Here is a 55,886-nt window from a genome sequence, read left to right on the forward strand (position 1 = left end):
AACCTTTTGAAGTAGTCTCACTTTCCCAACAAGTTTCTTTTTAAAGCATTAGATTTCTTCATTAATACATCTACTTATGAATTTAATAATCATGGCGATTAGAATTCAGATTTATTCATAAAAATCATTTGCAACGTATAAGGAACAACATTTATTAAAAACTTCCTATAATTTAGAGAGAAATGTTGCCCCTTGACGACACAAGTGATGATGGTAACTGCAGTTGTCTTGTTACCCGTTACAACTTGCCTTACAGTAGTTGCATTGTTTGGTCCCCTTCAGTCCCACCCAAAAAACATATTCAAAACAACACAAGTCATAATTTATAGACCATAAAACCTGATTTCAGACACTGAGGTACATGTCTTGCAAGCGATTATCACATTTCTCTTCTTTCAAAATTTAAACCAGCATGAAAATGATTAGTACAAGCTCATAGCCAATTCATCACAATCTTTTTTTCTTTCTTTTTTTTTTTTTTTTGATAAAACATCTAACCAAAGAAGCAGAAAAACAGTATATATCTTGCAGCAAAGCATTATTTTTTTTATCATACATATAATAATACAGTACAGGGTTCTAACTACTCGGTATTAAAAAATAGATGGCGGAATTGTGTTTTCAAATACAAAAATTACATATTCTGTGGTCAACTTCTTACATTTCATTCAATATGATATGAATATTTACAAAAGGATTTATACATTGTAATATAAAACTCAGAGTTCAATTATGAAACAAAGCATTTTCTGGCAAATAAACAGGAGCAAACTTATGAACAATATGTTGTATTTGGTATACATTGTATTAAAATATAGTGTTGTATGTATATGAATAAATCTCAACATGTCTTGAATTATTAAAGGACTAAAAATACCACGTAGGTGCACCAACAGTGATGGCAGAAAGTCAGAAGACAAAAATAAAAATAATTAAAAAACAAACATCGATGACAATACAGGTATAATTTGCAGCACTAATTTGACAAGATGCAAATACATAGACCATACTTTACATAATTACCAAGTATAGCCTCACAATGTCATATTTAGTCGGGTTACTAGTTTGTAGAGATTTTTATTACAAAATTTCATCCTGTTCACTTATCATTACTAAATGTTGCATTCTGCTTGAATAACATATCCCTGCCAATGAAAACAAGTAAATATCGTAGGCCATTTAAGGCAAACTTAATCCTTTCACCACTGTAGACTATAATGAACTCATCCAGATTAATGTGTGGTAGAGCCACAGACTTAGATGTATTTCTGTGGTAGAGCTTACTTAGGTTACATAGGTTTGAAAGAGTTCAGAACACTTTCACATTGAAAAATACTAGCTCTTAAAAACCATCACACATTCTTAGTTTATCAAATGTTATTGTGTAAATATGTTTAACATGATGTTTCTAGCATATATATAAATCTTAAGCTGATAATATAGGCATTTCTGAATGTTTGAGCATTTTCAGGAGAAGAATTTTGATATGCAATATATCTGATTGACAATATTATTACATAATTGGAAACTTTCTTCAGTAAATTAAGTACAAATTTCACAATAATCCCCTCTTGATTTTTACCAAACTACTGTTCATTGGTGTCGCCATGTGTTTAACCAAACAAGAGGCCCAAGGGCCTTAGCGGTAACCTGAGTTATATCAAAGGTACTGGTAGCTTTATTTTATTGTTTAGATGTGATGTGGAAATCAGCATGTAAACTAAGTGAAATACAATACTTGTCATACAATGTAATACATAATTGTACCAATGTAATACATAATTGTAACCAAGTTTGAGTAATTTTCTGCAGAAGATGGATAAAATATACCAAAAAGTGTTATTTCCCTATATAAACTATAGTAAACTTTACCCCCTCCCCAAGGGAGAACGGATAGCTCGGGGATCCTGAAATTTACAATTTAAATAAAGCCCCTGATGATCTTTCTTTTTATGAGAAAATCACTGTAGTACCTAAGGTACTGAGTCTGGAGAAAAAGATTTTTGAAATATTGGTTAATTTTACCTTTGGGGCCCCGCCCTGGCCCCAGGGGATGGGGTAGGAATCCAAAGTTTACAATTTTGTAGCCTCATCTACCAAGAATGATTCTGACAAAGTTTGAAAAAAATCCATCTACTTGTTCTTGAGAAGAAGTTGAAAATGTAAAAAGTTACGCACGATGACGGACGGAAAGCGATTAGAATATGTCACTTGAGCAAAGCTCAGGTGACCTAAAAACTTAATTAAAGGGAGGTGACCTAGATCATTCATTGAAGGATCCCCCATATTTACAGTAACCTTCCCTTAATTTGTTTTGGCTATGAATGTTACATAGTTAGGCCAGAACACTTCCCTTGCCAACGTAGCACAGTTGGTTAGAGCGACAGTATAACAATCTGTTTTTGTGGGGATTTAATTTCGTGGATTTTTGTTATCCATGAAATAAACGAAATTAAATGTCCCACGAAAATATATGACTTTAAAGTAAGTTGTGGAAATGTGAGAGTTTAGTATTTATAAGCAAAATGGTTTACCCAGCCTTGCAGTCTGATGACCGTTACCATGAATCGTTTAGCAATTTCAACAAAACAAGACCAGTCAACAACCTAGTCAATGGGCAACATTAGAATATTGCTGTGAGCAACGGTTTGTACATTAACATGCGAATTACAATACTTGTCTGAATTATAATGACTGTACCTAAAACTATGTAATCAGAGGGAAGTAGGAAGCAGTTGCTTACGAGAGAATGTTACTCAATGTTTAACAGTTTACCAACCATTCATACTTGTATTTGGAAGGAAACTAACTTTTCCCACTTACTTTCCACTTTTAGAAATCAGCAGAATTCTTTACTTTTTGCTCTTCTGACACAGCCTTCAGTGAACTGCCTGATTCTGACACAGCCTTCAGTGAACTGCGTGATTCTGACACAGCCCTCAGTGAACTGCGTGATTCTGACACAGCCCTCAGTGAACTGTGTGATTCTGACACAGCCCTCAGTGAACTGTGCAATTCTGACACAGCCCTCAGTGAACTGTGTGTTTTTGACACTGCCCTCAGTGAACTGTGAGATTCTGACACCGCCCTCAGTGAACTGTGCAATTCTGACACAGCCCTCAGTTAACTTTGTGATTCTGACACAGCCCTCAGTGAACTGTGCAATTCTGACACAGCCCTCAGTGAACTGTGAGATTCTGACACAGCCCTCAGTGAACTGTGTGGTTTTGACACCGCCCTCAGTGAACTGTGAGATTCTGACACCGCCCTCAGTGAACTGTGCGATTCTGACACAGCCCTCAGTGAACTGTGCAATTCTGACACAGCCCTCAGTGAACTGTGCAATTCTGACCCAGCCCTCAGTGAACTGTGTGATTTTGACACCGCCCTCAGTGAACTGTGTGATTTTGACACCGCCCTCAGTGAACTGTGTGATTCTGACACCGCCCTCAGTGAACTGTGTGATTTTGACACCGCCCTCAGGGAACTGTGAGATTCTGACACCGCCCTCAGTGAACTGTGAGATTCTGACACAGCCCTCAGTGAACTGTGTGGTTTTGACACCGCCCTCAGTGAACTGTGAGATTCTGACACTGCCTTCAGTGAACTGTGTAATTCCACATGCATGCAAATTAGTCGGACATACGTTCGAGATCTTGGATTTGATGGCACAAAAAGTGTTGTAACAAAGATTAATGTCTTGACTAGTATCTTTGTAATTGACTTGATGAACTAAAATATACTTGGATATTATTCAAAATTAATCATGGTGAAAACTAGTGCTAGTGTGAAATGTTGACGGTTGAAATAAGTTGTGTCAATACATCCTCTAAATTGGTATTCAGAACAAATAATGGGAGGTTGGTTACCCCCTCCAAATAGTAGTTATTATCTTTTTTATATTTGATTAATTTGACTGATTTGACCTTGAAATTAGACCATTTATTTGAACAAATCTGACAGCCCTCCACAACAGCATAATCCAGGCCTCAGTTATGTATTAGTTGTTTGAAGATTTGAACATGTAACCATTGTGACTTGGAATGTGGGTCACATATTTTTTTTTATAGTAAAAAAACACGATTTTTTTCATTATTTGAGGAGAAAAAAAATAGTCTCAATGAATTTGATCTTCCTTCCAACCTAATGTCCAGAACAGAGACGTATATTGGATATGCGATGTTTTGATCATTATCTGCCTTGTATCTGGGGCGAGATATTGTGTCAAGATTATGACATAACAACAAAATATAATGTGATATTAAACTTTAGTTTGGTCTATCTGCCTGCCTCATAGCCAGGAAAGAAATTCTGTAAGATTGTCTGAAGGGTTTTGTTCACTTTGAGTTCATCTTCTTCCTGCTTCAGGTCAGTTCGACACATGGGACAGTTGTACACTTCGGCCTTGAACGACCTCGTCAGACACGGCTGAAATGCAAGAATTTATGGTGTTTTTTTTTTTTTATTACATACCGACATGTTAACAAATGTTAAATGTTGAATTTATATCCCATGCTTCAACAACAATACAAAAGTGACTGAAATATTTACTAGACCAAAATAGGTTGAAGCTCTGGTGATCATTCTGCAGTGAACAATTTGTGACGAATACTATGAAAACAATATTGCACTCTTTTGCGATATTAAATCTAAAATAACAATCATATAATCTTTCAAACAAGAGGACATTTGTTTTGCAAGTGGAGATACAGACGGACCAGGCTACAATCTTATGGTCCAGAAAATGTGTACTGATGAGAACAATAAAAAGGCAAATTTCTCGCCTGACTACAGCTTTCTTAATGTACTTGAATATCAAATTTAACTTCTGTAAATACTCAAAGCTAACCAAACTGATGGTATACTTACAGATGAAGGTAACTGGATTATTACCCTAATCCTATTGTAGCAAGCATTATCAGCTTTATAACATGTTCAGGTTAGATTGAAATTAAATACACAACCTACCTTACAGATAGTATGGTTGCAGACAGTGGTGACAGGTTTGAACACAACCTCCTGACAACAGATACAGTTAAATAGCTCCTCCACCTTCCCCAGAAACTTCTGTAACAGAATGTAGAGTCAGAAGTGGTATTAATATCATATAATATTGTGTAATGGACATTATCTTGTTTTTACCGTATTTATCCAGAAACAAGCCCATGCCTGGTAATAAGCCCACCCATATATATTGCAGTTCAGTAGAAATGCCAACAACTGCTGTTTCATTGTCCTGTAATAAACTTATCCTCTGCTTTGAGTTAGAGAGTATGTGTTGGCCCCTGGGCTTATTGCAGGATAAATACGGTAATTCATTGCAACTATGACAAAGACTGAGATACATAAGTTGTACACATCTACGGTAACATGTATCTCAAAACAAGCAAATCTGTAGAATCCATGATACCCCTCCAGTTCAAGGACAATGTTGTATTGTTATCTGTTGTCGAGATTCGTCAAGTTGATGTAGACATGAAACAAGATGTTAGATGTACCTACTTAATTTGGTCAATATTGATTGGTTACAATATGTCTGACCATGTTTAGGGCAGGTATCAAAAAGAAACCAGATTAATCAATCAGAATTGTGTAGCCTCATTAATTATATGTAAATATGCACACATCACATTGGCTAATGCACTTACCAGTAGACTTACTATTATGTATGAGGATACAAAATTTGTTTGAAACTGGACCATTTTAGGGCAATAACTGAACAGAAACTAAGATGTGACAGACAGATTGACATACCACAAGCGATAGTCTCATTTCCCCCCAAAAAAGAGCGGGAATAATAAATAAAGAAACACTACACTATTTTTAATGATTCATGATATCACCCTAGTTGTATTTATAATAATAAATCTGGAGTTAAAAAAAAAAATTGGTTGTATGTTCAAGTAAACATTATTCTTCATGAAAATAAGCAGATTTCAAATGAAGCTATTGATGGAACGCATATACACATAGATAAATATGTAGCATACTTGCCAAATCTCCCCATTTTGGACCCTAAAATTGAGCATTTTCAACCAGTGAATTTGCTAAACTATTCCTATTTTCTAAGATCCGATGATTTTACCTGAAAGAACAGCTCAAAAGATGCCATTTAAAAGTGTTACTTTTTTAGAATGCCTGTCTAGAATTCAGAGGTGCCTTGCTTCGAATATTGGTCTGGATCCATTGTATTTCACCTCATTGTAGCTGTGTAGAATTTGTTTAGACCAGGAAATAGTGCTTTTACGATAGTTCCAGGATTAGACGAGTGATGCGTCGGTGTCAGGAATACTGATGTCTGACAGAATCTAATGTACACATATCACAGGGTTATCATTTGACCTAATGTACACATATCACAGGGTTATCATTTGACCTAATGTACACATATCACAAGGTTATCATTAGACCTATATGTTATCATTTGTCATCCATTTAAACAAAGCAGTATATTATTAGGTTTCAGTCGCTGCTCACCGATACAAGTTTTGACATTTAGATTGTTATCAAAACCTGACCTTGACCGAAGCCGTCACCTTTCCCTTTGACATACCTGTCCCCCTTCCTTAGTGAGTAACATAGCATCCTCCCACAGTTTCTTGTTAATTTCGTCCTGTTTGATGAGTTTTTTCTGGGCAGGATTTATTGTGTATTTAGCCACCTTCTGTTTTTTCTCCGGCGTGCCACCTGATGAGGAGTCTAGGTAAAAAATAACATCGACATTGCTAGGTTTCACAAAACATATCTGAAAATAGATTCCTGTTTTTTTAAGAGACTTTTTAACATTTTTTCCACTGGAATATAATCTTCCTGTCATTAATGGTACAACTGTCAACTCACTGACAAAGGTCAAATACATTTAAATGGCCTAAATAAAGCTACAGGCTCAATATCTTTACCTATGACACAACAGAACCTGTAATAAGATTTTACCCTATGTGACCTTAAATACAGGTCAGTCATTTTTTTACTTGCAAAAAATTGTTGTGCTTTATCATAGGAAGATACCATCCTAACATAATGACTCTAGGCCTTTCCATTCTTCAGAAGAAGTCGTTTGAGGTTTTTGACATATTTGATCCCTGTAAACTTGATAATAAAAAAAGATCATTTTTATTAGCAAACTTTGTTGGGCCTTATCCCAAAAAGCTTTAGATTATTTAGGAGATTGAGTTACGGATGTACGATAATCTGGGTAACTCACCAGAGTCTGTTCGTTTCCTTTTCCCTTTCCCCTTCTTTCCTGCTGCACCACTTGATGTTTCCTCCTCTTCTTCTTTCTTTGCCATGGCTTCTAAATAGCCTGCTGGGTACTACAGTGACATAATTATATACACATTACAGACAGCCTGCTGGGTACTACAGTGACATACACACATTACAGACAGCCTGCTGGGTACTCCCGTGACATACACAATTATAGATAGCTTGCTGGGTACTACAGTGACACACACACATTACAGACAGCCTGCTGGGTACTACCGGGACATACACAATTATAGATAGCTTGCTGGGTACTCCAGTGACATACACACATTACAGACAGCCTGCTGGGTATTAGTGACATACACACATTACTGATAGCCTGCGGGGTACTAGTGACATACACACATTACAGACAGCCTGCTGGGTATTAGTGACATACACACATTACTGATAGCCTGCGGGGTACTAGTGACATACACACATTACAGACAGCCTGCTGGGTATTAGAGACATACACACATTACTGATAGCCTGCTGGGTACAACAGTGACATATATACACAGTACAGATAGCCTGCTGGGTACTACAGTGACATACACACATGCCTGCTGGGTACTAGTGACATACACACATTACAGACAGCGTGCTGGGTACTACCGTGACATACACAATTATAGATAGTGCACCACTTGATGTTTCCTCCTCTTCTTCTTTCTTTGCCATGGCTTCTAAATAGCCTGCTGGGTACTACAGTGACATAATTATATTCACATTACAGACAGCCTGCTGGGTACTACAGTGACTGTACGATAATCTGGGTAACTCACCAGAGTCTGTTCGTTTCCTTTTCCCTTTCCCCTTCTTTCCTGCTGCACCACTTGATGTTTCCTCCTCTTCTTCTTTCTTTGCCATGGCTTCTAAATAGCCTGCTGGGTACTACAGTGACATAATTATATACACATTAAAGACAGCCTGCTGGGTACTACAGTGACATACACACATGCCTGCTGGGTACTAGTGACATACACACATTACTGATAGCCTGCGGGGTACTAGTGACATACACACATTACAGACAGCGTGCTGGGTACTACCGTGACATACACAATTATAGATAGTGCACCACTTGATGTTTCCTCCTCTTCTTCTTTCTCTGCCATGGCTTCTAAATAGCCTGCTGGGTACTACAGTGACATAATTATACACACATTACAGACAGCCTGCTGGGTACTTCAGTGACTTACACACATTACAGACAGCCTGCTGGGTACTACCGTGACATACACCATTATAGATAGCTTGCTGGGTACTACAGTGACACACACACATTACAGACAGCCTGCTGGGTACTAACGTGACATACACAATTATAGATAGCTTGCTGGGTACTACAGCGACATACACACATTACAGATAGCCTGCTGGGTACTACAGATGACTCTAGGCCTTTCCATTCTTCAGAAGAAGTCGTTTGAGGTTTTTGACATATTTGATCCCTGTAAACTTGATAATAAAAAAAGATCATTTTTATTAGCAAACTTTGTTGGGCCTTATCCCAAAAAGCTTTAGATTATTTAGGAGATTGAGTTACGGATGTACGATAATCTGGGTAACGCACCAGAGTCTGTTCGTTTCCTTTTCCCTTTCCTCTTCTTTCCTGCTGCACCACTTGATGTTTCCTCCTCTTCTTCTTTCTTTGCCATGGCTTCTAAATAGCCTGCTGGGTACTACAGTGACATAATTATATTCACATTACAGACAGCCTGCTGGGTACTACAGTGACATTCACACATTACAGCCAGCCTGCTGGGTACTAGAGACATACACACATTACAGACAGCCTGCTGGGCACTTCAGTGACATACACACATTACAGACAGCCTGCTGGGTACTACCGTGACATACACAATTATAGATAGCTTGCTGGGTACTACAGTGACATACACACATTACAGACAGCCTGCTGGGTACTACAGTGACATATATACACATTACATCCAGCCTGCTGGGTACTAGTGACATACACACATTACAGATAGCCTGCTGGGTACTTCAGTGACATACACACATTACAGACAGCCTGCTGGGTACTACAGCGACACACACACATTACAGATAGCCTGCTGGGTACTTCAGTGACATACACACATTACAGACAGCCTGCTGGGTACTACAGTGACACACACACATTACAGATAGCTTGCTGGGTACTACAGTGACATACACACATTACAGATAGACTGCTGGGTACTACAGCGACATACACACATTACAGATATCCTGCTGGGTACTTCAGTGACATACACACATTACAGACAGCCTGCTGGGTACTACAGTGACATACACACATTACAGATAGCCTGCTGGGTACTAGTGATATACACACATTACAGATAGCCTGCTGGGTACTACAGTGACATACACACATTACAGACAGCCTGCTGGGTACTACATTGACATACACACATTACAGATAGCCTGCCGGGTACTACAGCAGTCTGTGACGTTAACTTTTTTCCACGCTAGTCATTTGGACTAGTGAACCCAGAATTTTAATAGTCCGACTATGAATTTGCTAGTCCAAATTACAGACTGGTCTTTTTTACAGCATGAAGTGTAAATTGTGATCTAAATTGGAAAATTATTAGAAATCAAAACTGACAAAATAAATCTGTGTAACTACAAAACATTTTCTTACACTCGTTGTCAAATTCTAACCAAGTTCTGTTTTTCTTCCACTCCTGCCTTAAGGACCTTATCCGATTCTTTTCATAATTTTGCTTTCGTGTTAGAGCATCTTTTTCTGTAGATGTTCACAGACAGGCTTAGCTGGATTTGAATATTTCCTCCACTCCAGCTTAACATGATTCACGTGGTTATAAACCGGAAGTAATGTTGGATAACTACTAAAATCCGAAACCCAGTCTCGCAAATCGAAATGCTTCAATTTCGAACGCTTCGACGAATAACGTATTTTACAATAGGATTAAAACTTGTGACAAGCTTTATTGTGCAAAATGTATACAATTAAGTAAACCCTTAGGCTGCTACATTGATTTCTATGTAAAGGGACGCCACTGCTGAATTAATTATTGAAATATAAATTAATTTACTTAATTTTTCAAATGCGCATAACTTGAAAAATATTTGTTATATGTGAATAAAAGTAATAAGAAAATTGTTCGTTATTGTCTCTAGTTTATATTAACGTTTTCGATTCTAAAGTTGCTTCAGTATTTACCTGTACAGGTGGTAATAAAGGTAAAACTTTTAATTACCGGATTTAAGCCCCAGAAAGATCACTTTAAAATTGTTTTTATCAGCAAATGTGAATGGAAAATGATAACAGAGATAATAAACTTCATTTATGACATAAGATGCTGTACATTTACACGGAGATTCTCAGGTAAAAAGGTAAGGTATTTCATCAAGAATTGCATGCGATTTGCTACAGGTTTCAGGTCGTCATTCAATATATTTATTGTCACAGTCGGCATATAGATATATCTTAGCTACGGTCTAGTTTATGATTAAATCATCGATAAATAGTTTGAAGAAATCAATCGGCTCAAAACGTATCAATGTCAATGTTCAATTCGGCCTCACCTGCAGACGACATGTGCGCCTCGGTCCGCCGATATTTTCATGTTTGCGTAGGGCACAAAGTTGTCCATTGGAAAGTTACATATTATGTTACACCGAAGTATTTCCACATCAACCATGTCAAACCCTTTAAACCTTTATTATCATTGTAGGTGACGCTGGAGAATAAATGTTTACCGTCACATTCATCACTTCAATCTACACGTCCGCCATTTTTATGACTTTTTTTCCGATTTGAAATTCTCTCGCACACTTTCATTATTACTAGGGTACATTGCCGGGAATATCGAAAGTAATGACAAAACAACCAATCAGAAGCCTTCTACTATACACTTTCAGGTTTGGTATAGCAACAGTCCGCTTTCACACTTCCTGTTTACTGATCAAAAACCTACAGACCGCGCACCACTATAGTGGTGCGTAGCACTGACGGCCCGACTTTTCGAAACGACTATTGTGGTGCGTAGCAGCTAAAGGGTTTAAAAAATAATATTTCCATTATTTTGGAGGAAAATTGCCACTAGTCCAGTCGGACTAGTTAAATATTTTCAATACTAGTCCAGACTTAAATTTACTAGTCGTGGGCATCGGACTAGTGCCTAACGTGGCAGACTGCTACAGTTACATACACACATTACAGACAGCCTGCTGGGTACTACTGTGACATACACACATTACAGATAGCCTGCTGGGTACTACAGTGATACACACATTACAGACAGCCTGCTGGGTACTAGTGACATACACACATTACAATAGTATTTACATGAAGCAAGGTGTGTTGGGCCAGCATCACAGGAATTCCATTCAATTTTAAAAACCTCCATAAAGACGTAGTTTAAAAACAGATTGTTTTAATGTCAACAAAAGTTATTCAATGACTGCATGTACCTAAAAGGCATATTTGTTGGGGTTATTTCCAATCAATAAAATTGTAACAAGAGGCCCAATGGGCCTGCATCGCTCACCTGTTTGACATACACACATTACAGACAGCCTGCTGGGTACTACAGTGATGCACACATTACAGACAGCCTGCTGGGTACTAGTGACATACACACATTACAATAGTATTTACATGAAGCAAGGTGTGGTGGGCCAGCATCACAGGAATTCAATTCAATTTTAAAAACCTCCATAAAGACGTAGTTTAAAAACAAATTGTTTTAATGTCACCAAAAGTTATTCAATGACTGCATGTACCTAAAACGCATATTTGTTGGGGTTATTTCCAATCAATAAAACTGTAACAAGAGGCCCAATGGGCCTGCATCGCTCAGCTGTTATTAATCTAACACTTGTAATCTTAAGATTTCATAAGAACCTATTAAAAGATTTAAACATATGACGCCTCTGACCTTGATTGTCGAACAAGGACATTAGGATGAAAGTGGATCAAGGTCATTCATTTGAACTAACATGGTAATCCTTCATCCCAGCATGCTACAGGCCCCATATCAGTACCCTGGGCAATTTGGTTATTGAGAAGAAGTTGTTTAAAAATTTTATGACATTTGATCTCTGTGACCTTGGAAGTTGGTCAAGGTCATTTATTTGAACAAACTTTGTAGCCCTTTATCTCACCATGCTACTGGCCAAATATCATCTCCCTGGGCATTTTTGTTATTGAGTCAACAAAAGTTATTCAATGACTGCATGTACCTAAAATGCATATTTGTTGGTGTTATTTCCAATCAATAAAATTGTAACAAGAGGCCCAATGGGCCTGCATCGCTCAGCTGTTATTAATCTAACACTTGTAATCTTAAGATTTCATAAGAACCTATTAAAAGATTTAAACATATGACGCCTCTGACCTTGATTGTCGAACAAGGACATTAGGTTGAAAGTGGATCAAGGTCATTCATTTGAACTAACTTGGTAATCCTTCATCCCAGTATGCTACAGGCTGAATTTCAGTACCCTGGCCCTTCTGCTTATTCAAAAGAAGTCGCTTGAAGATTTTACGACATTTGACCCCTGTGACCTTGAATATGGGTGAAGGTCATTTATTTGAACAAACTTTGTGGCCATTCATCTCAGCATGCTACTGGCTAAATATCATCACCCTGAGCATTTTGGTTATTCAGAAGAAGTTGTTTAAAGGTTTTTTAATACAATTGACCCCTGTGACCTTGAATATGGGTAAAGGTCATTCATTTGAACAAACTTTGTAGCACTTCATCTCAGCATGCTACTGGCTAAATATCATCACCCTGAGCATTTTGGTTATTCAGAAGAAGTTGTTTAAAGGTTTTTTAATACAATTGACCCCTGTGACCTTGAATATGGGTAAAGGTCATTCATTTGAACAAACTTTGTAGCCCTTCATCTCAGCTTGCTACTGGCCAAATATCATCACCCTGGGCAGTTTGGTTATTCAGTAGAAGTTGTTTAAAGTGTTAAACATATTTGACCCCTGTGACCTTGAATATGGGTGAAGGTCATTAATTTGAACAACCTTTGCAGCCCTTCATCTCAGCTAGCTACTGGCCAAATATCATCACCCAGGGCATTTTAGTTATTCAGAAGAAGTTGTTTAAAGGTTTTTTAATACAATTGACCCCTGTGACCTTGAATATGGGTAAAGGTCATTCGTTTGAACAAACTTTGTAGCCCTTCATCCAAGTTTGCTTCTGGCCAAATATTGACAAACTAGGCCTTTCGGTTATTAAGAAGAAGTCGTTTAAAGTAAAATATTGACGCCGGACGCCGGCCGGCCGGCCCGCCGGACGACGGACGCCGCGCCCCGGCAAAAGCTCACTTGGCACTTCGTGCCAGGTGAGCTAATAAAAACTTTCAAAATCACACCCGGACATATTTCAGATTTTAATGCATAAGCAGTAGTCATTTTCTTCACCAAAGGGGTTGAATGGTAGAGCTTTGCACAAACACCTCATATGAAATTCATTGTATAACATGATCATTTAATGTTTGTAAAACAGATTTTTTTTCTCCTCTGATAAATGAAAAATCCCATCTACATACCAAACTTCATGAAAGTGTATTCAGTGTTTTCTGAAAACACAAATACTTTTTCTCTTGGCTTAATGTTCAGTCAAATATGAGTGTCTTCCAAGATTTGCACAATTCCCAATCAAAACACAGGAAACAGTCCTACCTGCATTTCAAGGCCAAGTTCTTCAATACGTTTCTTGCCAGCTTTGGTCCAGGGAGCTGGTGTGGGGTCATCCCTCTTGAACAAGTATCTCCAAACGAGGAAACCAGACTTTCCCTTCTCTGGCCAGTATTTGGAAATCTAGGGAAACCAGATATATTACGCATGACTTAATTTAATACAGTTGTTATCCTGTAGCCCGAAAACTTCAACACAAAATTCAAGAAAATTTTAAGGATTTTGTGTAGACACATTTTCTATTGACCTTAAAAATTCTACCAAGAATGAAATATTCAAAATGCTTCCATTTAATGTAAACTTGTATTTCTTCTTTTTCTGCTGCATTATTCATCCTATTTCCCCCCAGATTTTCCCATCTCAAGCAGCTTGTTAATAAAACAAATGTTTGGATTATGTTGGTCACTGTACTATTGGTAACATTATGTTCTGCTAGTCAGTAATCACCTAGACACTTGAATGGCCTGGGTGACCATAGCTTTCTAACACTGTACTGCCCAGTTCAGACTGAACCTCATCCCACCAGGCAATATAATGACCACGGACAAGCTGCTGATAATTCATACCTTGTAGATGCCATCGTAACGGTTACCCTCCTCTGGGGCGTATTTTGAGTGTTTCCTTCCCTTACAATTGCGCACTACACGCACTGGCTTCCCCTTCTTCCATTCTTCTGAGCAGGCGCCTTTCTTGTTATCTATCGTGGCATTGCAGTTCTTGGCCAGAGCTCTAAAACAAGACAGGGATAGCTATCTGCTAGAGCTCTACACAGACATAATCCAACACTACTGGTAAACATAGACATACCAGCGCAGTACAGGTACAAGTAATACACTGGAGTGTCCTTTCATTGGTATCTGTAAAATAAGCCATTGTGGCAGCCATGTCAACTCCTTGGATCTCTTAGAATGAGAAAGACTGAGGAACGTGCTCTTTCTTCTAGACATGACAACATTTAAACCCTAACACCTTGGAATCATGCACTTAGGACAAGGCAAATTATTATCGGCAATCCAGTCCCCATCCTCCAGAAAAAACTTTTCAAAAATAGATAAAGGGCCGTCACTCTGCATATCCCAAGACATTAAACCTGATTTCAGGAAGAGACATCCATCTCAAATAGGTAGTCACATACAAACTTGTCAATTGTAGGTAACAGAGTAGCTATTATGAAACTTTTGTATGCAGTGGCTCCCAAGACCCAATTTAATTCCATCCCTAGAGGAATTACATACAAAACTTGGCGACTGCCGCTGACATAAGTATACAGGTGATATGCCCTGGACAAAGTGACAGGGTGAACAAAGGGCCATAACTGTGTTAATAGCGCGAATTGAGATTCGATTCTGTCATCCCAAGATGTGCTCCCATGCAGAATTTAGCAATTGTATGTGACAAGAGTATATAAAATACAAGGGTGTACGTTATTCTTCACTGGTAGTACCAGGGTCTTTCGAGTCCTTCCACAAAGCATTTTTTGCTTTTAATTTTACTACCATAGTGTTATGAATCCAAACATTTCAGTTATACAGCTGGTGGCGGTGACGTTTTTTGACAAATTTCACCACTGTGACTTTGAAAGTAGGTCAAGGTTATTTGATTTTGTAAACTTTCTTGGGATTCATCTCAGGAAGCTGCTAACCTAATATCATGACTCTAGGACTTTTGGTTCTTCAGATGAAGTTGTTTGAAACATTTGACACCTGTGACATGGAAACATTCCACAAAGTTGGCAGACGGACAGATTACCGATGCCTTGCTACAGCACAAGCTCATCACTTGCCTTTGAAACAGGCGAGCTAAAAAGGACCATTTTTATCACTATGATAAGAAAACAGGACGTCATGTATTTGTGTCTGGTAACTAGAACCCTCAACTTGTCCATATTTCAAATTCAATACAAAAGTCATATAGCATCATAAGTTTGGTGGTGTAAATACCTACTTATTCGTACGTGTCAGAACCTGATCACATGACTGTTCTGCAGTACGCTTGTTTCCTGACAGATCACGACCTCCACTTCCTGTGTATGTGAATTGTTCTCCATCATCCTGTGATGCAAAAATGATAATATTAATTATCTTGATAAAACAAGTCAATATATTGTAAGGCAATCCATAGTCCCCCACAGGCATTGATTTCTTTAATTACTGAGCTGTTCACATATCTCAGAATGTAGTGATAGTTACAAGATGGCTGCTTTTAAGCAATTCTGAGGAGTACTTTTAACAGCAAACACCAAAGTCAGTGTCTATATACACAGTTCTAGTACCGGTTCTCTCATGTATGCTTTTAGAAACAACTTGCCCATTTTCTTTATAACATTGATCTGTTGAAACAAAATACAGTTGGCCATGGTATTGTCATCCCTGAATTCTTTCATCTAAGATTCAAATATTGTTGGTTCATTATTGAAGAAACATGCACTTCCCCATCATTGGAGCTTGTCAGATGCCCCCCCTAACCACAATGTGTTAAGATAAAATGCGTCTCATTCAAAAAATCTCACTCGGAACTCTCAGACTTGTTCTTATTACTACAATAACAGTCAGCAGGAGTTGCCACCGTGCTGTCACTAAATACGACAATAATAGGGCAAACACAATGACACTCTAAAATACTTCTTTCAAGTTCCAAAAAACATCATTTTGTTTAATATACATAATTGTGATTTTTTTTCTTTTTTTCCCCTTTTTAATTTTGTAGATCTATCAGTATTCAAGGCTTTTCAAGGCCCAAAGTGAAATTGAAAGCATTTCCAGGCCAAACTCTAAATTAAGACTTTTTTCACGCCTGTGCGATCCCTGTACATGCATACTAATTCTGATTACTTAAGGTGAAACAGTATTGGAAATATGCCCCAGACAAACTTTTCTAAAGGTTGGGGTCAAAGGTCAACCAAAGGTCACGGTAACCTTCTTTCTACATACCAAATCAGGTTACTCCTGGTAAATTAGTACAGAAGATATGCCCGGAACAAACTCAACTGACAGATGAACGGAGTGTAAACCTGTAGTCCCCACTGGGAACAAGTGGGGGACTGCCAAAGACATGAATAATCCAGTCAACTCAAGCCTTTGCAGAAAGTGAAAGAGCTATTCCATCTGGAGTCAGGTAGGTAATTAAAAGCAATCCCATCACATACAAATTTTACCTTTATTACATATTTAAACAATGAAAGTGTTCCCATATTTAGGAAATCTGCTCCATTTGATCATAAAACATGCTAATTAGTATGTGGTCCTTTCTCATTTGTATGCCTTCTTTACTTTATAACCTCATAAATAGAACAAATTTCACTAACATATATATACAATCAAAGTGCCCATGGCACTGGAGGATTGGCGGCATGAGTGTTTGTGTTTTTCTACAGATTTAATCCTGAATGGGCAGGCTTCTATACATTCATGTTGAATGAAATAAAACAAAACTTGGTCCGTCTTACTCCTGTCAAAAAAGCAACAGTAGTTTGTGTTAATCTACATTTTACTTTATGACTACATAATTTTTAAATACAGATTAAGTCACACTTGTTCAAATGAAGGCAAACAACCAAGCATTCATGTATTCTGCTTTCGGTTTAAAAATCATAAATCAGTAGCCAAATTGATTTATTTTAAAAGTAGATTTGGTTTGCCTTTTAAAGTCCAAACATTCAATATCAAATAGTTATTTTGAGATGCAATACTGTTTAACGTGATGTTTGACAATAGTTAGATGAGTATTTGGTTAACCGAGTTCAAGTGCTACATGTATTATACTTTATGTTTGTTAAGTGTAACTTGGAAGAAAAATATCTACTATTAAACTGGCAATACTCATGGGAGCAAATCTGTTTTCATTTATCAGACTGTGAAAGATAAAATGTTTTAATTTTAGAAACATAGACTGTGAAAGATAAAATGTTTTAATTTTAGAAACATAAAACACATTTCAATGAAGTTAAATCTAAAAATTTAACAAAATATTCCAATAAAAAGTGGCCTTAGTGAAGCATTATTTTTTCAACTATTTACCTCAAGATCAAAAACACTACTTACATCTATAAAATGTCACTCAATACTTTCCCCGAAATAATGAACCCTTTGAAAGAAAACGGTAGATTATCGCATACAATTGCGTAAATCGTCATGTGCCGTTGAGGATATGCACTTAATTGAAGAGACCGCCAGATGTTCTTAACAATTTACTGTTCTAAAAACTGCATAACTTAAATGCTTGATAACGTTTCTTTTTTTACTTTCCATCTGAAGACATCAAATCCATGAAAATCAAGTGATCGTGATAACATCTAGGCTTCTAGGCCAAAGGCCGAAAATTGGCACTTCCACATGGTGTTTCAAAAGCGATTTCAACTCAACTACAACAAAATACAGGCGGTCTCTTGTGAGACCTATTTAAGATTTGTGCGTTCAGAACTCATCTTCATCTTAAACCTGTCCATAACTATTATGTATACTTAAGGACTCCATAATTTTAAATTTATTTCAAACACTTGAAGACTTCATCACAGGTGAAGATCCATAAAATTCTGCCTCACATTGCGAGATTTGTAAAAAGAATTTTGAGTTATTATTTAAGTGCTTGTTGTTATACAGCAGGGTTAAAAAGCGTACCTTGTCATCTTCATAGCCTCCGGACAGCACAATAGAAAATGCCCCGGCATCCTCGCGTCCATGGATACCAGCCACATGTGGCCTGTGTACTCCATCCTCGCTCACCTAATAAACACAACAAGAAGCCAAAGGGCATTAACAGTCATCCGGAATGTGAATATAGTTATCTTTTCATTGTGGGAGAATTATGTCAAAATACTATTGTATACAAAGTACATTGCCTGTCTTGTCAGGAACAAAAAATAAGTAAAATCGTTAAAGCAATGAGAATTTTTTTTTTCATTTTCTATTAATATATTTAGTAAAGTAGGCCTACTATCAAGGCTAAATGGTGAAATCCAGGGGCATGGAATTCTTATTTTTTTTCTTCAAAAATCATACAGGCCTCAATAGTCATGTTAAACATTTATTTGCTAGTGCTTCGGTTTCCATACCAAAGATGACAAGAAGCAACAGGGCTACAATTTTCATACCATGTAACCACCATCCCATCACAATTATTCTAACACCAAGTCATTAATTAATGTTTTTCTACTAAAAATTAACAAAATATTTTCCAAATTAGTAATCCCCAATTATAGGCTAGAGTAAAACTTAACCTCTGGTGGAAAGGAGTTCCTGAGTTGTACCAGACATTTTTGAGACAAAAGGTTGGTGGGTCCAGCCCAACGTCAAGTTTAATTCCTAGCTTACATGACGATGGTGTTCATCTTTCTTTGGATAATATCCTGAAAGTCTTTTATTATGAAAAGTTCTTTTTGCACAACCAATAAGAGTTTCTGTGACGCCGGTTTCGATGACTAGTACATTTATATTATAAATTATATATATGGTATGTACACCGTCACCTTCATCAGACAAATGACCAGTGAAGCGTATGCACACAAAGGTGTAAAATGTATACCAGTTGTCCACAAAATCGATGTTGATTCGGCTACATATACGCTGTTAAACGTATGTACAATAGTTGTAATATATGTACCGAAATGACTCAATTCAGCCACGCTCGATTTTGTGGACAAGTACTCGTTCACAACATTTTACACCTTTGTGTGCGTACCCTTCACTGGTCATTTAAGAAAATGTTGAGAAATCGCATGATAGTCATAATAGTGGTGCTCACTTATGGCACAAGTTCGAACAGACTTTATTTGATTTTTACCTAAACTTTAAATTTCAATGTCTAAATTTCGATATTTACGTGAAATCTGAACATCTATATTTCATAAATTATGTCTAAATGAACAAACTGAATTACCTGAACCCGAAACTTCCACAAGGTGCCGACCTCTATACCAGGAATTGAGCCGAAGTGGTTTGCCGGAACAACTGTACAAACATTCTGACGACCAACACAAGCCATTCCCTGAAATAGTGAGGTTGTAAGTTGTTATAGATCTACATTTTTTGAAGTTCTGTACATGTATAGAGTATATATTAAACTAACACTTTACAGAATTACTGGTTTGTAGTATTTGAACCATTAACATTTTTCAACATTTTCGCAAATAAAAAATACAGGCCATAATTTCTGAATGTTTCTATTTGTGGCAGGTTTTAATTGTACATAGGATTGCAGTCGCCTTCTAGCTTCGAGCTAGAGGGAATTTCCCTTAAGCTCAGTGGTAGAGCATCCGACTAGGAACCTGGAGATCGAGGGTTCGATCCCCAGTGGAAGCACACTATTCTCTTTCCTGTTACAAATGGTTTCCTTGGCCCTCCCTGTGGCGACAGGGAGTTAGAACCTGGTTTGTGGTGTTCGAGGGCAAACACGATTAAAAAGGGGGGAGTAGTGTGGCCGGTTTTAATTGTACATAGGATTAAGGTTGCCTTTTAGCTTCAAGCTAAAGGGAATTTTCCTTTCCCTTTAGCTCAGTGGTAGAGCGTCCGACAAGGAACCTGGAGATTGAGGGTTCGATTCCCGGTGGAAGCACACTATTCTCTTTCCTGTTACATATTTATGAGGTAAACTCAATATTTACCCATACTTTTTACCTCTGAAATCAGCATTATTGCCTACATCTTCCCTTTTGCTCAAATAAGACTCATTTCATAGTCACTGATTAATATGGCATTTATTCACTATCATTTTGTCAAAATAGGATCAATTGTAAATGGTTATTTTTTTACATTTTTAGTTTTGCCACATGGTTTCTCCCACTTGAATGGCTGCCAAGTATGCTCATGCCAAAAACCTTCCTTATTTATCTTTTACCTGTGATGTTGACATACCGATGACCTACCAATTTGCAAATTGATTGAAAACAAGTACTAATTGTAATGGGGGACCATTACAGAAGTCCCCCAAACTGCCCCCAGAGTCACAAAGATACATCAGAAAAGGATCACAATGGCATAAAACACCTTCATACTAAATTTGAGTGAAATCAACAATATCTGAATTTTGACCAATCTGAAGCCTCCATGTTGTTGATATGGCAACAAAACCTATGAAATTGAATTTGCAGTCCCCTAATATCCCTTAAACCAATTTTAATAAGCCCTATGGGCATTGAGAAGTTGTTAAAAGATAGATATAAAGGTCATTTATTAGAACAAACTTGGTGCGCCCTTCATCTCCAGCTTACTACTGGCCAGCTGTCATCACCCTGGGCTATCTGGGTAGAGATGGTCAGGTGAGCTAAACACATAAACCTATACAAAATCTGGTGACTGCAAGGGGATACAATATACGAGATATGCACCAGACAAGGTGACCTATGGACAGACTGAAACTATTCCCCTTTGACTAACAGGTGAGGGAGTGAACTTTAATTATCTTACCCTGGACAGGTGCTTCCACTCTTTCACCCTTGTGAGATATCCCTATCTCACCCTAGGATTGAGACAGGGGGATTCCCCTATTCATAACAATGGTATGATGCCACACATGATAAAGGGGAATCTCACGATTTCCTTGGGGGCGAGGGATTCTATTCTTCCTACTATAACCTTACCCTGCCCCAGTCACGACTCGTGGAGTTTGTCGACGATGCCATCCTTGATTTCTTTTTACTTTCTTTTAACTTCTCGCCTGCTTTCACAATCGCGTCACTATCTGTCTTACAATCTGGACAGTACCTGTAACATAATCACTGTGTAATAACAAACGTAGTCAATGGGTTTAAAAATGTACAAAACCCTGCTAACTCAAACTTGTGGGGAAAAGATCAATAGTCCGAGATTTGTCCGACTTTGTCTCGTTTTGATCAGGTGGGATGGCAGACAGCACTGCAAATACCACGGACAGTAGATGACAGAAGTAAAAAAAAACGTTTAATTAAGATGACAACATTTAATAAGATATAAAATTGCTCAACAATGAAAACATATAGCCATTGGTATTAAGAAAGGAGTAAAACTAGAAAANAAGACATAAATGCCCCCGCTGCCATGTGAAATTAGTTTCAGTGTTCTATAAAAAGTTACAACCACTTTGATTTTGATACCCTGAAACATGCACACACACAAGGTACTACACTTAAAGTTGATTTTAATATTCATATGTTTTTTTTTGTATGTTGTTACCATCTCCATAACATATTGAATGAAGTTGCTAAGTGTTTAAATTGAATCAGTAGATGATTTCTATATATAGCAACAGTGACGTTGGCCTTGACCTTGGAACCCTGAAACACAACAATGTCCGAAGTATACTCATACTTGACCTTTGCATAAAGTTTGACCAAAATCCATGACAGAATGAAGTTGCTAAGTGTTTAAGTTGAATCAGTTGATGATTTTCTATATATAGCAAGTGTGACCTTGGCCTTGACCTTGGATCCCTGAAATACAATGATGTCCGAAGTATAATCATACTTGACCTTTGTATAAAGTTTGACCAAAATCTGTCAAAGAATGAAGTTGCTAAGTGTTTACATTGAATTGGGACGGACATGGGTAACACTATATGCCCCCCCCCCCGCCCCCATTTTATGTTGGGGGCATAATTAAGAAGTTGTATATGAATTAACTTGTCGTTACCGGTAGACATATAGTCTAGATCTGCCATACTGTATTCGGCTAGGTTAATTTTACAAAATATCAAAAAGAGTGTAACTCTTTGATCATTTTGAATTGAAGAAAATTTTGAATCCTCTAATACTATTGATTGAAAATGAAATTAACAATCAAGACAATTTCAAGTTTGAATATCTTTGAAAATAGTAGAGAATCTGTTATGTGATTTTTTGCTTAATACTTGCCATGCCGGCATATGGTTTTACACACCCAGTGAATTAACATTTCTGCTACAACATCAATGTCAAACATTGTCAGGAAATCATAAATATGCCCACAACATGACAAAGCAGCCACAACGGGGTAACAAAATCAAAATCTGTTGGTAAGAAATGAAGCCAGGGAGTCATGAAAATATATTGGGGCAAAACAGACACGGATAACACTAGTCATACATGTCCTTCCTATATAATGGCAGGGGATTAAAAAATTAAAAAAATCAGTATAACTTCCATCCTCTAATTAGGAAAAAATGCTTGTAGGGTCATATTTATATGATATTGATGTTATTATTTATCATTATCTGTATCATTATATAAAATATTTCACATAAAGAAAACCACTCGCATATCAACTAACTGAAGCTATATTCTGCTTATTTTTATGTTTGGAGTTTCCTCATCCCTCTTTTGGACTAGCCCTGTAAAAACACGTACCACTCATCATCCTCAGGAATGCTGTCGAGTGCAGGATTCATACACTGGAGATGGTAGGCCTGGTCACACTCATCACACAGAATCTGTTTGTCGGGGTCATTCTTACCACCACACACACAACATGCACAGTGTTTACACTTCCTCCGTGGGTTGTCCATACAGTGACTGCACTCTGGCTTGTTCTGACCTACAAGTAGAACACTACATATTATGGAACTCTTCTTGTGCTGAAGTTCAATGTATGCACATCATTAGCAGCCATACTTTAACACAGTGCGAGTATAACCACGGCTAATAATTTGTGAACCGCTTTGAGACGACCTACGAACTAGATTGTGATAAAGTGGTATATAAGAACCTCAAATTATTATTATTATTCGTTATTACTAAAACACAATACAAGTTAAAGTAACTTAGAAATTTGTATAAATGATAAAATATAAACCAAGAATAGTAACTGTATATATATATATATATAATTGAACATGTACAAACTAAGTAATAACTACAACAAACCACATTGCATGGTACCCATAAAATAATTGTGGCTGGAACGGCAGACTTATAGTCTTATACCTCCTACCTGCACCAAGAACTGTATAATGCATTTGACAGAACACAACAGACAGAAATGTATGCTAGACAGGTGATTTGACAGTAACAGACAGAAACTTGTGTCTGACGGCGACAGACAGAAACTTACGTTTGACAGCAACAGACAGAAACTTACGTTTGACAGCAACAGACAGAAACTTACATTTGACAGCGACAGACAGGAAACTTATGTTTGACAGCAACAGACAGAAACTTACTTTTGACAGCAACAGACAGAAACTTACGTTTGGCAGCGACAGACAGAAACTTACATTTGACAGCAACAGACAGAAACTTACATTTGACAGCGACAGACAGGAAACTTATGTTTGACAGCGACATACAGAAACTTACTTTTGACAGCAACAGACAGAAACTTGCGTTTGGCAGCGACAGACAGAAACTTACATTTGACAGCGACAGACAGAAACTTACGTTTGACAGCAACAGACAGAAACTTACATTTGACAGCGGCAGACAGGAAACTTATGTTTGACAGCGACAGACAGAAACTTACGTTTAACAGCAACAGACAGAAACTCACGTTTGACAGCGACAGACAGAAACTTACGTTTGACAGCGACAGATAGAAACTAAAGTTTGACAGTGACAGACAGGAAACTTATGTTTGACAGCGACAGACAGAAACTTACATTCAACAGCGACAGACAGAAACTTACGTTTAACAGCGACAGACAGAAACTTATGTTTGACAGCGACAGACAGAAACTTACGTTTGACAGGTGATTGTGACGGATCTTTAGCAACATCTTCAACGTTCAGTTGTGTACCAGCTATTTCAATTCCAAATATTTCATTTAAAAACAGAATGTCACAGTCATCAAGGGGCATCAGGTCCGGTCTAGATCGACAAGAAAACAAATTAATCACCCTACCATACTTCTGTATTAAATATACAAGCTCATATAGCTTTTCTGAGATTGCAAGGTGGTTCTTGAGAGAATGTCTGTTTTGAAAAAAATTACAACAACAAGACATTCATTAAAAATATTGCACAGGTCAAAAGACATTTGCATATTATTCAGACCATTCTGTTCTTATTCTCAAAAATTCACCATGTGAAGAAATCTGTTTCCACATTGCACTTTCTTGAACTCACCCAATGAAAACTGTTGCTAAAAGTTTTTTGATTGTTCTTGTATCCTGTTTCTTAGTAACTATTGCATCATACCAAAAGCCACGCTGGTCAGGATCATCTACATTGTAATTGATCATGACCTTTTGTCCTTCTTTAATCTCTGAAAGTTTGAAAACTGTCTTTGCACGGGGACGGATTCTTTCACATGCAAGTTCTTCTGCATCTGTGTCTTCATATCTAGTAAAGCAGAAACCTTGTTAGTAGCAATCATGATCATTATATAATACTTTCACTGCAATCAATAACACAGGGTTTTGAAATTAAAACAAAACGAATGCAGAGTTTTTCAATTTGATGACAACATATTACTCACTTGTAATTTTCTTTCACCCATCTTTTCATATAATATTTAACTTTCCATTACTTTGCAGGGCTTTAACGATTCACCTAAATCATGATTTGATTTAACTCTTGATTATAATCATTTAATTTCCAGTATCCTCATTAAAAGCCTTCTATTCATCAACTTGGGTTATTTTTTCAGATTACAAATCGGTCAGCATAACAGCACGTGAACATACCACCTTTACAAATATAAACTTCATTTATTCAGGGTTCGAACTTAAGCTCGCATACTCGCGAAAAGCAAGTGCAAATTGCAAACTGCGAGTAGAGATTTCAGACACCAGCATTTTTTTGCGAGTGAAAATTTCGGGCTGAATAATCCTCATTTCTAATGGTCGGTCTTTACAAATTCTTTCTTTGACAACTCGCGGTTATTTAAGCGCATTCTTGTCATTCGCCGAATGAATGATTCAGCTTTTGTCATTAACGGAAGTTTACAATCGATACATGTCCCGTGCGCATGTCCGTTAGGAAGTACCTGCACAAATAATGATGACGTTTACCGCATGCATGATGTTTTTCGGTAATCTATTTTTAGTTACTATTTATAGCGCAAATACGATAGGCTTGACTAGTCACGTGGTTGTATTGGGGTTTCCCAAGGTTAAATTTCACAGCTCACTGCACCGGCAAAATAACAAATGGACAAGTTGCTGATGTTGCCCTTAGAGAGTATGACCCAAAACCTGCTGTAACAAGATGGTGGTTGTCGGGACAAAGACAGAAAAGACCAAATACTCTACCATATGGAGCAAGAAACTAAGATGCAGTTTTTATGCTATATCTTAGAATAGCCTGAGCAGGCCAGCTTCCTTTCACAGCAAGGTTTGCGTCATGTATACATCCCAATGACCATAATTTAAAATGTCAGTTAATACTGTGTTGTTTTAGAATTTAATTCTAAGTTAACATGTCTAATAAAGTTGGAAAAATGCAAATTGCAAGTTGTTTTCTCATTTAGCAAGTAAGAAAAAATACCACTTGCGAAAAAATGCAAGTAGAAAATCTGGTTAAATTCGAACCCTGTTATTTACAATAATTATGAAACAAGCTGTTGTTTCAACTTATATTAATCACTCTTGTTGGCCTGGATGCAAGTGTGCTTAACGTGGGACGAAATTGGAGTCCCTGTAGAAAACCCATGCGGTCGGGCAGGTGACCCCATAAACCTTTTCACGTCCAATAGGGAATTCAACCCCAGCCGCCTTGGTGAAAGGCAAGTGTGCTATCTCATGCGCCACCAGACCACCTGTTAACTATCATGACTTGACATTTGTAATAAAAAATTACTAATCAATACACAAATTGAACCAAATAAATCAAAGAGTAATTTGATCTGTGATGAATCATTACACCACTATTAATTTGGGAATTTTAGGAACATCTGGGAACATCTCAGTATATGTCATCAGCATTGCCAATTGTTTACTACACTTACCCTTCAAAAACAACATGGTAAATAAAACCATCGTTTAAATTGTCAATTTCCTCAAAGTTTTTCTCCGTTTTCACTTTGTCTATTATCTCACTACCGCCATCAATCTCCATGGAATTGGCACCACTGTCAGTGTCTTTGTTGTCCTGACTACTGCCTGTTGTAGCACTAGATTCTGTCAGTTTTCCACTCAGTGGTTTATCATTATTGTTAGGTTCAGCTCCACTTTGTGGATCTTCATTATTGTTAGGTTCAGCTACTCTTTCTGCCTTTTTCCCAGTGTCTACCACAACTTTAACAATTTTAGCCTCAAACCAAGCCCCTACAGAAATGTCTCTTGCATCAATGATGTCTCCAATCTGAAAATAAACACACCAATTATAGACTTTTCTTATATTGCAGACCTATATATCATAAAGCCAACTTAACAAAAGATGTTGGAGAGCAGCATAGCACACCTATAAGTTATATAATTATGTTGTAAGATAGCCACCTTAAAAATGAAACAGTAAGTTGACAATATTCATAGATTCAGATAATTGTTATTCAAAAACCCATTATTTAAGGCATGTCATAAAACATGTGTCGAACTGATTACTTGTCCTGTAATATCAGCAAATGTATTTTATAATGAGATGCACACTGATAAGTCCATAACATTATATTAACTGTGTCAAAAACAAAATAATTAGACAGTAGATGTGCCCATATAACTGCCAATTTGAAGTACTGGTATACTGCATCAGATTTCAAATTCTGTTGAAATGAAACTTTCTATCTTATCCAACATTGAAATACTGTGTATGTGACACCACACACAGATTTATATCTTATTCTGTATAATGTGATGTCACACACAGATTTATATCTCATTTTGTTAAACGTGATGTCACACAGATTTATATCTTATTCTGTATAATGTGATGTCACATAGATTTAAATCTCATTCTGTAAAATGTGATGTCACACACAGATATCAATATTAAGCTATAAAACATGATACCACACAGATTTATATCTCATTCTGTAAAATGTGACACGACACAAAAATGCCAGGCAGCCAAAACAGACAGAACATATTATATAGTACTCCGGTTTATGCCTCCTACACCAAGACCACATTAGCTTTAAACAGTCCAACTGATCAATATTAGGATGGATAAACCGTTCATTCCTCTGCACCGCGGTAGTCATTCTATGCTAAATAACCTATAAAACTTCACACCTTGTAAGTAGACTCTCACCTTGTAAGCTTGTAAGTAGACTCTCACCTTGTAAGTAGACTCTCACCTTGTAAGCAGACTCTCACCTAGTAAGTAGACTCTCACCTTGTAAGCTTGTAAGTAGACTCTCACCTTGTAAGTAGACTTTAAATCTTCTCCAGTTTCTTCACTTGATGTTGTAGCAACAACTGTCTCTGGTGTCACAGGCTATAATGACAATGATGCAATGTACATGTTATCAACGGAAAACAATTTAACTTCATACTTCAACTTCCGAGAATTCAGATGGACATTTTGCTACTTTAAAAAAGATATACATTTTCTGGAAAACTAAATGCAGGGGTTAGGAAAAAAGCTGGTGTGCCATTCAAAATTGAAAGGTCCTATAACATTTCAGAAAATTTCTTACAGATTAACATTGTACAAGATATACAGTCCTTTGGAAAAGTTGAGAATCTGAATAATGATGTTTTCAATGGACTACGTATTTTGATCTCAATACTTTTCTTGGTTTTCTTAAGCTTTTTGGTCTTAACTTTGTTAATGTTTTTCTCAATTGTAAATGGAATCAAATGTTATTACCACAACACATATTTTTAACACTTAACATTCCTTTATCTACATAAAAGATAATTTTCTCCTGGACCTTCTCACACTGAAGACATTGGATAAACAGGCAATGCCAGGTGCTTATAATTGCTAATAGCAACTCCTTTATAGTATACTAATGACTTTCAAACCAAAGCAAGTCATTGTGTGCATCAATCCAATATTTTTTTAAAAACTAGTTTTCAAAGTTTGAAATATACATATATATGCAAGTATTTGTGTTAGTTTCATGACGAGAATGAAAGCATGCCCAAAGGGATCTTTCAAATACTATAGTTTTTAACTCAATAACTGAAATGTATCGTGAACTTTAATGTATAGTACATCGTTGAACTAACTACAGCTGACTGAACCAATATAAACTAGGTCAAGTTTTCCACTGAATTTTAGATTTGGGGGTATATCTGATCAATTTTCAAGATTCTCTACCCGAAAGTCCTTAGTTCCATAAATAAATTATTTCTTAAAAATTGAGGGTACAACAGAGTGTTTGGGAGTAAATTTAAACCCTGATTTGAGGGTTTCTGCATCATCAATATCCAGGGGCAACGCTCACTTTCGGTTTCTGCACCCCAGGAATATATAATCATAGAGAAATTGAAGGCTCAAAGATAGCTGTTTGATTGGTCTCGGGTAAAAAAAACCTGACCAATCACCAGGCTGATACCCGTCTTTTGAAGAATACAGAGGAGTGACACCAGACTTCAAAGCCAGTCAATCTTTACTGTTATGCTGCCGTGACATTCTTTTGATGTACATCAAAGGATTGAACTAGTCTTCTTGTTTCATCAACAAGGTAAGGTGACTCTTACAGATCTTTCAATTTTGCTGTGACATATCCCAGGGGTGCAGAGAACATACTGTAACTTAGTGAGAGTATACGTAGTATATGAAGTATGGAGGATGGGGTTTCTAGTACCTAACACTGATAATGCTGCAATCAAACATCCTATTTCACAAAAATTGTTAGCCAAATGATTAACAACCTTTACATCTTTTTGTCACAAGCTGTACCACTTAAAGAGGGAAACTATATTATATAAAAAAAAGACAAACTTCAAATTGTTCAAAAAGTCTTCTACCAGTTAAAATCATGGTCTTGATAGGCTTAATCAATATTCCAACTTCATTTTAAAATCAGGGATTAACTGTAATATTTCAAAAAATTCTGACACAAGACTATGTGTATATATCCTATTCTAAAATAGTAGCTGCTTCAAACCAAATGTTTTTAATTACTTACTGGTTCCTGAAAATTTCACTCTGGACCAGGCAGCTTGTGGAACAGGTCTAACTTAAATTGTCAATTTTCTAAAGGAATAATTATAGAACAACAGTCTCCCGGCCATTGAAATACATTGACTTCTTTTTCTTCATATTATTAAATACCCTTTTGTTTTCCTTGTCAGATGCAGAACTCTCCTCTCCGCCACTGTTGTAGCCATTAACTGTAGGTTTTGCTTTCTCCGACGGCACATCCTGTCTTACCAGGATCTGAATCAGGTCATTTAGGCCAACATTGTAGTCAAACAGTGAATGACCATCTGCCAGCTAAAAAAAAACCAAAAAAAAACAACATCAGCCAAAGAGGACTGCCAGTGTTTTTTCTTCCTTGATTTTACAGCAGCCGTTACTATTCCTACATGAATTGGGAAAATATAGAATATTGAAATCGAAAGATATTCCTCATTTTTCCTTTATTTTGGGAAAATAAAACATTTTTTTGCAAGGGGAATTCAAAGCAGCCTGTATTCGGCTGTTAACCCTTTCAACCCTATGTAACTTTAGTAGACTCTACCATGCATTGACCTGGATGAGTCCATTATGGTCTACAGTGGTGAAAGGGTTAAATTAGGCAAAACATTTCTGACTTTACAAGATTGTCTCACATTTGCAAGATCTCTATGTATTTTATGCTCAAATGCACTTTTAATTTTGGAATATATATTAAAAAGTCAAAATTTTGGTTTTTAGATGAAGATTGAAATTAGCTGTATCTTGTTCCTAATGAACAACTTTCGGATGAAAAATTCTTTTATAACATTTTTTCGTCCAAAGTTATAGCAATTTTAATCGTGAAATTTTAGTATAAAGAATCCGAGAAAATCTCAGAAAGTCAAGGGAATTCCTAACCTACTTAATCCACAGACAACAAGAGTTTCAAGGTCCAGTCTTTTAAGGTCTTAGCTTGTCTATATCTGTTAAAAAACTTTTCAAAACTGACTGCTATGGGCTAGCTGCCAACAAAGTGCACCCAAAAATGGTGTTTGTTGCCCTTCCTGCTATGTCAACAGTTACCATAAACTTGAATGATGTTTAGAGTAAACTATTTGAATGAGATGGGGGATAGCGTGGAAGGTTATAATTGTATTCGATCACAGTCAACATTCTGCAGGTCAGGGAAAACCACTAACTTGCGTATAATACGCAAACTCGCCTATTGTACGCCAATAGGGGTATGGATTTGTTTCTAAGAATAGTCAAAATAACTTTAATCTTAACTTTTTCAAATTGTTTGTCCAAGTCGCATTTATTCAGTCATGAAACATAATACAAATGCAAAAATAAACTTTATTTGCATGTGGGAAAGGACCATAAATAGATGCAATACTTCCTGTAAAATTACATGAAGTTTCCAAAGTAAAGCCAATGCTTTCAGTAAACATATTTTAGCAAAATATTATTTACCTTGTCTTAAATTAATGCGATTATTAATAATATTGTGCAAAAGTTACTGTTAAAGCAATTTGGGTTATTTTTAGTAACAAATCCATACTCCAACTCCATACGCAAGTTGGTGGTTTTCCCCAACCTGTTCTGTAGGGATGAAGGTTAGCTCAAATGGTAAATCAGCAGGCATGGAGGAAGCAGCATATGGTTCAATTCCCATTGGAAGCAGTAGTCCATATCTGTCACAGGTATGACATCATTGGAAAGCCCAGGGCTTGCAATGATGTTTTAATTAATAAATAAACATTTCATAAATTGATGTTGGTTGTGTGCGCACGCTAAAGCTTTCTATATATATATATATATATATAAACATTGACATGTTAAAGAAGGGTAAAAAATTTCACACAACTCTAATCCTGTTTCATTAGCCAGTGTGTTGTAATTTAATTATGGTACTCATAAGATTTTGCGATTTCTTTTAATGTTGTTTTTTCCTTCCGATATATATATTCGCCTATCTAGGTCCAGATCTTTTGTTGCATTAATTAATATGTGATATAATTAGCATCGCGTACAAAAAAAGTTATTTTCCCATTTCTGCCAATGACCGGTTGATGAATTTTATCTTTGTAAAATACCTGTTTCCCTCTGTAGAACAAACGCTGTCGATCAGCTGGAGCATTGAATTTTTCAATAAGTCGCTCTCGCAAATCTTCGATTTTCGTCAACTTTGACAAGTTGTCAACTTGCATAGAAACCTTCCCATCGAAGCTCCTGACTTGAATCCACATTGTTCAGATTCGGAGATCAAACAAACGTAAGATGCCCGTCCGACAACACGTATCAGTCAAAACAAGGGTACATGTGTTTGTGTGGCGGGAAAATAGTAGGGTGTTCCCGCGGTATTTCGGAACATCGCAAGTATCGATATTGAACGATGAGTACCGTCCGATATGTTCCGAAACGCAGGAAGTTGCCAACGACGCGACCTTTGTAGCCTTGACCCTGAATATTGACCTCTACACCAACAGTGGAGTCTACTAGTTGTTTCGTTTTGGAAAGTGGACCGATTGTAGAAGCTTTAATAAGAGAGCCGTTACCATGGCTATCGAGTTTTCACTGGAGAGCGCTCTCTGCGTTGGTATCTCGGCTATAGTATCGCTGATAGCATGGATTAACTATCGAGGTCTAGAATATGTCATTAAAAATTACCGTTGGGTGTTCGTCTGTCTGTTCCTGTTGCCAATGTCGGTTGTCTACGATTTCTACATGTACTTTCGAAATTGGATCGTCTTCCAGATGAATTCGGCCCCAAAACAACATGACAAGAAAGTGAAAGATGTTCAACGACAGGTATTGTTTTAATGTCTTGGTCAGAAATAGTATTGATCTCGTTTCCAGGACGAAAACAATGTCGTCTGCTTAATCTCCGTCTGTGTACGAATCGGCAGATTTATCGATTGACTTGCAAAGAATAAAAGCGACTTCATTTATTACTTGCCACTGCTGTTGTTCGATCAAAGATTATGTTGCCATGTCTGAAGATGTATGGTAACGGTAACACTGGTCTCCTCCACTACATCGATAGTTATAACATGTACAGCAGGTCCAGTACACTCTGCCGATTGAGCTATATAGCTGTAATAAAGACATTTAATAGCTCTATTGACCTATCTGATATAGGTCTTTTGATCTATTTTCATGTGATTTTCATTTTTAAGGAAAACGAAACAAAGTCGCTTTTAAAAGGAGATTTTATCATTAGGTAGATAACAAAAGACATTACCATAAACCTTATTGTTTATGCGACTTTCGTTTAATTTAATGAAAATTGAAATTTGAGAAAATATAGCTCAATACAGCTATAATTTATAGGTGAATATATATATAGCTATATAGGTCTTTATAGCTTTATAGCTCAAACGGCAGAGTGTACTGGACCTGTACAGTACAGATACTATCCCCACGTACAAATACATCAAATATGTACTATTGACTCCACAAGGAAGGATGTCGATGTTAATAAAATGTATATTAGTACGTATACAGTAGCTGGTTATACTGATGATATCAAGATAAGAGGGTCTGGGAGATGGCCTAGTAAGTTGTAAGAATGTGTGCCCAATCCTTTTGACTATTCATGATCAGTATCAATCAAATATGTTTGAATAAATCAAGATTAAGGGATGTGTTTAAGGAAGCAATACATGTATACACTATAAGGAGAGTTAATCCCTGATACTGCAGGGGTATCCTGACAAGATACAAGAAACTTTATTTAACGTCGCATATATCAAACAGAGAAACATTAGCGCTGTAGCGCTATTTTTGCGACAAACATGATAAAAAGCAAACAGAAAACAACAAATCAAGCTATACACTATCACAGAAAGCTAGCACATAATCAGCGAGTAAAACATACAATAACATAGCAGCATATAATTAGATATCACAGGCACTAAATTTAAAGTACTATACTAAAAAATGATGTAAAGTGATAATAGTGAAACACCTGTGCATATCAAACAGGTGTTGCTATATTATAGGAGGGTTAAAACACTTCAAGTGTAATGTACATACATGCTAATATAGCAAAAGAGTAAAAATTGACATAATATACACTAATATAGTGTAAATTAAAATAGGACGACAATGTCTAGTAAGTAAAAGATATTGAGCTATAATGATGATTAGAAGAGAGGGCTAGAAACTATGCTGCCAGTTATTGGTATATAAAAGTGCCATGCAAAGCAGAAGTTAAGCTAAATAGGTTGGTAAATAGATAAAAGATAAAAAAAAAAGCAGGTAACTAGTAATAAAGACTAAAGCACTGAAAAAACATTAAAACTCTAGACACAGGTACAGATACAACATGAGCCAACAGGGCCATCCCAGGAGTGCAGCAGTCTGGCAAACTCTGGATAACTATCCACCTTCCTCAAATGGTTTGGCAGACTGTTCCACACCCGGGCGGCCTCGTAGCGAAAAGACTTCAGTCCATACCTGGTTGATCTTACTCTTGGTAGCTCCAGCTGCCTTTCATTCCTGAGGTTATAAAAAGACGGATTTCATGCTGTTTATTCTAAAAGTTCTAAAACTGGCGTTGTGTAGTCATCCTTAATAAAACGAATGGCTCTTTCTTGTATCTTCTCCATCTTTCTTGTGGAATTTAAACTGTAGAAATGCCATGCCAGGGGACAATAATTAAAATTTGAAAGAATAAAAGATTTAAAATATAAGTTGCTGCCAATCCATTTTAAAACACATAACTGTTTGAATGCTTTCTTGCAAATGTTTGACACATGAAAGTCAAACTTTAAGTTAAAATCAATGTCTACACCCAAAAGTTTAACAACATCTTCACATTTTATAACATGGTCTTTAACAGTATAGGAAGATATAACATTGTGAGTTTTCTTCCCAATGGATATAGCCTGAAATTTGTCAGGATTGGCCTTCATACCATTATACTCTAACCATTTGATTAAAATATTACTCTCCCCTTCGAGTGTATTCTTTAATTGAACAGGGTCAGAGTCAATATGCGACAGTGTGTTATCATCAGCAGGATTATAAAGGGTACCCTTATGAACATAATAAAAGATGTCATTTATGAAAATATTAAAAATTAAAGGTCCTAAAATAGATCCCTGAGGTACCCCCCTCTCCAACTGCTCCCAGTCAGAGACATTGGACCCCAGCCTAGTCTGCTGAAATCTGCCCCCGAGATAGCTACTGATGAGACCGACTGCGGCCTCGTCCAACCCATAAGCAGTCAGCTTCTCGAGCAGCAGCCCGTGAGGAATACACTCGAAGGCCTTGGAGAGATCCATGAGGATAGCACCTACAAACTTGTTCTTATCCAAGGCCCTTCGCCAATCCTTTAAGGAGATGCAGCAGGGTAGACTGGCATCCATATCCCTTTCTGACAGCAGCCAGAAAAAATATTTTTGTTTTTATAGCAAAAAATATATTACTCCTGTGACAATGCTTAATTTTTAACAGGTTAAGGAATGGGTTAGTGATGGCTGCACGAAACAAATGTGTACTGCTCGTCCAGGGTGGATGACGATCAGCTTTCGACAAGGTCTCTACAAACAAAGCAGTCGTAAGATAAAAGTAAACTTGGTTGATATCCTGGAAATTGATTCTGCCAATCAGACGGTCCGAGTTGAGCCACTGGTCAGTATGGGTCAAATTTCTGCTTTCCTCAATCCCCTTGACTGGACTCTACCTGTTTTACCAGAGCTGGATGATCTCACGGTGGGTATGTAGCTTTATGCATTGAAGGATATGTATGATAAACTGCTATAATTTTCTTCTGAATTTTTAACACAAAAACAATCAAATTTTGAATCTTGTTACTCACTGGATACCAGATCAAACTATTTGCCAACCGAGAGTTAAGGCAGTGGAGACTTCCATTTTTTCCAATCGGACAAGATGGCTGTCGTGACTATTCGACTGGTGGAAATTTAGGTATTGTTCAGTTTTGCATAAGTTTGAAGTGTAACCGTATTATGGCACTGCCACCTGGTGTGACTTTTGTTTGGTCAAAATTTAGATGTTGTCCTTTTTTTTTATCAAATTTGGTATGCAAGTACATCAGTAAACTTTGTCAGAGTGATATACATTTTTAGGTCACCTGAGCTTTGGGTGGGGTGGGGATGGGGGTGGGGATGGGGGTGGGGGTTAGTACTCTAAATTTGATAACAGTACAGTTGTAGGTACAACATGACCTGTCAGTCTATACTTATGTTGTATTTTACAGGTGGTCTGATAATGGGAGTAGGTATAGAGACATCCTCACACAAGCATGGCCTATTCCAGCACTGCTGTGTGGGCTATGAGCTGGTCCTAGCAGACGGAACTCTAGTCACTTGCTCAGCGGTAAATGTATATTTAGTGCAACACAAAATACTGACAGTGACAGGTACAGGGTTTCACTCCCTGAAATTTCAGCATCATTCCTATAATGGTATTTATTGTTAATTTTATTTCTTTATTTGATAAAAAATCATTTTCATGAAATGCATAATACCACTTTATGCATTTTACGTTTTAGTTACTTCTTTGCCTCACAAAAAAATAAGTAATAAAGTAGCTACTTAAAGATTATGTGTTTTCATAATGATTGTCAGAACCTAACAATGGAAGGATTTTTATTGTTTTTTTATTTTTATTTTTTTGCTACAACTTGGGCTGTAATTACTTGATATAATCACGGAATTAGATTAGATTGCTAGCTAAGTTCGTGAATCTGATATAATCTAACAAATTCAATTTTAATACCTTTAAATGTTGTATTTTACATTATCCTGCATCTTGTATCTTTGAAAAGATTTTTAGATTCCAATTTCATAACTGCTTTTTCTTTAAAAAGAAAATTCCTTAATGTAAGATTTTTCCTGAATTCTAATGATGCTTTTTAATAAGAAATCGCCAGAAATTCTTATGTTAATCTATATTAATGAAACAAACTCGCGCCTGTTGACATCAAAGTGCAAGTTAAAACTGATGAAGGAAATTCTTGTCACACACAGACACACAACAAAGAGCTGTTTTACGCTGTTCCCTGGTCCTACGGTACACTTGGCTTCCTTGTTTCTGCGGAATTGAAAATCATTCCAGCAAAAACTTTTGTACGGATGGAGTACAGGCCTGTATACACAACTGATGATATGATTGAAACTTTTGAAAAGGAAACCATGAAAAAACGTGACAACCAGTTTGTGGAAGGCCTGGTATACTCTAACAACACTGCTGTTATTATGACAGGAAACCTCACAGATGAAGCTGATTTCGATAAGGTAATTTGCCTGTATAATGTCTTATTATACCTTCAAAACGAAGTTAGGGTAGGGGGAGGTATACTGGAATCACCCTGTATGTCTGTCCTTCTGGATGTCATGATGTCTGCAAAATCCTGTCCAGGTGACTCCTAAACTCTACAGATATCATAATTACCCCATGATGTTGTGCATCTATGTATTGTTTTTTTTTAATCCTTTTTTACAGAGTTATAGCCCTTTGTTGAAAAGTCCTTGTCCCGACAATTTCCTAAACTACTTAGCCCAATTTCAGCGAAACTTTACAGATATGATAACTACCACCTGTCATTATGTAGTTGTGTTATTCCTCTGTATTAATTCATTTGTTTCATCTCCATTAAGGGACACCTTTTTGTTCAACTGTTCTGATAAAATATGTTGGTTCAAAATCATGAAAATGTTATATTTATATAGTATAGTAGTGTCACCTAGCGCACACTTTGAACAAATGATAACTAGTTTGACGGATAATGCACTTTTTTTACCCAGCGAGACCTATACTTGTTACCAAACAAGGACAATGTCACAAACTAAAATGTCAGTGCTTCCTTCGAAACAATAGCCAGAAGAGATAGTCACTGAGGAAGACCTCAAAACCAAAAAGAAAAAAAATAATCTCAATCGAAAGCTTTTTAACTTGCACTCTCAGCTTTAAGCATATTATCCTTTTTGCTTCTTATAGATTAATCCGATTGGTTATTTCTGGAAGCCATGGTTTTTCAAGCATGTAGAAGATTTTTTGAAAAAAGGGCCAGATGTGGAATATATCCCTATCAGGCATTACTACCACAGACACACACGGAGCATCTTCTGGGAACTACAGGTACGTGACTGTGTGCTCTTTGTTCATGGTAAAATAGGTCTCTACACATCAACAACCCATACCTGGAAAGATATGGATACTTTTTCATATGCCATCCATGTAAAGACAGAACTTAATTGTATGAAACTACAATCACTAGTTGTAAATGTTATCATTCTATTAAAGTGATATCTCGGTAAGAAAAAGCAGTATCGCCAATTCATTAAAGTGATATCAGCATAATGAGTTGGTGATATCAATCACTATAATGATGATATCACTAAAAAATTGTGATATCAACAATATTTTTATAATATCACCTGTTCAACAAAACAAAACAAATATTTATTTATGTTTCAGGTAACATGAATAAGAAAAAAAGGGGCAGGTCGGTCGGGATTTTTTTTATTTTATATATTTTATATATTTATTTTTGAGAGGTGGGAGGGGGATAATTCATGTAATTACAAAAATCATCAAACATGTTTTTAGGTCTTTTGTATAATAATAAGGGATTTAAATTTGGTTTTGATACCTTCCTATGAAGTCACAGTCACCCCCATTAAATTGTTGGGGTCAGAGGTAAAAACTGAAAACCTGAAACATACGTTTTATTTGGCTTTATAACGATATCATTATAAGGAGTTAGTGATTGTACATGAGTCACCATTTCAAACAGAATGGGTGATACAAAATGTACCACCAATTCATTAAAGTCACCCTACTTCAATAAAAAGTAAACACTAAACAGGGTCCTTTTCTTCTGGGAACCACCCAGTGATGTGATCTTTATACAATTCTGCCCCTAGGATATTATTCCCTTTGGCAACCACCCAGTATTCCGCTATCTGTTTGGCTGGAGTGTACCACCGAAAATTTCCCTGCTGAAGCTCACTCAAGGGGAGACAACCAAACGTATGTACGAGAAATACCAGATTATTCAGGACATGTTGGTCCCTATGACTTCACTCAAGGAGGCCCTTGGTGTCTTTCATGAAGAAATCAAGGTAAGGTATACCAAAAATTCAAATATTTACAGATTGTCTGATATGATTTTTAACGATACTATTTTTCATATATTTTCCAAGACAAAAATGGACAGGATTACAGTTCTGATTTGAATAAATTTTCCAAGACAAATTCTAATATTTTTGTTAAAAAATTGGTATAACTTTTTCTTGACTATTTAATGTCACCATATGTTCTGCTAAAGAAATATTGAAACCAATCTATTGTATTTGCAATTTTATGGCAAAATGTCAAAGATTTGTTCTAAGACATGGTTTCAGAGTTTCCTTTTGTGAGTGTATAAATGGTCATATTTACAAAATATTGCTCAAATATTTTTATAATTGATTGATTTTGTAATAGTGTGAAGAAAGCTTTGATTTTTTTTTCTGCTTTATTTTTTTTCATTGTTAAAAAACCTTAAAGTGATAATAGAAATACTTCTAACAAGACCCCATAAAAACCTGAAAGACATTTTTTTGATTCAATGTTTATGTTAAGAATTGTATTTCATTGTTTGATATTTTTGCCAGACTTACTATATTCTAGCGTTTGTCTTGATTGACTTTATCTTTTTTTTATTTAGTTTTTGTAGACAGGTAGCTTCTTAACCAAGCAGACTACATTTGAAACTGTAAAACAAAAGGATGTAGTTTATTTTTTTTTCATTTAAAAAAAAAGGGTTTTGCTTGTTAATAACACTAGATTAAAGAATGTATATGGGGTGAAGATTTAAATATCTAAGAGAATTGGTTATAATACAGTATGACTGACCAGTGTCCATATTAGACATTCATAAGGTCTCAGTAATTTTATAACATATTTATCAAAGCTGTCTTGCAAAGAAATGATTACAGCTGGAATCAAGACAGATTCAAACCAAATATTGATTGAGGAAGATATTAATTATAAAGATATGTGTTTAGATGTACCCTCTGTGGCTGTGTCCCTTCAAACTGTTCAACAATCCTGGAATGGTTCACCCAAAAGGGAATGCCGATGAAATGTATGTGGACATTGGAGCCTATGGTTCTCCCAAAGCTATTAACTTTGATGCCATTCCATCTACACGGCGACTTGAGGCTTATGTTACAAAAGTCAATGGGTATGATGCTATTTATTTTAAGGTTAAATCTGAATGGGTTTTCACTATCTTTCCAATTAAATTGTGTTCACTTAAACACACTTTTACATAGAAAATTGTATAGAAAAGGTAATATACTCATTATCATTCTCTTCACTTAAAAAGGTTATGAAGGAAAATTATCACATTTGGTGTGACTACTGAGTCTCATCACTATTTCTTTTTAGCTCATCTGGCCCAGAGCCATGTGAGCTTATGCCGTACTGTGTAGGGCTGTAACGATACACTGCGGTGCACTGAAAACCGCGCTAAATTGCTTCATTTCGGAGTACGATATGTTTTTTCCATGGTTCGGTTCGGTTTTTAGTATTACCCGACTTCAGGAATTTAACCATGCATGTGTAACGTAAAATTGATTGACTCGTATGATAAAAGGTGTACAATAGTTGTTGCTGTTACAAAACTTTGCATAAACAAGAATGCAACATGGCAGGGCTTCAATTAAAAACCCTCCCACTTCCTTTCGCTCGCCTGTCTGTTTGGCAGCATTTTGGATTCCGGCTAAGTGTCCCCGATGGAAAATCACTCTCCACTTGCCGCATAAATTGTTTCGTAGATGAGTGAACACATCAAACATGGGGACGCATTTAAAGGGGAAGCATAACATTTCGTCATCCTGTATCGTATCGTGGGTAGATATCGTGATACGTATTGTATCGTGGCATAGGTGTATCATTACAGCCCTAGTACTGTGGCATCCGTCGCCCGCCCGTCAACTTTTTCTTTTAAACGACTTCTGAAGAAGAACTGGAGTTACAAGGGTCATGATATTTGGCCAGTAGGTACCTAGGATGAAGCGCTATAAAGCTTCCTCATTAAAATGATCTTGACCTACTTTCAAGGTCACAGGGGTCAAATATGTTAAAAACTTCAAACAACAATATCCTAAGAACCATTTGGACTAAAGTCATGATACTTGGGTATGTTATGTATACCAACAGTGCAAATCTTTTTCTTTATTACAGTAATAGGTCAAAGGTCAACTTTAAGTGCTAGTTGGGTGTCAAACATTAACATGGGTTAAAAGCTTTAACAATCTTCTTCTCAAGTTCAATAAGGCCCAGGGTCATAATATTTGGCCAGTATAGGTACATGGGATGAAGTGCTATAAAATTTCCTCATTAAAATGACCTTGAGCTACTTTCAAGGTCACGTGGGTCAAATATGTCAAAAACTTCAAACAACAATATCCTAAGAACTATTTGGACTAGAGTCATGATACTTGAGTATGTTATGTAGACCAGCAGTGCAAATCTTTTCTTTATTACAGTAATGAGGTTAAAGGTCAACTTTAAGTGCTAGTCAGGGGTCAAATGTCAACATGGGTTAAAATCTTTAACAATCTTCTCAAGTTCCATAAGGCCTAGGGTCATCGCGATATTTGGCCAGTAGGTACCAGGGAAAGAGTGCTATAAATATTCCTCATTAAAATGATCCTGACCTACTTTCAAGGTCACATGAGTCAAATATGTTAAAACCTTCAAACAACGATATCCTAAGAAGCGTTTGGTCTAGAGTCATGATACTTGGGTGTGTTATCTTGACCAGCTGTGAATCGTTTTCTTTATTAAAGTAATGAAGTCAAATGTCAACTTTTAAGTGCTAGCAAAAGTCAAAAGTCAACGTGGGTTAAAACCTTTAAATTACAATTTCACAAATTTCAAACAACAATATCCTAAGAAGCGTTTAAGAGATGTTAAAATGTCTTGTGTTCTAGTTACTAAATTTGGTCTGAAGTTACCTATATGTCAGTTTCATGTAACAAAAGAAATAGGTGAGTGATACAGGCCCTCTGGGTCTATTGTCTACGTATATATACATGTGGTTATTTTTTCAGAGGGATATTGGAGAAAGGCAATCAAAGAAATGCACTTTAAAAAACTCATTGTCAGTGCGAAATGGGTAAACATGTTACCCGTCCCCCTGGCTGCCTGCAGTATTAGAATGCAACTTTGCAAAATGTCTCTATGATTTTTGACAGCTCTCTTTACTGATTAGGCCCACTGTGGCTTAGTGAGTTGTTTTAGGGGTTTAGAGTCGAGACATCGGTCATTTACTCTATTTGCTTGACAAAGGAAATAGATGTTATCAATTCCTGTTTGTGTTCAGAACAAACATAGTCATTGTTATTCATACCAAACTGATGAATCTTATTCCACATATTGTCAGTGTTCTCTGCAGGCTGTTTTAGCATAATGGTACCATCACACATAAATTTGGAGCTGCTATACGCATCACCATATTACCATAAGAATGAACTACATTTACTTTCATTTGTTTCTTTGCAAACTTTCCAAAATTTGTTTTACATGCACATTATTTCTCCAGATTCCAGATGCTGTATGCAGACACCTACCTAACAAGAGAAGAATTTCGCAAAATGTTTGACCACACCCTGTATGATGTAATGAGGGATACACTTGACTGTGAGAGGGCCTTCCCCGAAGTTTACGACAAGATCAACCGTAAAGTTAGGACATAGTCATTCAAGCTGGGTAAAAAGCTTGTACACAATGGAAGCTGTTCTGAAAAATTCTCTGGCATAACTCATTTACTTAGTATATGAAATAGTAACTCAATACCTACATACACATGCAAAAGTGTTAAGAATGTCATGATTCCAGATGATGAATTCCAGGTCTCAATTTCTTAAAAAAATAATTTTTAACTTGTATGTAAATTTTCCCAAAACTAATTTTGGCATGTAATCTAAATCATAAGATGTTATTTGGCAGATTTTCATACAAGGATTTCAGAGTAATATATTTACACAGTAAAACCCCGCTAACTCTGGGGATCAGATCAATAGTTCGAGGAATACATGGTATCCAACAAATCCGAGGTTCCACCGACATCGTCATGCTTTGATCAGATGGGACAGAAGTCAGTACGAGCACTAAATATCGAAGATAGTAGATGATCTTAGAAAAAAAAAGTTAAGTAAAGACGACAACATTAAATAAGATGCAAAATTGCTCAATAAATGAAACAAAAAGCTGATGGTATTAAGAAGGAAGTAACATAAAGGAGTTGTACATGTAACGTACTTGTAGTTACCACTGGCAGACAGACCGCATACTGTATTTAGTTATGTTACTTGTACAAAGTCTCAAAACGAGAGGAACTCTTTGATCATTTTGAAATGAAGAAAATCTGGAATCACTGTTATACTGCTGATTGATAACGAAATTAACAATCATGATGTATTCAGTTTTGAATGTCTTTAAAGATGGTTGAGAATCCGCTATGTGATTTCCATTAATACAAAAAAATGTATTGCCCTGCCGAAATATGGTTTTACACACCAAGTGAATTAACACTTTCGCTAAAACATGGATGTTAAACAGTGTCAGGAAATAATAAATACATATATGCACACAGCATGATAATGCAGATACAACAGGGTAACGGTACAGGTATTTAATGATACTGTCGCTTATATTTCAGAGATAACGTTCATATTCATCATTACCGACACGATAATGAAGTTGAGATTGGGCTAGAATATTCCTCTGTATTTCATTCTGTACATTCCAAGTACATTGTATTCCAATATTGAAATAATTATTTAAGTGAGAATTATGAAAAAAAAAAGCATTCGTTTGTTTCTCTGATATTTTATTGCTTAAAAGCGTGGTTTATATTTATATCCTATAACATATTTGTATGTTATTTATCGTCTAACAAATATTGTATATTTACTGGGAAGTTAACAAAAATAGCCATAAAAGTTTGGATATTTTGTTTTGGAGTGGGACAAACTCATGTTCACTAGACAAATCCATGTACATTGTTTAATGTATATGTTTACAGACAAATTAAAGTACATGGTATATGTTTATAGACAAATTAAAGTACATGGTATATGTTTACTAGACAAATCCATGTACAAAATATACATCTAAGATGATCTTATTTTTTCACTAGCACTTCCATGTAGAAGGAATATGTTCACTAGACAATCCATGTACATGGTATATGGTATATGTTCACTATACAAATCCATGTACATGGTATATGTTCACTAGACAAATCCATGTACAAGGGATATGTTCACTAGACAAATCCATGTACAAGGGATATGTTCACTAGACAATCCATGTACATGGAATATGTTCACTAGACAATCCATGTACATGGAATATGTTCACTAGACAAATCCATGTACAAGGGATATGTTCACTAGACAACTCCATGTACATGGTATATGGTCACTATACAAATTCATGTACATGGTATATGGTCACTATACAAATTCATGTACATGGTATATGGAATATGTTCACTATACAAATCCATTTACATGGTATATGTTTACTAGACAATTCCATGTACAAGGCATATGTTTACAGACAAATCCATTTACAAGGTATATGTTCACTAGACAATCCATGTTTATGGTATATGTTCACTATTCAAATCCATGTACATGGTATATGTTTACAGACAAATCCATGTACATGGTATTTGTCCACTAGACAATTCCATGTACATGGTATATGTTCACTAGACAATTCCATGTACAAGGTATATGTTAACAGACAAAATACTGTCATGAAGATATACTTTAACCATAATCTTTTATGAAGTCCATGTTATATAAAGTATATTTCTGTGCTTTTTCTATATAAAAAATGCTCAATTTGATACTTAAATCTTTCATTCAAAGTGGATCAGTAACTATAAAACATAAAGTATGTATGTAATGAGATAACAAATATTTCCCTTCCTAGTGACTTTAAAGTTTTTGGCCGACTAATATATTTTTAAACATGTGTTTATATCCCTAATTGATTGCTGTCTTCTTATTATTAACCTTACTATCTTTTATTTAAAATTTCAGATCAGTACATAATTGCTTCTCAAAGTTAAACTCTTATTTTTTTCTCTGTGATTGCATTGTGTTTACAAGTTTTTGTTTTTAGTTGATAAAAATATGTACAAAATTTATTTGAAGTATAAGCCTACAAAAGTACTATTTGCAGTTCTTCAGATTTCAGTCTTTTATGTGTACTCTTTGCATGTTTATATATATATTTATAAAGAAACATATCCTGTGTTGTATGACTTGAATGCTAGTGACTATATTGTACATTTTGTGCCAATTATATATTATATATTAATGGTTTTATTCGTTAGTTTACATTTTAAATCAAATGATTGGACAGTTATCTTTTAACTCGTCAATTTTACCACTCAGACGGTCTCCTTGTTACGGTCTCTTTTAATATTGTATTTTTAATGTTTAATTATCTTGGTACTTCTGCATATACAATGAGCTTTGTAACCCACTAATCCTGTGTTATTTTCCTTAATATTTTTACATTTCCTTTTTGATCCACGTTTACATTTACCTGTAGATTTAAATGACGCTGTATATAAAGGAGAGGTGGCACGGTCACACCATTCTCCAACTTCAGCTTTACCCACATCTCTATACATATTGATATTGACAAACAAAGTGATAGAGGAAGTTGTATTTGTTGCATGTGATTGATTCATAAGATTGAAATCCTTATGACTTCGTACTTTCTTTCCAAAAAGTACAAATGAAGGGTTCTTATATTTTATAGTATTGTAATGGTATTGCCCGAGTAACAGAACGCGATAATGAAACAAATATCAATGAAGGATACATACTTTCATATATATGTGATGTATAGTATGTTTATGTTTCTGCTGTTGAAGTGTTTATACCAACAAGAGTACATTACCTATGTCTACATATCAGCTGTATATTATTACTATCTTCAAACCTAAATGACTTGATTCTTTCCCCCAAAGCATCAATGAAGGGTTTGCTTTCTGCTATGTACCAAATACATGTATTATCTTCTAATATTCCATTTAACGCTTTATGGGTGTATTTATATTTACCTCAACATTTGTTATATTGATTTACATTTATGTGATTTGATAAATAATTTAAAGGATACTGAACTTGATCATGATGAACAAGTCAGCACTGAATAAGACTGATATTAAAATTACATTTTATCAATGTAAAAAGTTATTTATGACTAATGTAAAATTATAATGTGTACTGTAGTGGTTTTTGCGTTTTTATTGTTAAGACTAACATGTTTGATCTTTTATTGTTTCTGTGAGGTTTATGACTAATGACCTGGTCTGACTGGTGACAAGGTCATATAAATGATGATTATAGACTGATTAAGCCTGGGTCACACATAACACTGATCCAGCAGTATTATAAATGCAGGTACAGAAAGTGCATCATGCATAGACACATTTTACATATTGTATAGTAATTCCAGAACTTTATTAAACCAAGTAAATAGTTAATATATATATTTATTACATACTTCCTAATAAATGTTTTTTTTGTATATGCGATATGACACAATTGCTCTTACCCATATCAGCCCTCGCCGTATCACACCCCAAAAGCCGTATCAGCCCCCGCTGTATCACACCCCAAAACCTGTATCAGCCCGCAAAACCCGTATCACACCCCTTTTGGATTTCTTTTCGTTTTTCAATATTTCAAAAGAAAGTTTTATCATAAGATAGTAGCTTTTATTAGTAAGTATATGTAATAAACAGAATAAAACATGCCTTTTTCCATATTACACCCAGTATCAACCCAAGACTGCAATATCAGCCCTCGGGCCGAATGGTTGTGATATGGAAAAAGCCATGTATTATTCTCTCTATATATATATTATACAACACCATGCCATTCTGAATATGATCGTGTACATGAGGATTATAAGTGTTTGTGTTAGAAGGTTATCAGTGGTTGTGTAAGGCAGGTTATCAGTGTTTGTGTTAGGAGGGTTAGAAAGGAGTACTGGAAGTCTTTATACTTCTTTATACAGTTACTGTTTTTAGCTCACCTGGCACGAAGTGCCAAGTGAGCTTATGCCATGGCGCGGCGTCCGGCGTCCGGCGTCCGGCCGTCGTCAATATTTTACTTTAAACAAAGTTTGTTAAAATTAATGACCTTCACCCATTTTCAAGGTCACAGGGGTCAAATATGTTAAAAAAAGTTTAAGCATCTTCTTCTCGATAACTAAACTTCCCAGGGAGATGATATTTGGCCTTTAGTATGCTGAGATGAAGGGCTACCAAGTTTGTTCAAATGAATGACCTTCAATTATATTCAAGGTCACAGGGGTCAATTGTCTTAAAAAACCTTTAAACAACTTTTTCTCAATAACCAAAATGCCCAGGGTAATGATATTTGGCCAGTAGCATGCTGAGATAAAGGGCTACAAAGTTTGTTCAAATAAATAACCTTCACCCATATTCAAGGTCACAGGGGTCAAATATGTTAAAAACTTCAAAAAACTTCTTCTAAATAACCAAAATGCACAGGGTGATGATATTTTGCAAGTAGCATGCTGGGTTAAAGGGCTATTAAGTTTGTTCAAATGAATGACCTTCACATATTCAAGCTCACAGGGGTCAAATATGTTAAAAACATCAAACAACTTCTTCTGAATAACCAAAATGCACAGGGTGATGATATTTGGCCAGTAGCATGCTAGGGTAAAGGGCTATCAAGTTTGTTCAAATGAATGACCTTCACCTATATTCAAGGTCACAGGGATCAAATATGTGAAAAACATTAAACAACTTCTGAATAACCAAGATGCACAGGGTGATTATATTTGGCCAGTAGCATGCTGAGATGAAGGGCTACAAAGTTTGTTCAAATGCATGACCTTCACCCATATTCAAGGTCACAGGGGTCAAATATGTGAAAAACTTTAAACAACTTCTTCTGAATAACCAAAATGCTTAGAGTGATGATATTTAGTCAGTAGCATACTAGGATCAAGGGCTACCAAGTTTGTTTAAATATATGACCTTGATCATATTCAAGGTCACAGGGGTCAGATTTGTTTAAAATCTTTAAACAATCTCTTCTTAATAACCATGGGTCCCAGGATGTTGATACTTTGCAAGTTGCATCCTGAGATGAATGGCTATAAAATTTGTTCAACATAATGACTTTGTTTGACTTTCAATCACAGGGGTGAAATGTTAAAAAAAAAAATAACAGGGTCTTTTGAATGAATTTTAATCACAAATACTGATATTTTGCCTGTAGGTTTATTTTAGATCACTTTAAAGGTTACACTTGTGAGATTTATACCAGGTGAGTGATGCAGGCCCATTGGGCCTCTTGTTATAAGTTTGGACTAACTTTTGTAGTAGATATTTCAGATTCCTTTTTTGAAACTGCTACAATTTGATTAACATGAGATTAAATGTGAAAGCATGTAATCAGTATCACGGGAACATGGTATAAAGGGATGTTCTTGATACTGCTATAAAGCCAAGTTTGTTTCCTGTTGAAATTTTGAATTCATTATGAACAAATGTTATGCAATGTTTCTTCAGTGTGAAAATAGAATTCATTATTTCTTCATTTCATTCCAGATAGTATAGCTGATATCATTTATAATAAAGTTTTATGGTTTTCCAAAAGATGGAAAAGTCAAAGAAATACCTCTGACAGTGATTTTTTTTTTTAAACTCAGAATCAGTCATATTGCACATCCTTTGTTGCTTTGATATTCTTTATAGTATATTAAATGTGAAAAGGAAATATGACACTGTGTAAAATAAACACAGTCATGGTCATGATATAAGAATTGATTCTGGGGTCTAGCCCCACCCCTAGGGACTTAATCCCTGAGCCATAACTTCGAAAAAGGTTGAGGTCCCCATTCCATAACCATATTTATTACATACTTACTAATAAATACGTTTTTTTTGTATATGCGATACAACACAATTGCTCTTACCCATATCAGCCCCCGCCGTATCACACCCCAAAACCTGTATCAGCCCGCAAAACATGCATCAGCCCGCAAAACCCATATCACACCCCTTTTGGATTTTTTTTCGTTTTTCAATATTTCAAAAGAAATTTTTTATCGTAAGATATTAGCTTTTATTAGTAAGTATGTAATAAACAGAATAAATCATGACTTTTTCCACACACCCCTTTTTTTTTTTTCGTTTTTCAATATTTCAAAAGAAATTTTTTATCGTAAGATATTAGCTTTTATTAGTAAGTATGTAATAAACAGAATAAAACATCACTTTTTCCATATCACACCCAGCATCAACCCTCGACTAATATCAGCCCTCGGGCCTTCGGCCCTTGGGATGATATTGCAGTCTCGGGGTGATACTGGGTGTGATATGGAAAAAGGCATGTATTATTCTCTATATATAACATTGCTGGGCATAAGATCCAGGTGAGTGATATAGGCCCTCTGGACCTCTTGTTTGATTTACGAACAGGCCAATTGTGTGATCATGCTTATCAGGAATTCCCTCCCCTTACCCAGAACAAGATCATTTTCTGTGTACATCAAACTGATAAGTTATGCCTATCATCAGATCAGCTCAATTTGTTATCATCCTGGGGAGTGTGTAATTTCATGCTTTATATGTATAGGGAAGAAATAAGATTTTGGAGTTTGCATTTAATGCAGAGGTAGAAGAAGAAAAAAAAAGTTTTCCCCATGTGAGATTAGCAGTACTTTTCTATGTATTTTTTTCTTCTAAGTATTGTGAAAAATGTGATATTTCATATAGATTAATCATTTGATAAAAATAATAACAAAGACTGACTTTAAGGAAACTCATAGATACTCATCTCAGAAAGAGAATATTTGTTAGGAACTTAAATATATAAAAAAAAGTCTTAGATCAAATTGAGCCAAGTCTTGCCCATGTTGTATCACACCTGTTCACACCTGTATTATCTAACTTGCCAGCTTAGATCAAATCTATTATTACTTCACTGTTTGGATATTGTGGTGTTATTTTCACAATTACACCAACAAAAGGTTTGGCTAGTAGAGTCACTGAATTAGAAATGTTTGCTGTTTTATTGAATTTGCCATCAGTGTACATGTAAGCCAAAATAAGCACTACCATGGAAAGTACCCTGTAAACAATAATGAAATGTAGACATCTGCTGCTTCCATGCAGTTAATAAATTTGGCATGATTGTGAAGTTATAATCAAATCTATACAGTACATATAATTATTGTGTTATTAAAATGAAATTGATCATTAGCATTGTTTTGCTGTTATAGTTTAAAAAGTTTTTTGCAGACATAGTGCCACTTTTTGTAATATTCATGAGGTTGACGTCAGCCTGGTGCCGAAACATGCAGTGTTGGTTGGGCTGGTAATTTTAGCGAAAATATGGCTGCGATTCCAGCCTATCACACCACGGGTCTCAGCACGAGGCTGACGTCAACATCATGGTGGCTCTATGACTGCGAAAATTTTGAAAATTTGAAATGGGGGGTGTTTTTAGAGGAAACGGAGATAATTTCTCGGGAGAATACATTTAACTTGCATATTTTCGACGTGCAATTTTTCGACATGGAGAGCTTTCAAACCTTCTCGTATATATAGTCTAATGACAGTTGTTTTCAGTTGGTAGATTCATGTCAAAACAACTATCAAGAATGTAAATACTTCATTGGGGTGGCATTTTTAACGAAAGTCAACCTTAATCCCGAAAACATGTAAAATTGCTCTGAACACCATAGTTTAGGTCCAAATATACAATTGTAGCTGTAATAAATTATCGGGTCCCTGTATACTATTATAAGCAGATTCATAAGACTCTTTCATGCACAGGAGTGTAGGATAGGGAAATTCAACCCGATCGGTTTTCAAATTTGGTAGGGTTTTGCCAAATTTGAAAAACTTGAGGGTGGAATTTCCCTATCCTACACCATTGGGCATGAAAGAGTATTTTTCTAGAATACGCTCAGAACCCCTCAGAAACCATGAAAATGTGTTTGGACTGGCCACCATTTTGGAAATATCAATTTTCCCCCTGAACTTTTTAGACGAAAACGAATTAGCCCGCCAGATTTGCAAACAATGTTTGCGCATAACAATTTATCTCATCTTTTTAACGTGTACGGTAAATATTTCGTAAAAGGTTTGAATTTCATCACGTCGACTTCTGCAATGCTCCAAATTCGTGACGTCACGTTATTGTTAAGCCATTGTCATCGGCACTCCATAGCAGTGGATTTGTTCCAGGTTTCAAACATATAGCTCAGTATGTTGTACGTATTAGTTGTATCATAGGAACCGAGCAATATGTCAGTTATTGTACGAGAGGGGCGGGGCTACTTCTCGAGCGCGTAGCGCGAGAGATAAGTTGACATATCGCGAGGCCTATGGCTATGATGTAACCACGGACTTGGATAACAAATCTAATTCCGTGATGTAACTGACTTGTCACATAAAGTCACGTAACAATTTAAAGGATATAATTTGGGCATTATCAAAAACAAGAGGCCCATGGGCCTTAACGGTCACCTGATATATTTATACAGAGAGGTTGATTTTGTTTTTAACATGAACAGAAACATTATTCAAAGTGACAAAATCAATAAAACCATGCACCTTATTCAATATATAGCATACAGATTTAAGACTAAAAATTATTTGAAACTAGCACCTCTGATTCTAAACAAGGAAAATGAAGAAATTTTAGCACACTGACTCCTTTGGGCCCCACCCTACAGCCCTTGGGGGTAGGGCTGGCTCAAAATTTTCAAAGTGTCAAACTGTACACTCAAGGTTATAATTCCAATCAAGTTATTAACATGTAATATTCAAAGTATCATTTGCCATTATAAATCATAATAAATCCCCCCCCACCTCCTTCCCCACGGGGTAAACGTGAGACCCTAGGGTCATAAACTTTAAGACCCTTCCATCTATGAAGAGTGTTTGATTCTACCATATCTGGGTCTTTGAGAAGATTTTTGAAATTTCAGTCAATTCAACCCTTTTCGGCCCCACCCATCAGCCCCAGGGGGTCAGTCAAGGCTGATATGTGCATACCATCAAACTGCTATCCAATACTGATAATGCTAACCCAAATTGAATAACTTCCAATGGAAATTAAACAAATGTTGGTCCAAGATGTGATTTCTCTATATAAACTATAGTAAAGTTACCCCCTCCCCAGGGGTAAACGTGAGACTCCAGGGTCATGAAATTCACAATTTTGGTAAAGCACCTTAAGACCCTTCCATCTATGAAGAGTATTTGATTCTACCATATCTTGGTCTTGAGAAGAAGATTTTTGAAATTTCAGTCAATTCGACCCATTTTGGCCCTACCCATCAGCCCCGGGGGTCAGTCAGGGCTGATATGTGCATACTATCAAACTTCTACCTAATACTGATAATGCTAACCTAAATTGAATTACTTCCAATGGAAATTAAACAAATGTTGGTCCAAATGGTCCAAGCTTGTGATTTCCCTATATAAACTATAGTAAAGTTTACCCCCTCCCCAGGGGGAAACGTGTGACCCCAGGGTCAAGAAATTCACAATTTTGGTAAAGCACCTTAAGACCCTTCCATCTATGAAGAGTATTTGATTCAACCATATCTGGGTCTTGAGGAGAAGATTTTTGAAATTTTAGTCAATTTGGCCCCGCCCCTCAGGCCCCTGGGGGCTTGGGACTTAACCGGCCACCATTTTTGTTGACCTTTGTCCATGGAAGTTTCCTGTAAAATTGCATTGAAATTGGTTCAGAGGTTTTGGAGAAGAAGTCGAAAATGTAAATTGTTTACGGACGCACGACGGACGACGACGGACAAAAGGCGATCGCAATAGGTCACTTGAGACTTTGTCTCGGGTGACCTAAAAAGTTTGCAGCATTTCAGACTTCGTCTCAAAGTCAAGGCCTCTCTCGGCGATTAAAGATAAGCCAGAGGAATAATTAAATACCCGTTAAAAGCCGCTTCCCCGATCCCGTTGGAAGGAGAAAATGGTATGCATTGAGGGCCCTAAATGTCAAAATGGTAATATTAAGCCTACTAATGTGAATATTAGCATGCCTACAGAAAAGTACAAGGTCCCATTTGCTGATATTTATAATATGGCCAGAAATGTGTTTCACAATTGCCTTTTGTCTTTTAATTACAAGACGGACTAGTTCATGCTTAAAGTTGTAAGTTACAAAACGGGAAAAAAGATAGACTGCGGAACCAGGAAAGGTGAAATTTGTTGAATTGTTTGCAACAATGTTGCCGAATTGAACTTCCATTATTTAGTGAAACATTCACTAATTGGCACTTTAACCTTTCATTTGCTGACTAATGAGAATGGAGAATTCCATTGTATTCAGTATATGGAAGGAGCCTCACTTATACCATATATGGTATTAGTAAAACTGTGTAAAATTAGTTGGTTATACCATAGCTAGATCAAAGGGAAAGTGACACGTCTATGCGACAATAACAGGAATACAGAGGAAAAAACAATGCAAATGTAATATTTAAGGTTGTATGCTCTTTACTGAAACGTCTCCTTAATCTGCTAATTTTTCTTCACTGCCAAACGGAACGAGGCCGGGATTGGAACTCTAATTCAGTGTGACCTGTTTAGCTGGTGATCTTCACAATTTCCCGGACAAGGTGGGAATCAATAGCCTTCATCTGCTCATTTTCCTTCACTACCAAACAGAACGAGGCCGGGATTGGAACTCTAATTCAGTGTGTCCTCTTTAGCTGGTGACCTACACAATCCTGGACAAGGTGGGAAACAAAACCCTGGTGCCGTATGTCCCCACACGACTCGAGTACAGTTCTCAACTCTTTGAGAATTTCAACATTCCTCTCAAAGAGCTATGGCGGAAAACTACCCATATTTTCCTAAGTCGGCATTTATGGAAACGGAAAAAATATATTTATGAATAAATAAATTCTAGTAGCGGAAATGCATGGAACAGTTATCAAACCAATTGAATATGAATTTTTGAACTGTTTAGATATTCGGTATTGTTGATATAATACTGCAAATAAAGCCATACTCACTATATCTGTGAAAGTGACGGGGTTTCCCAAACTTAAAAAAATACTTTCAACACTTTCCCATCCGAGGACCAACTTTTGAATATGCAAAAACAAATCGTATGACGGAAAAGTGGTCCTCTTTTGGGGAAGTGCTCAAAATGTAAAAAAAAAAAACAGGGTTGATCAAGTTTCTCAAAACTGCGACAGATGTTTGTTGGGTTAAAGCAGTTTGTATTTCCATTTCGTCTTTGTCCGATGTAGCCTAATGTGTAACGCAGCTACCTTGTGACGAGAAGAAATTAACGGTGCAAGTTCGAATCCACGTTCAGATAAAAAAAATCTTTTAAATATTTAGGCATGTGATCATTTTCCTTAATAAAGTGTTAAAATATGGTTGAAATCAATGGAACATTTTATTGAAATTTCAATAACATACATATGATTTATCTTCTATGGAATTATGTCAAAAAAATCCTGTACGCGTGTACAGTACAGCTACGCTTTGTAGGTTAGACATCATTTTAAATGATATTTATGAATTGTTTTACCCTCCAATTGGCACTAGTCTTTTTATTTATTTTTTAAACACAAACACATGATGCCGAAATACAAAATATGTGGGATTGTTCCGTCAGAATAGAATAAGGCCAAGAAAAAAAGAACTGTTAATATCGCAAATATAGTACCAAACATGCGGGAAAATTCATCGTCGAAGACAGTCTCATTTGTTTTAAATGTAGGAAGACTGCAGCACGAAGTAAGGAGCGCAATACACGTGTAAGACATGCTATTCGAAAATTTTATGTAATTTTACCATTTCAGGCTGCAAGAAGAGCAAAAGCAAAGAGGGTGTTTTGTACGATCTTGTGTTACAACACGGAATTAGATTAAGTCCGTGGTTACATACAGCATTACTCGAAATAAGCATTTTGGTGAGTCTTTATCGTAAATCGCATGTATAAATAGCTATGGCCTTACATTCGTTTGTTTACATTAATCTATTCTCAGACACGGGATTCCGATAGAACTACCTGCATAAAAAAATACCTGAGGACGCGCCACAACAGTACACGGTTGAACGCGCGCACTAGCTGATCATAGCTTTGGGGAAATAGGCATAGCAACCCGTCATAGCTCTTTATATTGTCATTTGTTTAATTCATTCACAGCTCAAAATCGAGAATTAACTTCTATAAATCGGGTCTCCTCGGCTGCTTTTCTGTCCATTTTGATGTCCCATTGCCTTTTGTTTTATCCCTTTTGATTTACCACTTGGCTATTATTTTGTCTTTTTTTTATGCCTCCTCGTCTTTTTTTGTCCTTTTTGATGTCCCTTTTTTATGGTTTTATCCGTTTTAATGTTTCCTCGTCTTTTGTTTTATCCTTTTTTATGTCCCGCGGCTCGTATTTTATCCTTTTTTGTCCCCTTGGTTTTCGTTTTGACCAGTTAGATGTCCCCTTGGTTTTTGCTTTGACCAGTTAGATGTCCCCTTGGTTTTTGTTTTGACCAGTTAGATGTCCCCTTGGTTTTCGATTTGACCAGTTAGATGTCCCCTCGGTTTTCGGTTTGACCTGTTAGATGTCCCGTTGGTTTTCGATTTGACCAGTTAGATGTCCCCTCGGTTTTCGGTTTGACCTGTTAGATGTCCCCTTGGTTTTCGATTTGACCAGCTAGATGTCCCCTTGGTTTTCGATTTGACCAGCTAGATGTCCCCTTGGTTTTCGATTTGACCAGTTAGATGTCCCCTCGGTTTTCGGTTTGACCTGTTAGATGTCCCCTTGGTTTTCGATTTGACAAGTTAGATGTCCCCTTGGTTTTCGATTTGACCAGTTAGATGTCCCCTCGGTTTTCGGTTTGACCTGTTAGATGTCCCCTTGGTTTTCGATTTGACCAGTTAGATGTCCCCTCGGTTTTCGATTTGACCTGTTAGATGTCCCCTTGGTTTTCGATTTGACCAGTTAGATGTCCCCTTGGTTTTCGTTTTGACCAGTTA

General features: G+C 36.4%; 2 protein-coding genes across 2 annotated transcripts; one reads left to right on the plus strand and one right to left on the minus strand.

The window, feature by feature from the left end:
- Nucleotides 1-4,091: 4,091 nt before the first annotated feature.
- On the minus strand, nucleotides 4,092-32,159 carry LOC110452533 (E3 ubiquitin-protein ligase UHRF1-like). Its single transcript, XM_021501134.1, has 17 exons — nucleotides 31,914-32,159; nucleotides 29,992-30,153; nucleotides 28,126-28,200; nucleotides 26,774-27,129; nucleotides 24,952-25,167; nucleotides 24,566-24,693; nucleotides 23,238-23,424; nucleotides 21,519-21,642; nucleotides 19,820-19,927; nucleotides 18,562-18,666; nucleotides 15,890-15,996; nucleotides 14,512-14,674; nucleotides 13,931-14,068; nucleotides 8,825-8,933; nucleotides 6,554-6,699; nucleotides 4,969-5,067; nucleotides 4,092-4,428 (listed from the first exon to the last, which is right to left on the minus strand). The coding sequence occupies exons 1-17, from the start codon at nucleotides 32,064-32,066 to the stop codon at nucleotides 4,279-4,281; spliced, it is 2,526 nt and encodes an 841-aa protein (XP_021356809.1). The 5' UTR covers nucleotides 32,067-32,159; the 3' UTR covers nucleotides 4,092-4,278.
- A 146-nt stretch (nucleotides 32,160-32,305) lies between these two features.
- On the plus strand, nucleotides 32,306-44,073 carry LOC110452558 (delta(24)-sterol reductase-like). The gene is made up of 8 exons (XM_021501170.1): nucleotides 32,306-32,628; nucleotides 35,281-35,542; nucleotides 36,047-36,165; nucleotides 36,819-37,085; nucleotides 37,789-37,929; nucleotides 38,718-38,915; nucleotides 39,843-40,021; nucleotides 42,389-44,073. The coding sequence occupies exons 1-8, from the start codon at nucleotides 32,377-32,379 to the stop codon at nucleotides 42,540-42,542; spliced, it is 1,572 nt and encodes a 523-aa protein (XP_021356845.1). The 5' UTR covers nucleotides 32,306-32,376; the 3' UTR covers nucleotides 42,543-44,073.
- Nucleotides 44,074-55,886: the final 11,813 nt, after the last annotated feature.

The sequence above is a fragment of the Mizuhopecten yessoensis genome, unplaced genomic scaffold, assembly GCF_002113885.1.
Source record: "Mizuhopecten yessoensis strain PY_sf001 unplaced genomic scaffold, ASM211388v2 scaffold6719, whole genome shotgun sequence".
Lineage (NCBI taxonomy): Eukaryota > Metazoa > Mollusca > Bivalvia > Pectinida > Pectinidae > Mizuhopecten > Mizuhopecten yessoensis.

Excerpts from the sequence above, each read along its gene's own strand:
- LOC110452533 (XM_021501134.1), bottom strand. The coding sequence starts at position 32,066 with ATGTGGATTCAAGTCAGGAGCTTCGATGGGAAGGTTTCTATGCAAGTT. Across the intron at positions 30,154-31,913 it reads TGTTCTACAGAGGGAAACAG|CTGGCAGATGGTCATTCACT; the intron begins GTATTTTACAAA and ends GTTTTTTTTTAG. Across the intron at positions 4,429-4,968 it reads GCAACCATACTATCTGTAAG|CCGTGTCTGACGAGGTCGTT; the intron begins GTAGGTTGTGTA and ends CTTGCATTTCAG.
- LOC110452558 (XM_021501170.1), top strand. The coding sequence starts at position 32,377 with ATGGCTATCGAGTTTTCACTGGAGAGCGCTCTCTGCGTTGGTATCTCG. Across the intron at positions 35,543-36,046 it reads GCTGGATGATCTCACGGTGG|GTGGTCTGATAATGGGAGTA; the intron begins GTATGTAGCTTT and ends TGTATTTTACAG. Across the intron at positions 37,930-38,717 it reads GCATCTTCTGGGAACTACAG|GATATTATTCCCTTTGGCAA; the intron begins GTACGTGACTGT and ends TTCTGCCCCTAG.